Source organism: Haliotis rubra, unplaced genomic scaffold, assembly GCF_003918875.1.
Source record: "Haliotis rubra isolate DU_JTF1 unplaced genomic scaffold, ASM391887v1 Scf49, whole genome shotgun sequence".
Classification (NCBI taxonomy): domain Eukaryota; kingdom Metazoa; phylum Mollusca; class Gastropoda; order Lepetellida; family Haliotidae; genus Haliotis; species Haliotis rubra.
The window spans coordinates 1,868,409-1,940,497 of NW_025767179.1; the positions used below are offsets into that span (position 1 = coordinate 1,868,409).

At 38.3% G+C, this 72,089-nt stretch overlaps 2 protein-coding genes and 1 long non-coding RNA gene across 3 annotated transcripts in view; 1 reads left to right on the forward strand and 2 right to left on the reverse strand.

Moving 5' to 3' along the window:
- LOC124291377 overlaps window positions 1-2,147 on the reverse strand; it is a 2,513-nt gene extending 366 nt beyond the window's left edge. The window contains exons 1-2 of the long non-coding RNA XR_006902199.1: window positions 2,126-2,147; window positions 214-343 (exon numbers count right to left, since the gene is read on the reverse strand). This is a non-coding gene — a long non-coding RNA (uncharacterized LOC124291377). The remainder of the gene's footprint in view (window positions 1-213; window positions 344-2,125) is intronic.
- Window positions 2,148-26,459: 24,312 nt separating this feature from the next.
- On the forward strand, window positions 26,460-32,462 carry LOC124291345. The gene is made up of 4 exons (XM_046728326.1): window positions 26,460-26,688; window positions 28,439-28,522; window positions 30,917-31,150; window positions 31,602-32,462. Exons 2-4 carry the CDS (start codon window positions 28,456-28,458, stop codon window positions 32,195-32,197), a joined length of 897 nt encoding a protein of 298 aa, XP_046584282.1. The 5' UTR covers window positions 26,460-26,688; window positions 28,439-28,455; the 3' UTR covers window positions 32,198-32,462.
- Window positions 32,463-53,198: 20,736 nt separating this feature from the next.
- LOC124291340 lies at window positions 53,199-58,628 on the reverse strand. Its single transcript, XM_046728319.1, has 4 exons — window positions 58,372-58,628; window positions 56,160-56,251; window positions 55,123-55,356; window positions 53,199-53,895 (listed from the first exon to the last, which is right to left on the reverse strand). The coding sequence occupies exons 2-4, from the start codon at window positions 56,221-56,223 to the stop codon at window positions 53,360-53,362; spliced, it is 834 nt and encodes a 277-aa protein (XP_046584275.1). The 5' UTR covers window positions 56,224-56,251; window positions 58,372-58,628; the 3' UTR covers window positions 53,199-53,359.
- Window positions 58,629-72,089: the final 13,461 nt, after the last annotated feature.

Sequence of the window (72,089 nt, forward strand, 5' to 3'; positions counted from 1 at the left end):
CACGTGCTGGCTGTCATTGTTCTGAGCGGGGTCCCACATCAACATGTTATCTCAGTGTACTAACACCATAAACCAAGCAGCATCATACGCGCCCTAATATGTAAGTAAAATATACCTAAACGCGAAGTTCAACCACATATTCCGTTAACGCGTGTTAGTACTGAGCAAGTTATTTAGCGACAACAATATTCAGCACACTGGCTGATCCCGTACCGATTGAGTTTGGTTGGTACAACCAGCGAAACAAGGGGAGAAGTACGTCATCCCGTCGTCCCCGCAGACTGGAAAGAAACTGGTGCTGTCGCACGAACACACGCTAATGCCGTTGTCAAATGTGATGATTCTGAAAATATACCACATAACCAAAATGAACATAGTGTATGAGTCAGAACTTGTGCTGGGGAATATCCTAAAGTTGTGTACTACTTTGGTGAAAGTGAGTGAGTGAGAGAGTTGGATTCAATGCCTCTTGGAACAGTTTTTCAACTGTATCACAGCGTGTTAGCTTGAAGCCTGAAGTGGTGTAGGTCTGAGACGTTTATTCTGTCCGTATTTGTTCTGTTTTTCCCATCTCACGCCCGCCTTGAATTGTCATTCCAACGTGAAACTATATAAGACTACTTATGTCTCCCTGCCGTTGTGGAAATGTATGCTCCGATGCAACAGAAACAAGCATTGTCACTAAGGTGACATAATCCCCCGCCGCAAATTATCAAATCAAACTTAAAAAGTAATGAAAGGGAAGGTCGTAATTTAAGATGAAGTTAAATGTCAACAAAAACACGACGAGTCAACCTCTCTTGATATCTTGCTCTGTGGTTGTTCAAACGCACAAATACTTTCACGACTCACTTTGACCTTGACATGAATGTCTTAGTGTATGAAATATGCAAAAAATAGTAATAAAGAAATTGCTTATTGAAAAACATTCAAGGGAAGTCTTGAAAGTATATGAAGAAAATCAAGTGAACTTTTCTTGAGATATCTCGCTGACAATCTTTACATGCAGGTTAACATGATGAAGTCTTCAAAGTGTCGCCGTGACCTTGACAATTATGTGAAGGTCACCAAAATCGACTGGGCCCTGCGCCTTCCCCCGATAAAAACTTGATGTCGAATATGCAGAAAATCCAGTGAACGGTTCATGAGATATCTCGCTGACAAGGGTAAAACGTTGAAGTCCCCTTGTGTCCTTGAAAGGTCAAGGTCACCAACCCTGACTGGGACTTTTCTTTTACTGTGATGAATCTAGGTACCAAATATGAAAAGAATCCAGTCAACGGTTCTTAAGATATTTCAATTCGTACGGAACTGAGCCTAATACTATATATCCCGCTTCGCGCTAAACGCGCGGCGGGGGATAAAAACGCTCACACTTGCATATTAGAAACAGGTCAGCTTGATCTCTCTTCATCTAAACTTGAAAATTTTCGAAGCAACTCGATCGACATTATGAATACATTTAAGGACTATAACCAAATGATCTAAATATAAAAATTTCATAGAGAGTAATAAAATACGTGAAAATCGATTGTTATTATCTGCTTATCTTTAATTTATTTTTTTCTGTGTGGACTTTTCGACTGCAAGGGATTCACACTATGATGCGACAAATCTGAAAGATCTGTTTTCCCGCGTGAGCGGGCATCTGATTGGTAGCTACCTGAGGGAAGTTGATCTGTATCATAAAGTGTAACGTGTAATGTGAATAACAAATGGCGTGCTTTTAAATTTAATGCTGTTACACTTTCTGTTTTTAAATGACAGTGAAATGAAAATATATGTCTTTGAATTAAAACTCATTTGGATTTTACATTTGAAATGTTTATTAAGCAGACTTATTCTCGTCACTATATGGCTGAAAAAAATGCAGATGTGACTTAAAGCCAAACTCAACTCAACTCAACTTAATTTATTTTACTTTCCACAATCTTGCTGGTTGAGGTTGGATATGGAAAACGCACAAATATACGGATCACCTTAGAGCTGGTATGTTGCCGTTACATTAAGAAACAAAGACAGGCGACTATGTGTATCTGGTGCAACGCTTTTTGTTGCTTTGACGTGCTTCCATTTGCTGTATTAATCGTTTTCAAAAAATCTTTAATAATTTCCAGATGTTTACCCCTCGTTGTCATGGAAACCATTGATTTTAGGCGTATCACAGCCGATGAAAAACATAACAACATTGCTCAATATTGTTACAGTTAGGGTGATGATGATGAGCTTGAGACAGCCAGCTCGTGTGAGTTTTAGACGACTTGTCAGAAGTCCCCGAGTGAAGGTCCCGACTGAAAAGCTGATGAGATTCTCTATCCCTGCAACACAAGTCGTACGTGTAAGCGGCCTCGCTCTAGAAGTTTCATACATTTTTCACAGTACGTATGTGATTAACGTTTGTGAAATTGGCCAGCTTGGTCGCTTTTAAGCAAAATTACACTTATACTAGTCACACTTTGCTAAGGATTACAAAATGCGCAACTTTTCTTAAACGTAGATTTATAATTTGAAATTGTATCCATTTAAAACTGGAAAAATAATGATATGGTTACACATCTTTAGGAAAACAGCCACGTTAAGCTTACCGTATGCACTTGATACATGAGTAACCATAAAAATGGTTTTCATGGCACCAACCAACCATTTTGGAAATCATGGCACGGGTCATTGACAAGTACACAACACCTGTCAGCAGCAGGTAGGGGGATCCACAAGATGCAGTGACATACTGTAAACTTGGCTCCATGCTTACAATAGGCTTAGATATTTAAACCAAATTTGACCCCACATCATAGTATTCTGTTGAATCAATGATTTGATCCTTAGCAAAGTGTGAATAGTATATATCATTCTCCACGTAAATGCAGCTTACAGTTCACGTTCGTCAGGTTATGGCACCTCGAAGACAACAGCTGCAGGGCAAATAGTAATGATCCCTGACATGAAGCGTGAAATACCTGTAATTTGTCCTGAAGTGCCCGTTTCAATTAGTTGAAGGAAGGACAGCATGTTAGGAAATGATTCAGAGATATGGTTAGATTAGGCATATGTTTACTGATGATATTACCCACCTAGGATGATGTTTGTTGTGGATGCGGGGGCCATGAACTGCTTCTCGACGTACTTAGATGTGAAGGCCTGACCTCCGGCCACCACAAAAAGCAAGACGAGGAGGCCATTCAGCGTCAGACTGTAGACAGGACTCCTCAACACACGGAACACTGACCGGGGCAACTCTGAAGTCAACGCTATGTCACAGAAAACCTTGTAATAAGCTGGCGAGTAATCCCCGGCCGATAGCGTCATAACTCTCGTTGGATAGTACAGTTGAACAAGTGAGTTGCAAATACAACGTTTCAAAATAAATAACCTAGGGCACAGCTATAGCAAAAGAAAGAATCAGAAAATGGCCCACATTAGTTATCTTATCATCAAGTGATTAGATACAAGTGTACAAATAGTGACATTATGTGAAATATATTGCTTTAGTCGGTCCGAGCACTGAAGACATGTTTTTATGTTTAAGTAAACTTGCACCTAATATGTTCTCCTTAACGGGAGCGTCCTCTTTGGGTGATTGTGTTTCTTCAGTTGGAAGAATTTGTTTCGGGAAGAACAATAAAGGTATTCCAACGATGACACCCAAGCAGCCGAACAGGAGAAATCCAAGCCACCATGCTCCAATCCATTCGGGATGTCTTGGTGTCAGCACCGTATCTGGGGAGACAGAATGAATGGGATTACAATGGTTAACAAGAAAGGAAGGGTACTTTAAGGATGACAACTTGTTTATTACTTATGTTTTGGTGTAGATTCGTATGCCGTTGTCGAGAGAGAAGTACTACAGAGCAGACGTTTCTTATCTAATATCTAATGTGGATTAACAAATACAACATGGTGTTATGCATGAAAATGGACAACCAACAACGTCATTACTCGTCAACACGTCTATCACCTATGCCCTATTAACCAATGCCAGATAGATTTAGTGAAAGCATCAAAAGGCTGCTGGATTTTTTTATGATAAACTTATTTGCAATGATAAATACCCAAACATTTGTAATAAATGGCAGCTTTTATTTCCTGAAACTGACTTTGATTGGAAAAATGTATTTACAGTATATAGAAAGTGATTACAAGATACAAAGCTTATAGACTTTTAATATAGATTTCTACAAGGTATTATTTATACAAAAAAGGAATTGGTCAAAATGAAAAACATTGATAACAGTTTGTGTTGTTTTTGCAATAATGTAAATGAGAGTGTGTGTCATGTGTTCTGGGAATGTCAGGAGACACAAATCATTTGGATAAACCTACAAATTTGGCTTAACAATTTTTTCCCACAACCATTGATATTATCAAAAAACATGATTTGGTTCGGTACTCCATATGAACATAGAATGCTAAATCACATCATCATTGCTGCTCAGAGACATATTCACATCTGCAGTATTAAAAATATGGTTCCAAATCTAAGTTTATATATAAAACTCTTAAAGAAATATTCTTTATAGAAAATCATATATCAACAAAAAATAATAAAATAAATAATTTCAATCACAAATGGAGCCTTCTCTCCCCCAGTATTAGATGACTCTTAACTGTATCGATCTGTACCCGACTTTATCTATACATGATTCATGTAATGATTTATGCATGTTTATGAATATACTAATATATTGGTATCTTATGTGTACATCATGTATCTATAGATTACTTTAAGCCGTATGTATCACGGCTCTGTATATCTGTTATATATGTGATATTGCGATCTTGGGAACCAATAAAAAACAAAAAACCCAACGTCTTTACTCGTTAGCACGTCTATCATCAAGGCCCTCATCGAGTTAATTGTACCATGCTGTAATGATAGCGAAGTTCACAATGTCGACATTTTAATCAGAAATAAGATTATCTGTTGTAAGTGGATAAGGAATACACGAATTACGTTTCAACGTTATTTGTAGGTCCCCGGAGTCCGTTGGAAGATATATAACACTAGATGTTTTGTTTTTTTATTTTACGATGTACTGAGCACATTCATCGGGTCCTGGTGCGGCAGGTGGTAGGGCATGGTATGGGTATTGGTATAAGGGTCTGATTAAAAGAATGTGTTCCAATGTTTACATGACCGAGCGCCTCAGTACCTCTCTGAACTCATCTCAGTGTACACACCACCACGGCAGCTGACACCAACAGTTCCTCCTAACAACACCCCCTGTCAATCTCAAGAACTATGGTCACAGATCATTCAGCTATGCTGCTCCTTCACTGTGGAACAGTCTTCCCATAACCATCAAAACAGCAAAATCTCTTGACTTATTCAAATCTTCTTTGAAGACCCATCTTTTCAGGAAATATTAAGAATGACTTGTACAATTGCTGCAGTTTTTTAGCTGTACACACGGGGCGCCATGAGCATACACTAGTGTGTGGAAACGGCGCCATACAAGTGGACATTATTATTATTATGTATTCACGTATGAAAATGGTTGAATGAATATATTCACGTATGAAACAGATGCTACTGTCGCAAACTGACCTTGCAGATCAACAGGGATGGTCCTAAACACGCCTCCTATTATCACTGATATTGCAGGTCCAAACAGCGACATCGTCGAACAGATACCTGCACAATAACAGCAGCAAGGTAGGGTTAACACAAGGACCACTATGAGGATGGCAGGAGCATCTGGTGTAAGTAAAACACCTGGGATTACATGACTGGTAAAATGCCATTAATACGTTTGAAAAATTAATTCTGAGTCATTATCAATTAACCAATTATCGGTATGTATCCTACATGCAGACAGATGTCAATTGGCATTATAACCCAGGGGAAAATGACTTGTTGTTCCAAAACCATTGGCATATGACATTGGTATCCAGTTTGGTCATTCATAACCAGCGTATTATATAGGTATCCTAATGCATTCAGTTCTTGGCAAAACCATGGCATTATGACTTTTTGTTCCAAAACCATTGACGGCATTATAACCAGGGCATTATAGCCAGGGTGCACTGTAAATGCCACAAAAGACAATAAAACAAAAACAATAAAAGAACATAGCAAACAGCAACAGAAGCGTAACACAAACATCGATGTGAAGAATGCATAGACCTAAATGTAAGGATGACATAACCAACAATGCACGGACAACAGAAGTATCATGTGAGTTTGTTTGAGCAATATTCAAGCTATATGGCGTGTCTAGACCAGACAATCCAGTGATCAACATCATGAGCATCGATCTGCGCAACTGCGGTAAGTTGACATGTGTCAACCAAGTCAGCGTGCCTGACCACCCGATGTCGTTAGTCGCCTCTTACGACAAGCAGGGGTTGCTGAAGACCGGTTCTGACCCGGATCTTCGCGGGTGTATCGTCGTGAGTCAAACGCAAACATCAGTGTAAAGATTTCACACGGACCAGTGGAAAGACAACACACATATTGCCCAAACCAGGGGAAATCTTGAATTTGAAAAATCCCATTTCAGTTCATAGCCATGGTGCATTGGAGCGCCTTGCCAAACAATGCCACCCATAAACAGCCATCAAATGTGTGCGGAAGATCCACACCATGCACACCAGAGCGTTATAATATTACCCAACGCATAGCATAGGAGTGCAATATTTAACATATACATGTACACAGACAACGAATTCTCAAAAGTGCAGACAGGATTGCACGGTATACCATTTAAGGTACCTACATCTAACAAAGGATAGCAGAATACCAAAAAGGTGTTGATTATAGTCTAACCTTCAGGTAACTCCAGATGAGCATAACTATCCGTCAGCAATGATATTACACCAACATGTCCAATAAAAATCAGTTTCGTGAATGACTTCAACTTTTCAATAAACCGGAAACCGTATGTAGAGCAATATTCCTGCAGCTCCAGGCTTGGGTTTCTGAACTTGTGCTTAAAAGTGTTTGATCACGGTTATAAAGTTCAAGGTCTCAGCAAAGCTATAAATCGGTTTTGTAACAGACAACTGAAAAGCATGTGTTTACGACAGATGCCACCCCCAGGCGCAGGATAACATCATCTGTTATCGCCACGACTTGATAGTGGTTCATAAACATATACTCATGATGTTGTCGGATCTAATCAATATACTATGATTTAACAGAGATTTCTTATGATTCTTCCAGTTTTGTTCTTACCGATGTACAGTCCGCTTTTGGTCTTGATGGGAGTGTTGTCGTCTATGTAAGCAGTTGACAGAGACGCCCGGGGTGATTTTCCAATACCTTGAAGAGCCATACTGATACCCAAAACCCAGACTATCCATTGTGGACTGCCAGAATCACTGGTTACACCCTCTTCACCACACCCAGCTGACGTCGTGTTGCCCGGGTCACACAGAGGGGCCACGAAACTCTGGCCCAATGATGAATTCCTGACATTTTCGTTTGAAAGCTTGGGTAACTGATAGGGATCAAAGAAGTAGCACAGACCTGCTAAAATACCTGAGATGCCAAACAGGATGGTAGAAAGAGAGATGATTCTAGGAATAGATCGGTAGCTTCCAAAATGACTAATGAGCAGAACGGCACAGATAAAACCTATGTCATTGCAGCCAAGGATAATACCAGTTGTTGTACTGTTCAGATTGAACTGCTTTTCCAGGGCTGTTATTTGTGAGACAATGTAAATAGTCAACGACTGTGTGATCATGGCTGACAGGCCGAAGAAAAAGGAAAATGATAAGACATTTTTGAAACATTGTAGAGCTTGAGGACGGCATGACCCAACTCCACAATGTGAATGAAATATTTCCTTGTCATCAGCTGGTTTAGCATCATCCATCGTCTTGGTTTGGGTGGCTTGCAATGTCATCATCTTCTGGAAGATGAAAGAGGTAGGTGTCGTAGACGTCGTACTTCATATTGAGGGAAGACAAGCAACTCGTCTAACATCGTCATCCTAATATATCAAACCTTTAGTCAGACATCAATGATGTCAAAACTGTCAATTGTATTTTTGTCATTTACATCAGGTGAAACATGTACCAGCGCGGTAAAGACCTGTGTGAAGGATTCGTTGTCTGTTTGCAAAAGGACATTTTACGTACAAATACATTGACGTGGACATGGAGTGTGACCATAGTGGGTGTCATTTGGAATGAAGTGTGAAATTTTAAGAGTATAATTTGCTTTCTTTAGCTCACTTGTTTGGTGAGTGAGTGAGTTAAAATTTACAGTCACATTGGCAATATTTCAGCCATATCGTGACTAGAACAAGGTGTAAATTCACCCTAAATACATGTACATTATAAAAACCTGTCTGCGCGGTAAACCCAACTAGAATATTACAGTATCAAGAATTAAAGCTAGCATCTCTCTCTAAAATTGGATTTCAAATCAGGACAAGACAGTATAAATATGGGCTAGAGATCGCCAATAACTGAAGGTAGATCACCACACTAAGGGACCATGGGGACTTACAGTGCCTTTGCTACCTGCATGGACCCTAGTTGGATTTACACCGTCCCTTCAGATGTTGGCGATTGTAGACAAATCTAGTCTTAAGTTAAAATAACATATATCCTACGATTAAATAATGTGGTAGGTTTAAATGTTCTTTGACCGTGTTCACCTGTTTAGTTCTAATATAGTGTTGCCTCTCAATATGTCACAGGTCGTCGTCGTCAGCACTTAAGTGAATATACGTGTAGAATTTCATGTTCAATTTATGATAATGTTAATGATAATGCATTAAAAAAATAACTCAGTTACTGACACAGGGATGGCGTAGATATCGATTGAGTGTTAACAAGTACTCACCTTGACCTGAAATCCGTTTTGACAAAACGACAGTTTATCTTTAAACTGAGTTCTGGAATCTATAACCTGACAGATGGCTTGACATACTCAGTGTGGAAACGAAAACAACGAGACGAAGTGATTAATAGTTTGCGTGACAGGTTCAGATCTATCTGTGAATTGGGTGCATGAATACGTCAAGTGTTGCCATCAACACACTGGGAGCAGTTGATTGGCTGAGTACAGGATCGTCATTGTGAGTTTGGTGGGCTCAAGGACGGCGGTGTCATGAACAACACACCTATGCTAGCTGTGAACTTATCAGGGAAAACATGTTATTTGTTCGACAGACGCTTTGTTATTGGAGTTAAAGCTGTTAACTAATTTGTGCCATGCTGGACCAATATAATGAATGAAACGAAACCACAAGTTGTGAGATATGTTTGTGCTTTGGAAGGAACACTGATGGAAAGAGAAGTAACCATCACTATACAAATGTTATGGATACGTCCACGTCTGTGTGTATTAAGAGTGGCAGAGTTTTGCAGAGTTGCGTCCCTGCGGAATGCCACAACCCTATGTAATCGTTAAAACAAACTCACTTGGTGACGCAATAATAATAATACAGTGTATTTGTAGATCGTTAGACTCTATGCACAGTGCATGCTCAAAGCGCTGCAAATTTGTTACAGTATGATTATTACCCCGTATAAACCAAGCTGCCTGTGAGGCGCTAGAAGGGTTTAGTCACATGACGTATCCCACCAGGCACCCATTATTCTGCTTGGTGAACAGAGGCAATTTTGAACAAACTCACTTGCCTAAGGTGACACCACATGTCTCGCATACGTTTCGTTGTGCGGCAGCACTGGTGTTCTGGAAACTCTCAGGAGTCAAGCTGCCAAACACAGACACCCACCCAAGACCTCTCCGCTCTCAACGTTGCTTAACTTCAACTGAATTGTGACCTGAGCTTTATGAGTGAGTGAGTGAGTTAAAATTTATCGTCACATCGGCAATATTTCAGCCATATCGTGACGGAAACAATTATAATTATACTAAAGATGAACAAAGTTAGAAATTAACAGCCTGTTGACGAAAAACAGTAAAACTACTAGTGTATCACAGATATCCTTTTAAAACTAGTAATTAAATCTAAAATAGTTCAACTATAAATGACAATGCAATATAGAAACAGGCTATAGGTTGCCAACGACTGAAGGTAGATCACCATATTAGGAACCATGGGGACTTACAGTACATTTGCTTCCTGCATGGACCCTAGCTGGATTTACACCATCCCTTCAGCCGTCAGCAATTTAGCCAATCTAGCCATATATTAAAAAGACACATATTCTACGATTAAAAAAGTGGAAAGTTTTAATTTACTTTGAATGTTTCGGGACTTACGAATCCTCTCAGGAGGACAATAATTTTACAGTACTTTCACCCCATTTGAGGTTACAGACACTAACGATCGGAGTTACTAATTTAAACTTCTAAACAAAATATTTATCTATTTACAACTCATTCAACAAATCTAATTCTTTTAGAAATGCAATAATTAAATGAGAACTTATATTATTAAAACGATCCTTCAGAGTTCTTGACTTGAAATAGTTATCCCTTGTGATGGAATATTCAACACAGTCAAGCAAGACATGCTTGACCGTGATTCTTTCATCACAAGGGATGCAAAACGGAGGATCCTCACCTTTCAATAAGTATTCATGAGTATATCTTGTGTGGCCAATACGACATCGTCGTATGATGACCTCTTCAAATCTGGACTGACAACCCAAGTAAGTATAACCAATATAAGGTTTTATTTCATGTAATTTATTAATACCTAAATGAGTGTCCCACTTCTTCTGCTTCAGGTCACGGATATAAGATCTGATGTTACATGTATAATCATAGTATGGAATAAGAAGTGGTGTTACAGGTTTGTTAAGTGCTGCCTTAGCAGCAAAATCGGCCATTGTGTTACCAGAGATTCCAACGTGGCTGGGTAACCAACAAAGGACGATGTCGCATTGGCCAGTAGCAAGCTCATTGTAATTCAATTATTTCCTTTAAAAGTGGATGTTTGCAAGAAAGATTTTTATAGCCTGAAGGCAAGAAAAAGAATCTGAAAATCTGATATATTGTGTATATTTAGGATGTTTTCAATATAGTTAAGCGCCGTTAATATGGCATTTGCTTCTGCTGTGAAAATAGAACTATCGCCTGGTAATCTACAAGAGATTTTTCTGGATCCAATGACAGTGGCACAAGCAACGGCGCCACCATCCTTGGATCCATCTGTAAATAAGGATTTGTATGTATTATATTTATTTTTTAATTGATTATACCCTTGTTTATATTGTAATTCATTTGTTTCTGATTTTTTAAACATTTTCAGTGTTAGGTCAGCTTGTCCCAGTCACGTTGGCATTTCTGGGAACACAATTGCTGATCTTGCTGCTAAGGCAGCACTCAACAAATCTGTGACACAACTTCTTATTCCTTACTCTGATTACAAAGCCAGCATTAGAACTTACATCCGTGATCTGATGCAGAAGAAGTGGGACACCCAAGTAGGTATCAATAAATTACATGAAATAAAACCCTATATCGGTTACACTTACTTGGGTTGTCAGTCCAGATTTGAAGAGGTCATCATACGACGATGTCGTATTGGCCACACAAGATATACTCATGAATACCTATTGAAAGGTGAGGATCCTCCATTTTGCATCCCTTGTGATGAAAGAATCACGGCCAAGCATGTCTTACTTGACTGTGTTGAATATTCCATCACAAGGGATAAATATTTTAGATCACGAACTATGAAGGATCTTTTAAATAGTATCAGTTCTCATTTAATTATTGCATTTTTAAAAGAATTAGATTTGTTAAATGATTTATAAATACATAAATATTTTAAGACTGGAAATTTGAATTAGTAACTAAGATTGTTAGTGGCTGTATCCTCGAGGGGGGTTAAAGTACTGTAAAATTATTGTCCTCCTGAGAGGGTATGTAAGTCCCCAAACATTCGAAGTAAATTAAAACGTTCCACTTTTTTAATCGTAGAATACCTGTTCTTTTAATTGTATGGCTAGATTTGCTGAATTGGTAACGGCTGAAGGGATGGTGTAAATCCAGCTAGGGTCCATGCAGGAAGCAAATGTACTGTAAGTCCCCATGGTCCCTAGTATGGTGATCTACCTTCAGTTGTTGGCAATCTATAGCCGGTTTATATATTGTATTGTTATTTAAAATTCACATATTTTAGATTTAATTACTAGTCTTAAATTTATCACTGTGATAATCTAGTTGTTTTACTGTCCTTCGTCGACAGGGGTTTTATAATGTAATTGTGTTTATTGTTAATTTATAACTTTTTAGGTCACAATATGGCTGAAATATTGCCGATGTGGCTATAAATTTTAACTCACTCACTCACTAGGTCAACTTGTGGCCTCACAAATTGCCAAGGAGGAGAAGAAAGAAGACGGGAAAGAGCTATATTTTCCAGCTCAATGCCGGCAGCAGAAATGAATGGTTTAATTTTTAAACCAAGAGGCGGAACAAGAGAAGATTTCTTATTGTATAGATCCTCATAGAGGGGATTGAAGACATATGCAGGGATAGATTCGTTATAATATAGTTTTGTAATATATTGCAAAGATAATTTTATACGGCGTTGGATAAAAGAAGGCTCATCTGCCTCAACATAAAGACCGTCAACAGGAGAAATGGAGCTCTATGCACAGGAACACGCACCACCAATTATGAGCATTATGTAACTCATGCTAAACGTTTATAAGTAGTATGTATTAGTATGTAACACTTTTACATGTGTTATGCCAAATGTGCTGTGCTTGTAGACGACTAAGTCAAGTTCAAGATCATTGGAGTTCAAATTGGAGACAGCCTTGATCAGCCAGAAGCCAATGCCTGAACCACTTTGAAGGCTATTATCAGGAACATACCACAAGGCGGATTAGGAGATACATGGACACACCATAAGTTAAGTGTTACATCCCGTCTGGAATACTGCAACAGTCTACTGTAGTCACGGTACCTGGACAGGGTCACTGTGTTCAAAACACAACTGTGAGACTCATAACACACACATATGTATGAATGAGGAATCTGGAGATGTACCGCTATACAAATGTCTAATTTGATTTGAAATGATTGATCTACAGCTGGTGGCCGCAATATTACGTACATTGATGGCGGCCGAGTGCGACGCCTCCTGTCAGCGCGGTTTATTCAAATGGTGATAGAGCATGAAATAAAGGGTGACCTACCTCAATACTTGGTCATATGACCCTTGTTCCCCAGAATTTTCACTATTCTCCGTGGTAATGATCTGTACAAGTTCTGTATGTAGTTAATCGGCGTGTTTTTTTTCAGATATCCCTGATTTCTCTCTCGAGATCAGCTGCCGACTGAATATGTTGTCGGCGTGCGGCCAACTTGTTTTTCAACATCAACCAACAATTTTCAATGATATTTGCATCAGGTGATTGTGCAGGCCATACCATGCCATTTATGCCATTGTTTTGTCTATAATTCTGTACAATTCGGGCCCAATGCACAGAGGCATTGTCGTCTTGGAAGATATAATTATTTCCAGGAAAATGACGTGCTACAACAGGCCAGAGGTGAGAATCAATTATGTCTATATATTTTCTGTCTATATAAGTTCCGACACCATGCCAAGTAATGCAAGCCCATATCATCAAACCCACTCGAGGCTGCAGACCTGGACACAGGCATTCGGGTAGGTACTCTTCGCCGGGCTGTCTCCAAATATAGTCACGATTATTTTCTCCAAGAATAACTTTGCATTCATCACTGAATATTACTCTATTCCAGTAATTATCCACAGTTTTGTAACTTTGCCCTCTTGGCCATGCGAGACGTTTTCTGATGTTGTTCTCTCGAATTCTTATTTTCTTTCTAACGATACGCCTGTGAAATTTATTCTCATGTAAAACCCGTTTAATTGTCCTCCGTGAGACAGGGGAATTTCTACCCCTATTAAAAATGTTGGTAATTTCATGTAAAGGTGCAATGCGATTGTCTTTCACGATCCGAAACAACTGTCTCCTACCTCTCCGTGACACCTTGGCAGCACGACCTGTTCGATGGCGATTCTCAATCGAACCTCTTCGTTGAAAACGGTTTACACAAGAATAAACAGTACCTCTGGGCAAGCCGAAATGTCTTGCAATAGCTGAACAATTTTGGCCATCCTGATATCGTTCTACAATAATAGTTTTAACGGCCGAAGGCAAGTCTTGAGATTTTCCCATGTCGACGAAAATAGCAGACGGAAGCGAGCAGACGAATTTTTTCAGTCGCGTGAATGCCACGTGACGATAGGGCGTGTTCGGTTCTACTATTTCGCTAAGATTGGTTACGTTTAGAGAGTTAGTTTTCAAACGCGATCGTTTCAAAGTAAGATTAATTTCTAAACTTACTAAAAAATATGGACAATGTACGTAATATTGTGGCCACCCGCTGTATATGCATCAGGTGCCGTACGTTTATATTCATGTGTTAATGTATGATGTGTCACACGTGTTTATCTCTAGTGTGCCAGGAGTTGCACCATATGTATATGCCTCGTTTACAATATAACTGTTAATGACTGTTTAAACCGTTCATAAACACATTTACACGTTGCTATGTGTGATGTGCCGTGAGATACACGTTCCAGTGTGAGATACGTTGTGAGAGAGACGTAATTATGTGTGCTCCATGAGCTACTCGTTAATATGTGTGGTATGACTTTTGGTTGTGGTGGACTTTTAATAAACGGGAACATGTACAATGTGCTTTGTGGTAATCTTAAGATATTGATATGTTGTGCCTTGTGTGAGCATAGATATGGATGATGAATCCTGTCTCAACATTGAAGCGAATCATGTGCCGTGTGTGGACATTGATATGAATAATATTCTTTACTGAGACGAATGTTACGCATTTGGGCTGCTCAGTGCGTATGTAACTATACGCATTGAACACAATGTAGTGCAAAAGCCGATATTTTTATAGTATCAATATGTTACCATTAACCATAGCAAAGGAACTTATCAAAACCTAAATTAGCCTACTATTGGGATAAATTGGCCCTAAATGAATAATAAAATGGCAAGTCTAACGCAAGAAAAACGAAACGCTGCAGTCTTATTCAGAGAATCATACATAGCAAAAAATTAACTTATTTTGCGTGTCCTATTACGTTAACAGGTGCGGTCATTTTCAAGATTATTATGTCAGACACAATCACGAAATCAATCACACAATCACAAGTACAGTATCAACGTTGACTGTATCATACGCTGAGTTGGAGGTTGAGATATTGCGTTCCATTCTTGATCGAGTGCCTGTTCCTGTTTGTACTGGTGTATTCTTAATTAATGGTAAATTATAAAAACCTGTCAACGAAGGACAGTAACATAACATGACAGAAAAGAATTTAAAACTAGTAATTAGATCCAAAACAGTTTTACTATAGATGACAATACAATATGAAAACAGGCTATAGATTGCAAACAACTGAAGGTAGATCACCATAGTAGGGACCATGGGGACTTACAGTGTTTTTGCTACCTGCATGGACCCTAGTTGGGTTTACAGCCGCTGGCGACTGTAGGAAAATTTAGCCCACAGTTAAAATAACAAAAATACTACGTTTATAAATCTAGTAAGGTTAATTTTACTTTGAAAATTTTAGGACTTACGTAGCCGCTCAGGGGTGACAATAATTATATTTTACGATACCTTAACCCCCTTTGAGGATATAACTACTAACAATCGCAGTTACTAATTTATACTAACATTTATAAAATAACATTTATGTATTTACAAAACATATTGTTTAAAATTTATCTAACAATTCTATTTCTTTTAAAAAATGTTTTTATTAAATGACAGTTTTCATTATAAAAACAGACCCACATTGTTTTGACACTGAACTGTTTATCCCTTGTGGTGGAAAAAACATGAACAGATCAAGTCTTGTGATTCTGAGAAGGGTTGTATTCTCCCTGGGAGTTGTCAGCCGTGTTGGACATGAACGACCATAACGTCATTAGATTTCTACCAATAGGCTTATAGTCGATGTATGAACCAACATCTCTATTTGAGCAGTTGTCAGTTGAAGAGGCCCCATATTTGCTTATTAACAACGAAATGATTTGATTCAAGAACAGTTTACAGTAAGTTGACATCTGCTTAATGATGGACACACGTATTGCGCGTGATGCTAACCTTTGGCTGTATCACGTGTGCATCTAAGATCAGTGTATGTTGGGTACAATTAACCATTCAAACAAACATAATTATGATATGACTGTAAATGGCTATATTGGGATAATATCCATCGGTGTTGCTACTTTTATCCAGGTGTGTGTTTCCTTTTCGTAACAATGAATATGTTCACTTGTATTCACAGGTGCATTACCAGCCTGGTGCCCTTGCCAAGCAGCGCTGTCACTGTACTTACCCAGACAATAACTGCATAATCTTGGCAATAAGTAAAACAAAAACAAACATGGCGGATACAACATTAACTGAAGAAAACGCACGAAGGACTTTTCAAAGATATTGCAATACTGTACACTTTGAAAGAAGGTAGCTTGGGGTTAATTTTATTTAGATCTATTTAGAATTTTAGAGACCCTAAAGTCGTCACATAGGTGAAATTTAAACAATGACACACAATTTACAACATCGAAATGAGCATTGATATTTCGTTTCAGTTGCTGTTGTCAAACAATCATATGTATAATTTACGGAACTAAACGACCACATTAAGAATACATCGTTCACATCGTTATTTAACTAAGCTGACGAAGTACATTTCGACAATTATATCCACTGTTACACGCTCGAAATAAATTTAGCCTCCAATATAATAACCAGAAAATAATGTATCCATAATAATGATATTAATAGAAGCCTTCAATATTTGATATTTGGCACCTAGGTTTTACTGTTATAGAAAACCCTGTCAGTGTATTCTTACATTAATCATAAATATATTGATATATTAATAAGAAAAGCATAGATAATTAATTCAACTTTGAACAATTAATGTATGTGCTTGTATTTTTTTAATAAATAAGGAACAATGTTATATATCATTTGAACATGCTATTCATGTTTACAAGATAATCGTGAATAACAGAACAGAGGTCATGGTAGGGCAACTTCAGCATTTTGCATGTTACCAGTCATGGGCACGGAAAATCACAGTTATTAAAAATTAATAATGTCCCCATGTTTCTATTGCCATACCAATAAAGACTGCTGTTATGGTGATATATATTTATTGATAAAATTCCAATAATGCATGATAAGGAACAGACATGCAAATAACAAAGTACCATTAATATCAAGCAAAATGACGAGATATACAAATAGAACTATTGTCACCATTTACAAAACCTCCACCGTGTTTTCAGTCATTGGACTGCTGTGGACATTCAATCGTGCATTTCCTTCTACTAAAACTGCACAAAATATGATCTAAAATCGTCAAAACAAATGAATACCATGCCTTCAAAATGGAAACCGCAATCAAAATCATACATTCCATTTTTGGGATTGTAGCCAGGTAGTTGTTAAGGCTGTACCTGTGGTTCTGTAGTTATTGTCGTTAGAGTGTGTGCGTGCGTGCGTGCGTGCGTGCGTGCGTGAGTGAGTGAGTGAGGTCACATCGGCAGTACTTCAGCCATATCGTGACTATTTCTAACTTTAACGGTACAATATAAAAATGGGTTATAGATTGCCAACACCATACTAGGGACCATGGGGGACTTACAGTACATTTGCTTCCTACATGGACTCCAGCTGGATTTTCACCATGCCTTTAGCTGTCAGCATTTTAATTAAATCTAGCCATACTTAAAAAACCCGCATATTCTACGATTAAGATGGTGGTAAGATTAAATTTAAATGATTGAAATGATTTGGGACTTACGTATCCTCTCAGGAGGACAATAACTTTACGATACTTTAACCCCCTTTGAGGATAAAGCCACTAATAATCTAAGTTACTAATCTAAACTACCAATCATTAGAATACATCTATCTACAAAACATATTGTTCAAAATTTATATATTTAAATCAATTAAATTTTTAACAATAATTAAATGAAAATTAACAGTAGTAAAAGGATCCTTAATCGTTTTTACATTGAAATAGTTATCCCTTGTGATGGAAAAATCAATATAGTCAATCAGGATATGCTTGATCGTGATTCTGTCATCACAAGGGATACAAAACGGAGGATCTACGCCTTTTAATAGGTATTCATGAGTATATTTTACATGACCAATACGATATCGTCGCATAATGACCTCTTCAAATCTGGACTGACAACCCAAGCAGGTGTAACCAATATAGGGTTTAATTTCATGTAATTTATTGAGACCTACTTGAGTGTTCCACTTCTTTTGCATTAGATCACGGATGGCAGCTTTGTAATCAGAGTTAGAGATTAGAAGTGGTGTCACAGACTGACTGAGTGTTGTTTTAGCAGCAAAATCGGTCATTGTGTAACCAGAGATTCCAACACGGCTGGGTAACCAACAGAAGACCATGTCGTAATGGTGAAATAGCAAGATCATTATATAATTCGATTATTTCTATTAAAAGTTGATGTTTACTAGAGAGATTTTTAATAGCCTGAAAGCAAGAGAGTCTGAAAAAATTACATACTGTTTATATTTCGGATGTTTTCTAATATATGTAAGCATTGTTAGTATTTGCCTCGGCTGTGAAAATAGAACTATCGCCTGGTAATCTAGAAGATATTGTTCTGGATCCAGTGCCACTGCGCCATTATCCTGTAAATATGGATTTGTATGTATTGTATATACGTTTTAATTCATTATATTCTTGTTAATATTGTAATTCTTTAGTTTCTGATTTTTAAATGGAGGAGGAGAAAAAAGACGGGAAGGAGATATATTTTCTAGCTCAAGGAAAGGAAAGGTTTCGCTCTTAGTCCTAGAGTCCCTGGTATGGTGATCTACCTTCAGTTGTTGGCGATCTATAGCCTGTTTTTATCTTGTATTGTCCTAATAGTGCTATTAGTTTTAACCTTCCACGTTAGTTTTAAATCTAATTGTGATATTCTAGCTGTTTTACTGTCCTTCGATGACAGGTTTTATAATATACACATATTCCATGTCAATGTCAAATGTGTTCTCGTCACGATAAGGCTGCAATATTGCCGATGTGACGTTAAATAATAACTCACTCACACTCACTCTTAGTCCTAGAGGCGGGACAAGAAAAGACTTTTTGGTGTACAGATCCTCATAAGGAGGATTGAAAACACAGTTATATGCAGGGTTAGACTCGTTAGAATATAGTTTTGTAATATATTGTAAAGCTAATTTTATACGGCGTTGGGTAAGAGAAAGCTCATCGGCCTCGACGAACAGACTGTCAACAGGAGACGTTCTCAAAGATCCAAGACAAAGTCTTAAACCTTGGTGGTGGACAGAATTAAGAATTTTAAGGTTGCTTTTGCAGGCTCCTCCATATACGATGGAGCCATAATCAAGTTTCGATCGCACCAATGATCGATATAGGTGTAGGAGGGTAGCATTATTCCTCCCCACTTAGTGTTTCCCCTCAAGTGCCGTGAGGCATTTAGCTCTAAGGGATTTAATATGTGGCAGAAACGTTAAGTGGGAGTGAAAAATTAGACCCAAGAACTTGGCCTCCTTGACAACTTTGATGGGAGTGCCATTTAAAAATAGTTCTTGGTCCTTATGCGGCTTATATTTTCTACAGAAGGTTTTGTTTTTTTAGTTTTCGACTTAAAAATGTAAAGCCATTTTCAAGATATTGTTTTTAGAGTTGTTAGTTGTTAGAACTGAATCTCGGGTTGTAACAACCAAACAGCCTCCGCTGATTAATATTTATGTCTGTGCATAAAGATCCAGCGTCACAATGCGTCCAGCGTCATTCTTTTTCTTTATGTCAAGAAGTATTCTGATATTCTGAAAACCTAATGCTGCCACTTTTGTAGAGTAAAACCTTTCTTTCAGCGAAATTTATCGATGCTTCGATTATGTTGTCGGTGCTTTGCATTATTTTCTCGATATGTCAAGTATTTTCTCGTTGTTTCGAAAATTAACTCTCTACCTGGATTAAGTTCTCGTTGCTTTGACCAGTTTCAGTTGCCTGGGACCTCCGTAGTATAAATCATAAAGTGATACTTCAAGGAATGTATGTCTCCGTGTGTGGCCAGCCAAACATGCTCGACGCGTTAAACAGAACATGGCCCAGCTGTCAGTAAGACGATGGATGGATGTGTCATATCAAGTTTGTCGGTAAGGACGTACTTACCGCAAGGTTATTAAACTGCTTTGAAATTAAATGAAATCATGTGTATGAAATCCTGATGTGTTTGGACATATATTGGCACATCATCTCGCGTTCTTGTTCGGTTATTATTGTGAGATAACGAATACAGGAAAACTAGACTGTACAGTACAATGATACTTGAAATCAGTTTATGGTGAGTTTTTTTTCCTGTATATACTCAGAGACAAAGTTTTTTTGGTGACATGAGCATTTATACATCGCTAATGTTGTGAATGAACTTTAAGATTTTAACCAGAGAATAAGTGTTTTAAAATGGTCGAAGAAATGCAAATTAGTAGTAGTTCAATTTGGACGACATATAACATAATTCGAGGAAAATGCCATTTGTAACCTTGCTTGTAAATCCCCTCTTGTGTTGTGCCTCATTTGTATATGCCAGGTGCGCTGTTCTTCAGGACTGTAGGCCATTACCATGCCTAGAAATATTTCGTGGAAGTCGCGATGACTGAGCGGGTTAGGCGGCTAACTTTGTGTACTGGGATGGGACTCAACCCAACAAAGGTACAAGAATCGGTACTCTACTAAGAAAGTGTAATCGCAAATATAACATATGTGACAGGCAACATCTTGGACAGACTATCTTGCTTCCAAACGTCCGATAGCCTGGTTTCTCTCAATTGGCCGAAGCGTGGCATTGTTGAACAAGGAGTGAAAGGCCAAATTTTTGTGCACAGTCTTAAACCCACTAATGGTGGTGACAATTCGTGCATGTTCGATTTCACGGGAAATGTGTGCATGATACCCACATGTTCATTGGTATGGTGCACTTCGGTGATTCCTTCTTTTGATGTGTTTTTACTCGGGCCTTCCAAAACGCAACAAAAACTATCGATAACACCATCAGGCTCCTCTATTTGCCAAAAGACGAGTTTGGATATAAACAACTTTCGTTTCTTATGCGTGTGAGTATACATAGGCAGTTGTGAATTGTGAAATGTATTGTGCTTTTTGTTAGTATTTGCCGTAGGCACATTGCAATATGCGTAAATATTTCCTTTTACAAACTGGCTGACTTCTGCTTATACAACGTGCGCAGTCATGCAGATAACCCATACATTGGTTTCGTCTATTGTATTTTTAATCCTCGTGAAATAAGTGAAATGTCACCATGTACAAGGGGCATGTTTTCCTCAGTAAATCCAAAAGGACTATTTGCGTGCTTGGATTGACGGGTAATATTATATTCAGGGTTAAACGTATTTATTTTTAATATTTATTCTATCTTGTTTGTATTGCTATAAATAACTAATATACAAAGTGTATAAATGATCATTAAACCTCAGAAATCTTGTTTACACAAGTATTCATTAATTTGACGCAGTTATGAAATACTTTATGAATGCTTCACTTGTTGTCAGGCAGGTTTCTTGTGAAGACAACACATTCTGTTGTTTCCGTTACCAGTTACCAACATATTAATGCATAAAGGCGACAATTTATGGATTTCAATTTCTTTATTTCAGAGTATATGATTACACCTTCATCAGATCTTACCTACAAATATGTACACACAGCGTAAAATATGCAAGAATACATAGTTCATCTTCTCTTAATTCTCTATGTACAGAGTCTGTTTCTTTGAAAGTACATAGGATAGGTTAGGACATGATATTTATATAGCGCACATAACCACGCAACTAGTACATGCTCAAGGACCTGGTATTTTTCCCTCGATCACTGGATGTCAATCTCAACGGCACATCATATTATCAATCTCAACTCCCTGGGGAGTATACAACTCTTCCAGCCACAAGTTATTGCGGCTTTCCCATCCTTACGAGGTACCCATTCACAGCTGGGTGGACTGGGACACATAGTCACAGTACTTTGTCCAAGTTTACTGCACGTTGCTGTACCCGCAACTAGGTGTTAGTACGTATTCATGTTGCCACCATCTGGTCATTTACCAACGGATTCGTGGGTTCTGTTAAATGCACAAGGTTGTGTAATGTACACTAGGGGTTGTGGCAACACTGAAAGAGTCTGCACACGAAGCTGACTCCAAGGTTCTTACACCCGGTCACAGGTGGGCTCGATCCCGGCACCTCAACCTCGCTGGATCACTACCCTGGCACTAGCTCGTCCACCATAGCCGACAAGTAAATCATCATTTGCATTTACCAGTCCAATATTATAAGCTCCTACTCTGCCACGAGGATTTCTGCCATTTTCTAAATAAAGTGTAAACTCCACAGTCATGTTTGGCTCATAAGCCATATTTGATACATTTCCCTCTGTATTTCATTCATTTTCCTTTTTTGCTGTTGCTATGTTACACTTTATGTCATCCATCCCTTTGTCGAGACTGTTTTCGTATGTGTTGTTTTTCTCTGGAAGAGTATAAACTCTAACAAATACTACAGTATCAGTTGTGCCAATCAGTTTTTGCACTCAGCGTACAATGTTGCAAAATGAAATATTGATGTGACTATGCAAAGGGCAGAGTTCTACCAAACCTGGATATTTTTCCCAATGCGCTTTGCAAACACATTAACATATACACAATCTATAGAGAACTTCTTAGTTGTTTCAGAGAAGCAGGTAATGTTAAATTTCACCTGACACCACCAGACCTTGGTTCCATGCTTGTCATTTATTACTTTATCAATTTTGTCTGTATATAATTGTTTAGCCGTTCTGACGGGTGATGTAGCTTTATGTATGTATAGTCTGAATTTTGTCCAATCGGAAGGTAAGTTGCGCCATTTAACAATCTTGTTTGATCATTTTCGGATCAAACTCCGGGTTTCGTTGTTCATCCATGGCACATCTTTCGGCCTGATAGTGACAATTTTGTTAGGCACGTGTTTGTTACATGGATTAATTATGGTATTGTTTACTTGATCTGCTACTTGATTTATGTCACGAGAAGAAAGTATTGTATTCCAATCAAGAGAACTAAGTTCATCAGTAAGGGCCTCGATGTCGGTTGAAGTATAATCATAGATTTTTCTTTTATAAGTAACTTTTCCAGTTATTTTTCCTTCAAAGTAACATACACAGGACAGTGATCACTACATATAGGATCACGTACACCGGATTCTAGTACAGTAGCAACATGTGAAACAAAGATTAGATCAATCAAAGTACTAGAGGTAGGGGTAATCCTTGTAGGATCGGTTATGATTTGAGATCCATTTATCAATTTGATTTGATCAACTCTGCTAGAATTTGTGGTAAGAATATCTTCATTAAAATCACCAGTCACAATTGTAATCAAGTCAAGATCAACAGCGTTACCAACAGATTCTTCTATTAAATTCCAATAGGCGTCGCTTTTATCTGCCCTATAAAATGTCCCAATGAGATAATTTCGTTTCTTGCATCTTATTTTAACCCATATTGCTTCAAGCGCAGGCAAGACTAAATCATTCATACATTCGAAAGACACGTAGTTTTTACTATATACACTGTACTGCTACACCTCCACCCCTGTCTGTCTTTTCTTAATGGTAAATGGAAACCTGGAATTTTTATATCATTGCTATCTATACCGTGATGCAGCCATGATTCTGTTATACAAATGACATCGTATGATTCCAATTCAGCCTGGAGTATATCTAGCTTATCTCTAAGACTTCGTACGTATAAATGTATTATCTTAAGATCAGTGTTTCGCAATGGTCCGGGATTTGGGTGAACATCACCACAGATCAAGAGAAGGAAAATTATAATCAGAGAAAATTGTTTGGTATAAAGACATAATATCGAGAAATGATAACACTGTTTTCTAAATTTACAGGCAGATTTGCTATGAATATGACAAACAAATTAGCCCACTGCTTGTCTATATTGCATAACTTCAATCATTTTCAAAACCGGAAATACAAGTGTTATGATGGGTGGGCACATACAAAGATATGCAGTAACGAATTAATCTAAGCGTTGTTTATATAAAATACACGTATGCCGTCAAGTTATTTGGCATTAGGAAAAATGTTGATGCACATAATACAAAACATTTTAACTTCTGAAAAACAATGTGGTTCCTTGTGGTAAGAAACAAGTCATGACAATAGTTGTCAACGATGTAATAAACTAAAAGCAAAAAAATAAGGGTACCACAAAATGAAAGCTTCATCTGCAGTAAAAGAGGAAAAAATCATGGTGGACAATGTGTAACTCTGACATAACTGGGACACAGGGCAATCTGACCCACATTTCAATAACGCACGTGCTGCACGATCCTATCGCGTGATGGCATGTTGTGGAGAATGGAGGGCAAAGCGGGATGGATGTTGATCGGAAAATGTAAACTTTCTTAATGGATTTATACGGTGAATATAGTTACAGTTGGAATATTTGAAACGTGAGTATGATTCTGATATACATAATAGTAGAGACAGATAATTTTTTCCAAAAAAGACCCGGAAATATGTCCATATTGAATAAGCACAAAATGCATATAAAAGTTTATCCATGTTGGATCAACATCAAGTGTCCTAATTTAGGCATTGAATACGTGATACTTGACTATATTCATGCACACCCAGGTTGAACGATTCTGTATATGTCAAAAAATGGATGAACAAAAATGTGAATATGTCCATATGGAGTAAACACAAAAAGTAAATATGTCCATGTTTGTTAAACATATGGTGTGTTTATGTTTGTATTAGATAAACACAAACGTTGAATATGTTCATACACATACACAAACTGTGTGTAGTTTCGCCGTGAATAGCGCACGTGCTGCACGAGCATCTATCGCGTGGTGGCCTGGTGGCAGGTTGTGGAGAGTGGAGGGCAAAGCAGGGTGGATGATGATAGGAAAATGTAAACTTTCTTAGTGGATTTATACAGTGAATATATTTACAGTTAGATTCGATTTGAAACGTGAGTATGATTTTGATATACTTCATGGTAGAGACAGACAATCAAGAAACAGAAAAATGTCCATATTGAATAAGCACAATAAGTATGTGTATCCATGTTGGATCAACATAAAGTGTGCTAATGTACACATTGAATACGTGATACGTGAGTACCTTCATGCACACCCAGGTTGAATAACTCTCTATATGTCCAAATTGAATGAAAAAAATGTGAATATGTCCTATAATGGTAGGGTTATTTTCTTAGTAGAAATTAGGCTTGTATTTAGGGTTGGGACAAGGTTAGGCGTGGGCTAGGCTAAAAATAACACACCAGGCTTAGGCTTCAGTGGGCTGGTCCAGTTAGCTCTTGAGGGGTAAGGACCCGCTAGGCAAGTGCCTAGTATGCTTCTTCCCCATTGTTATGCAATGGGATCGGCCATTGTATGAGCATCTCATGAGCAGAGAGATCAGTCCACTGAACTTTTCTTTTGTAGGCATTTATTGGGTAATTTTCAGAGCATGGTTTTTATTGGGTAAGAGTTATAGGTTAGGGGTATAAAAGGGCAGATTATCTTTTCCTCTGCACTCTGGGGTCTTACAGAGGAAAGAAAGGTGAGAAATTCACTATTGTTTCTGTAGACTAGGCAAACAGAGTTTTAAGTTCCTTAAGTTTTAGTTTAAAGAAGAAATAAAGTTTTGGTTAGATAATGTTAGGTAGTTAATTTTTGTATTACTTTGCAGGGAACATTATTTTTGGGAATTAAGTTGGGATAAGGGACAATAGTATAGGTATATTTAATAGGGTTTTCACTTTTCGCAGGATCCTTGGAGGCATTTTTATTTTTGTTGTTTATTTAACTTAGTTTATTGTTGATTTTATGATATATATTAGTTGAGTTGGAAATAAATTTATTTGGTTTGCAAAATCTTGTGTTTGGTTGTCATTATGACTTTAAACCCCTGAATCCTGCGGACCTGAGGACCGGAAACTGGATCCTCTGTTACAGTCCATATGGAGTAAACACAAGATATAATCATGTCCATATTGAATAGACACAAAAAGTAAACATGTCCATGTATGAAGCCATATTTCCTTAGTATGTTTCCAATACAGCGTTGTGTGTGTATATAATGTAATTGTAAAATATGTAAATACCAAGGCAATCTAAGCTTGGAGAACCCTTCTCCCATACCGTTCCATTTTCTAGTAATATGTTTGAATATAAAAACAACAACTTAACCTTTTCAGTGTTTGGGTTACGGCATACCAAAAGGTAGTGTGATTAGTGTAATCACCTTTTGAACATAAATTCAGTGTTATTTATGCACGATCAGCTTCCAATCGCAATCATTATTCATAGGGAACTAGTGAGGGTTAACACCGCCCGCCTCAGCATCCCACTGGCAGCATTATTCACAGGTCATTAACGAAGGTTAACACCGCCCGCAATCGGTTTCATGGACCCCGCATCAAGGAACGGCCATCCCAAAACATTAGTGGCGTACGATGTGTGGGTATTGCATCATAATTGCGAAATATACATGGAGCATTCAGTAAACATTCTATGACTGCGCTAACTCTGGCAACGACGACGGACCATCGACAACACCGCTTGAAGAACGGGCGCTGTTTTGTCAGTACCAAGATCCGAATTCTAATCGTCGTTCAGTCGTTCAAGGTAAGGATATCGACAATCATAACAGTCAAAGAATACGTATCATAGAAATGAAAGAATAAATGCCACAAACAACAATATCATGGGATTCTGTGTCAGATAATTTCTGAGGCCACAGCTTTGGTCTAAGGGACATAGTTCGAATAGAACTCTGATAGACATACGGTTTCATTGAAGGTTGTTTTACCAACTCTGTTCGGACAAATACAAAATTGGGCAGTTGTGGGGTGGGCTGGGTTTGTATTTGGCGAGGTAAAGGTTCACATGTTAGCGCAATAATGTGAAATCATAACAGTCAATCAAAAAGGAAAATAGGAATATATATGTGTGTGTGTAATTCCTATCCTAGTCTTATGGGCGCTCTTCGGTTGAAACTGTGACAAACCGTTACCATTTATTGATCGTATACTTCAGGATACGGAAACAGGTCAATAAGAAAGGGTGTGGTTTGTGGAGATTGCGATAACACATTGGAGTGATGAAATACAGAGTGTACACTTTGGATAAACTGATCGAAACTGATTTACATTTCCTGCCCGCTGAATAAGTACCCAAGGGAAGAGGGCGGTGGTAAATATTGGTCAACGGCACAGTAGTTGTTATATGCTTTATTTAACGTCGCACGCACAACTAAGGTATTTCGGGGGAACAACAACTAGAAAACAGTAGGCAGTGTTACATTTATATCAAAACATCCTGTAAGTAATCGCATCTAGAGCAGGCATATCAGAGGTGAATGATCTACATCCCCACCCGTCGAGATGTCTCAAGGCCTGAGCACCTGAACTATTAACTCAACACCGTATCCCAATTGTCTGGTTCAGACTCGATGATTTACAGACCACCCCCATACAGCTGGAATAATGCTGAGTGCGGCATAAAATTACACTCATCCACTCACTTTTAACTAAAACTTTTACATGTCGAGACGGTGCCATTTTGATTTGGCCGCGTAATCACCGGATGCCGATTACAGTCAGCCAAACAGCAAATTTTGTTGGGACCAACAAGGGAATGCCTTCTTGAAAACCGGGGGAATACCCTTGTATATTCATACTTGATCGGATTATGCTTACGAGAACCTTTCACTTTGCAAAGTCGTATATGTGTGAAAATGTGTATGTACAGTAATGTTTCAATATACAGCACTTATGTGTACATATTATTTTTGTATCAGTGAACAATACATTGTTTGATTAATCACTGTTATCTTGTAAACGTACCAGTTATTGCCAGTCACTGAAGGGATGATGTAAATCCAGCTAGGGTCCATGCAGGTAGCAAAAGTACTGTAGGTCCCATGGAATCTATTATTGTGACTTAACTTCAGTGACTCGCGATATATAGAAATTGTTAGATTGTTCTTTATGTTTTTATGATTACATGCTAGTTTTAAATGTTCATCTGTGATAGTGTAGCTATTTTACTGCCCGGGTTAGAATATTGATCTTCGGTAACCCATGCTTGTCGTAAGATGCGACTAACGGGATCGGGTGGTCAGGCTCGCTGACTTGGTTGACACATGTCATCGGTTCCCAATTGCGCAGATCGATGCTTATGCTGTTGATCACTGGATTGTCTGGTCCAGACTCGATTATTTACAGACCGCCGCCATATAGCTGGAATATTGCTAAGTGCGGCGTAAAACAACCAAACTCAAGTCAAGTCACTCACTCACTCTAGCAGTTAGAGATGTACTGGAGATACTGTGCACGAAGGTGCTCATTTACACCAGTGGTTGTTTCTTTCCCAGATCTGACGTCACAAGAGATGTCCAGGTGGTACCTTGTTCTGGGACTCACGGTGGCGCTGTTTGATGAAGGGGCAGCAGCAGCAAGTATGTCACTATTTATTCTAGAGCATGTGCGGGATGGTGTGGGGTAGGCTGTGGTGTGAGTGAGTGGTACATATTTTAGCTATATGAAACAGACTATTGTTTTGTCCTGAGATATGATGTACACAGGCTACTTAGAGAACTAGGTGCTTCAAATGCATCATGGATTTGCCCCGATAATGACCCTTTGTTTGCTAGGGGCTTAGTGGTTTATTAACCAGATCGGTTTGGTGTCAAACAATTTGTATATATTGTTAAGGTATATAATTTGCCGTGACAGAAGGTTTGTGAGTCCCCTTTTAATCAGCAAAATAAAATACGGACACGTCTATGATATCCAATAGTGTATTGAATAAACAAGGTTACAATGAATGACAGTACACATTTCTAATACAATACTATTGGGTCACAAATCCAAAATATTATATAACTAAATGTCTATAGTTACCGCAGTCTTGATTCTTATCGATGTACTGATTGAACGGCAGTTGAGACGATGTTAGCAGACAGATGAGCGTACATCCGAAGCAGTCCCCAAAGTCAAGCAGTGTAAATAAACTTAGGTTCAGTATTATTCGTTACACTGCTATATACTGAACCTAACAAACCTAGTAGAAGTAACATATGTTATATTCGGGATTACACTTTCTTAGAAAAGTACAGATTCTAGTACTTTTGGGGTTGAATCCCGTCCGGGATTCGAACCAACACCCTCAGAGTCAGGCACCTAATCGCCAGCACACAAAGTCAGACGCCTAGACCGCTCAGCCACCGCGGCTTCCACCCAAAAAGTACTAGAATCTGTACTTTACTAAGAAAGTGTAATCCCAAATATACCATATGTTACATTTGATCACTTTCTAAAATGGCATTGTGTATTTCATACCCTAGTAGAAGGTCGCGTCAGCTAACCTTTGAGCGACTCATCACCGTCAAATCAAACGCGAAACGGCCGAACGGATTTAACCAATCAGACAACGACTACTTGTTAAGGTTCTGCGGGACTTACAAAATGGTTTTTGGATTTTCTCTTCTTGGTCGCTTACACTGATCTATCAAGAAACGAAAATCCGCATAACACACAGATATTTGACTTGCAGTATATATACACTTAGGGGCTTCTAATGACATGGTTACATTTAGCTTATATTTCCGCAAGATAAGATCCTTGAATACTGACAAAAACGCTATTTTCAGCGACTGTTTACTCATTGCGCCCTCCATGTGTATCACTCGGAAGCGATCGTGCGGAATATAGAATTCGGAATCGTTCGTGTTTTTGAGGTAGAGGTTCAAACGGTATTTGCGAATGTTAACTTTCACGATTTGGTTAGCTGTGTTCTGATTGGTCAGTCCAAAAGGTTAGCTGACGCGACCTTCTACTAGGGTTTGTAGGACTATAGCAGCTGTAGTGTAACGAATTATACTGAGCCTAAGTTTACTTAGACTGCAAAGTCGTGTCGAACATCTCAGCAACCAATCCTCATATACCTATCACACAGTGAGAATTCTAGCAGTAGCTTCACCTCACTACAGCCATTTAGATCACACTACTATCATGCTGAACGCACGCGAATGAACGCCACAGTCTCATACCGGGAGCAGCAAAGAGGAGGTAACTCTAGCTTACTCTCAACAGGTGAAAATACATAGCCTGTACTTCAAATCAATTCATACTCAGCGCTTTAAACTTTTGTGACCAATAATAACTAAAAGTTAGTTAATGTGACATTTTAATTAACAAATACACATCCTCATGACACTATGCTGTAGTGGTGGTGTTTCAGCCAGAAACGTATCAAGTTTGAAGTAATCTGATTTGTTTTGTGTTCTCTGGGTTCTGCATTGCGATCACATCAATTCTTCAATTAACACCAACAGCCCTGACATCACGACCTAGCTATCATCACCAAGTTTAGATGCCTGGTCAGGAATCTCCCCCACCTCCCTCAGTACGTACCTCATGTATAGTCGATCCTACCCAAATTTGGATGAGGCTTTCATCTCTTCAGTTGGCCATACTCAGCACATTTCGATTCCAGTCTCGATTATTGAGAGGGCGTCGTGATAAAGCTGGTATATGCTGCTGTCTTGTGAACAAGATCTAACAGTCAACATTACTGGTCATTGGTACTTTCACACTATGAACAGCACTGGCACTATCAGCCCCACCGTCCTCCCACAGACATCAATATATTTACCACAAAGGATCACAGTAGTTGTCATCATCTGTGACGGCAACTCATCGCTGACACCAGCATGATCACGTGCCAGTTTCATTACCAACTTTTTCTTGATTATTTATGCGATTTAATCCTCAAAATGTTAGGTCCTATTTCATTAATGGTCGTGTATCAATGTCTATGCATTAACAGACTGATATCTGTCCCTTTTCAGATTGTACGGAGAACTGTGCATTGTGTAACCATGGCTGTGTAGCTTGCAAACAAGGCTATTACAAGACTGAAGGAAAGTGTGAAAAATGTAATCCGAATTGCAAGAGATGTTATAGCACGGGCCTGTGTTATTTCGAGTGTAAAGATGGTTGGTATGGCCTGTCTTGTTCACACGCATGTTCGTGTAGTTATGGCACCTGTGACAAGTACATTGGGGTTTGTCCTCATCAGACAGGTAAGCGTTCAATGTATTATTATATATTACATTATAATTCATGTTGATGATAATAAACACCTTGTTGTAGAAATGAAGTTATGTGGTTCCATCGCTTGGTGGGCCACACCAGCAAATAATTAACTAACTTTATTTCACAGAGATAGTTAACAGAGGTTAGCATAGCAGAAATGGCAATAATATTTCTACTTAAATGTATAAAGAATTGAGCCATTCTAAGTTTGAAATAAATCATTTTAATAGAGATGGTATATGAGTGTAATATTTTCGGGTAAGTTTTTTCTTAGAGATGAAGATGTAGCCTGATTTTGCATTTATTGGGTAAATATTGTAAATAAAATTCCATGTCAGTGTTGTTTTTCATATTCTTATAAGTCTGCATTTGAAAGATGATTCGATATTTGAATGCCATTTCAGTATATAATGATCTCTTCAACTATTCTTTTTATAGATCCACCGGTGTCGAGTGCACACAATCATAACTTCTACGATGACGAATCCTTTGCTGGAAAATTATTTGGTGTCCTTGCATTTACCATTTTCATGATGGTTATATGTTGTTGCTGTATGAAAAGGAAAAAAAAGCGAGATGAGGAGCAGATGGCAGATGATACCCCTGACATAATTCCTCCATCTCAGAACTTATTACCTGGACAGACCCCGATTACTACGAGGTCAACCAATATAACCTATCCAAATTTTTTTGCGGGCAATTTCTCAACCTACACCAGTAACAATGGTAATGGCATAATGTGCCCTCCACAACGAAGGGACCTTGCACCACCACCATGCGCCACATATAGTGATCAACAAATGGACCCAGCACCACCACCTTGCGCCACGTATAGTGGGCAACAAATGGACCAAACACCACCACCTTGCGTCACATTTAACGGACAACAAACAGACACTGATCCACCGCCTTCCTACACAGCAAGTGTACAACGGGCAAACATGCCGCCGCCACCTTCATATGAATCTCTTTTCGATTCAAACAGAGAACGCACCCAAGAACCATTTATATATGAAAATGCACCACGGTTATAGCATTTTGACATTAGCGCATTAGTGTATATTAATGAAGACGAACACGATATTGATGTCACATAATGTGGATCGTCACGTAGGGAAATGTAACAACTGTACCAACTCTGGAGTGTACATTTTAGAAATCAGAGTAAGAGCTTATAATATTCGACTGGCAAGTACAAATGTCAGTGCGATCAGGAGGGATTGCTCATAGCCCGTAAAGATCCGGGTTAGAATTGGTCTTAAACAACCCATGCTTGTCGTAAAAGGCGACTAACGGGATCGGGTGGTCAGGCTCGCTGACTTGGTTGACACATGTCATCGTATCCCAATTTCATAGATCGATGCTCATGCTGTTGATCACTCGATCGTCTGGTCCAGACTCGATTACTTACAGACCGCCGCCATGTAGCTGGATATCGCTGAGTGCGGCGTTAAGCAACCAAACCCAAATGATAATTTGTTCTTATTTTGAACAGCCAACAAGTGATGATGTACTTTTAAAAGATCCATCTGTAAATAAAGTTTTGTAAGCATTATATTTTGTTCTTAATTGATTAATTCTGGTCTATAGTGTGATTCAATTGTTTCTGAGTTTTCGAATTTGGTCAATTTTAGGTCAACTGGTGGCATACACTCACACAGTATGCAATGATTCACGCGGTAACCCATACACCCACGCAGTATAGGGTAATTCACACAGTAACCCATACACTCACACAGTGTAGGGTGATTCACGACAGTAGCCTATACACTCAGGCAGTATGGGTTGATTCCAAACAGAAACCCATGCACTCACGCAGTATAGAGGGATGCTCGCAGTAACCCCTACGCTCAGGCAGTATGGGTTGATTCACGGCACTTGTCCATATACTCACATAGTATAGGGAGATACACAGTCATTTGTGGCCCTTCACAGATATCAGTACACTCACAGTCGTGGGTGGTCCATCACAGATATCAGTACACTCACACAGTCATTGGTGGCCCTTCACAGATATCAGTACACTCACAGTCATTGGTGGCCCTTCACAGATATCAGTACACTCTCACAGTCATTGGTGGCTCTTCACAGATACCAGTACACTCACAGTCATTGGTGGTCCTTCACAGATATCAGTACACTCTCACAGTCATGGATGGCCCTTCACAGATATCAGTACACTCACAGTCGTGGGTGGCCCTTCACAGATATCAGTACACTCACAGTCGTGGGTGGTCCTTCACAGATATCAGTACACTCACAGTCGTGGGTGGTCCTTCACAGATATCAGTACACTCTCACAGTCATGGATGGCCCTTCACAGATATCAGTACACTCACAGTCGTGGGTGGCCCTTTACAGATATCAGTACACTCACAGTCGTGGGTGGCCCATCACAGATATCGGTACACTCACAGTCTTGGGTGGCCCTTCACAGATATCAGTACACTCACAGTCGTGGGCGGTCCTTCACAGATATCAGTACACTCACAGTCGTGGGTGGCCCATCACAGATATCAGTACACTCACAGTCGTGGGCGGCCCGTCACAGATATCAGTACACTCACAGTCGTGGGTGGCCCTTCACAGATATCAGTACACTCTCACAGTCATGGATGGCCCTTTACAGATATCAGTACACTCACAGTCGCGGATGGCCCTTCATAGATATCAGTACACTCACAGTCGTGGGCGGCCCTTCACAGATATCAGTACACTCACACAGTTAAGGGTAGTCATCCAGGGATATCAGTATATAGAGAATACTACACTCGGTCTCATTATATACGAATTATACGAAACGAGTGTCCTCCTATGGTATCTGACCATAGGAAGGTCACTAGTTTCGTATAATTCGTATGTAATGAGACCGAGTGTGGTATTTTATTTATTACCCACGTCTTACATGCATTGAATTGACAAAAAAAGCGCATTTTTGTTATTTTTATGGTTTCAAACCGAAACCGGTTTCATAAAGAGGTTGCGGAAGCGTTTTGTATTGTAGTACAATATTTGCATGACGTCACAATGTAATGACGTCACTGCCTTGGTAACCGACGTCACGATGCATGTCAGTTGTCATCGCCTCGTACAGCCTCCTACAGTAAACTACTCCGTAGCACCCCGTTTCTTGGTTTGCAGTTGCTTCTTTCGGCTAACATCACTGGTGGAAACATTGCGTTTATGTTTTTCGACGGATATAATGTCTCACAATTAAACAGCGACACGGCAAACGTTCGCAATGTTTACACTCCCACAATGCATTTAAGTTGTATTATGAATGAATTCACGTCTTTGTTATGAATGAAAAAATAGTTACGTCAGAATGTGACCTAATTGAGAGGTCATCGGTTATCCAATCAAGGTCAGAGGTTAGAATCATAGGTCAAGTCGTTACGTCACAGGTCAACGCGATACGACACTCGTGTGACGTACGAGATTAGTATGCAACTACCCATACGTAGACCACGTGGGTAATAAAGATAGATCCAGCACAGTGATCAATACACTCACAATTGTTCTTTATTCGTTTTGTAATTGTTTTCAAACTAACTCATGGTTTCCGCTTTGTCTGGAACAGGTTTGCAACTCGTCTGCCGGTTTGTCTCTGGTCCGTCTTAAATGGTATCCCAACATATTTCTGTGAGGCTATAGAGGAATTATTCATCCGTCAACATGTCACAACAATCTGATACCGCCTGCTGAAAAATCAATAGGACCAGCATACTAATTGCCGTGTCCTATGAATGACTAGAGAAACAGCCTCAATGCCCAGGCAACCAGCCAGAATCACTCACAAACCCTTCCGAGATACTGGAACGACATCATCAAAGTTCATGTTTAAATAATATCTGCGAATGACATACATCAACAATGGCAGCAATAGCACGGGCATTGTTTTGATAAAACTCATGATCTTGCCGAAAGTGTATATGCATACTTTGTGTGCATGTATGCTGTTGAACGTGAAATTACAGATACAGGTGCCTAACTTTGACAGTTTGGGTTACCAAGCTCGGATTGGACTAAACCTCAAAAGCACCAGAATCTGCACATTCCCAGGTATAACACGTTACATTTCATCACCATACGTTTTGAAGCATCGGCGCAGTGGCGCGGTGATTAGGTACCTTAGATTACAATCAGAGTGTGTGTTAAAATTCCGCATAGGATTCAAACCCGTAAAAGTACTAGTATTGGTACTTTACTGATGAAGTGTAAAGTGCAAGATATCATTGACCACACAGTTGTATCCTCATTCGTGCAGTACTACACAAGTAAACTGTCATTTCATGTATTTATTAACATACTTAGTGACATTTGTCAAATATAACACGTCAAATATGACACTAATGGTCGTTTTTATTGTTTATTCGTTGATTTCAGAAAGGCATTTGATTCCATTAATCGTAAATTATTGTGGTTCTCAGTTTTAAATAAAGGTATTCATGGTAGAATATTTACAGTATTATTGGACATGTACTCCAAAGTTAAATCTGCTGTTAAACTGTCAAATAGTTCCATTTCTTATTATTTTGATACTTTAAGTGGCGTAAAGCAGGGGTGCATTTTCAGTCCTTTGCTGTTCCCTCTTTTTGTTGTTGAGTTGGAAACTATGTTACAGGAATCGAATGTCCGAGGTACATTTGTTGGTCAAGAGTTTCGTGATATTATATCTTTATTTTATGCTGATGATCTGTGTTTGTTTGGTGATAGTGTGATTGGTCTAAAGAGAAAAATAGATGTATTGGAGCAGTTTAGTATCAAATGGGGTTTGTATGTCAATTTAGATAAGACTGACATTTTAGTTTTAAGAAATGGTGGCAAGTTACTGTTTTCTGAAAAATGGATGTTTGGCAATAAAACTATTAAGACATCGACCTATTATAATTATCTTGGGTTAACGTTTTCTAACAGGTTATGTTGGTCAAAGGTATTGAAGTTCTTGTTCAAAAAGCATCAAAAGCCTTAGTATCCGTTAAACAATTAGAGCGTAAGTTTCAGAATATTTCTTCTTTAGTTTTATTCAAGATATTTGATGCTCAGATTAAGCCAATCTTACTCTATTCTAGTGAAGTGTTGGGTCATTCAAAGTTTGAATGCATCGAGCGTTTTCGTGTTCAGTTTTGTAAATATGTTATTGGTGCGGGTAGTTATGTCTCTAATGTTGCTGCACTTGGTGAATGTGGTAGATATGGCTTATTTGTTGATTGTCATAAAGATGTATTCAGTATTGGTTAAAGTTGCTATCAATGCCTAATCATAGATATCCTAAGCAAAGCTATCTTCTGTGTAAATCTTTAGACGACTGCAATCGTGTTACATGGGCTTCAAAGGTTAAAATGTTCTGTTCTCTTATGGTTTTGGATTTGTTTGGATCTCTGAGGAAGTTGGTAATTGTTCTTTATTCCTTAGTAAGTTTGTGCAACGGGTTAAAGATTGCCACCAACAAGATTGGTTTTCTAAAGTTTGTGAATCAAATAAGTTATGTTTCTATCAAGAATATAAATGTCTATTGACAGTTGAATATTATTTATCCACTCTAAAAGATCGCGAATATAGAAGGATTTTATTTTTGCTAAGATCTGGGGAATTGCCTTTATTGATTAACGCTAGTAGATGTTGTGGTATTGTTCGCAATGAACGATTTTGTAATTTATGTATGAATGGATGTATAGAAGATGAATACCATTTTCTGTTAATATGTAAAGTTTATTCCATTTTAAGACAAACGTATATTCCTGAAAATGTCTGGAAACATACCTCTTTTTATAAATTTAACATGTTATTAAGTTGTGACAAAGTGAATATCCTAATTAACTTAGCAAAATTTGGAAAAGAAGCTTTAAGGTTAAGAAGTGCTTAAAAGGTGTATCTAACCATTTTGTCACTTGCATTATTTTTTTGTGAGTTTTTGTACTTGGGCCTATGGCCTTTATGCTGAATAAAAGTTTGAATTGAGTGATATTTGTCAAATATAACACTTCACAAGAAACGGACGCAAGTGGCGTCTACTGTCGTTTCCCGGTCATGATAACAAGTGAAGCACTCAAAAAATATTTTATCCATACGTCACATTAATGCCGTCTTCGTGAGTACAGGACACTTGTGCTTTGGTCATCACATACAATATACTCTGTTTTGAGCAAAGATCTCTTGAGATTATGACTTTTCTTTGTTGTTTGATTAGTTCTGTTCTTATCAATATAAAATCTTGCTATAGTCTTCATGTTGTCATCTATGAAATTAGTTGACAGAGAGCTCCTGGGAGATTTTCCAGTACCTTTAAGGACCATGCTGATACCCAAGAGCCAGACTATCAAATGTGAATGGCAGAATCAATGGTTACACACTCCTCACCACACCCATCTGACGTTGTGTTGACCGGGTCACACAAAGGGGCCACGAACTCCATATCCAACTATGAATTCCTAGCATTTTGCATTTAAAGCTTGGCTAACTGGTTGGTACTTGCTAAAATAACAAACAGGGTGGTAGAACGAGAGATTACTCTGGGAATATGGCCGAAACGTCCAAAATGACATTAGAAAAGAATGGCGGAGAGGATCCCTTGTAGCTAAGGATATTGGTAGTTGTCATATAGTTCGGATTGAACTTCTTTTCCACAACGACGGTATAATGATGAGGCATTTTTGAAACATTGTAGAGCTTGAGGACATTATCCAACTCGACAATGTGACTCGAATACGTCCGAATACGTCCGGGAGTCAATACCTGTTTGAATGTTTTACATACTCATGGGCGACCGCATCAGTAATTTGTTTAGTCACCCCTCGCAGGGATAACATCTACAAGTCTCCATCTACTAGACTCCTCTTTCACTGGCAATCACGCGTCGAATTCACAGCATCGGAGTGAGTTAAAATGTAACGTCACATCGGCAAAAATTTCAGCCATGTCGTGACTACAGAAATTCAGAAATTAAGAATACATCTTTGAATACTTCATAAAAAGCTGTCATCGAGGGGCAGTATAACTACGAGAATATCACATACATTATTAAAACTAGTTTTAGAAAACTAATATATTAAGCTATTCATTTACAAACATAATATAAATGTGGGCTAGAGATCGCTATAGCCACAAAAAAACGCTAAGTTCGTAAAAAACTTCTACCTATATGTAAAATAACATCAAAATTTATCAATTATAATTCTATTTCTTTTAAACAGGCAATGGTTATATGAGAACTAATGCAATGAAGACGATCATTCACAGAAGATGAAATATTTATCCCTTGTGATGGAAAAAATCAATCAGAATATGCTTGACCGTGATTCTGTCATCACAAGGGAAGCAAAATGGAAGATCCTCACCTTTCAGTAGGTACACGTTGGTATATCTAGTTTGCCCAATACGGCGTCGTCTTGAAATTACCTCTTCAAAACTGGAAAGACATCCCACGTAGGTTTAACCAATGGTAGGTTTAATTTCATGTACGTTATTAATACCTACTTGGGTGTCACACGTTTTTGCATTAGATCACGGATGTGCTATCTAATAACAGGTTTATAATCAGTGTATGGGATAGGAAGTGGTGTCACAGACTTTTGAGTACTGATTTAGTTGCAGCATCAGCCATAGTGTTTCCAACATGGTGATTCCAACAGCTGGGCAACCAACAAAAGACGCTGTCGTATTGGCCAGTAGCATGATTGTTAAGTCAAGTAAAACAGGATGCTAACACGAATTGTTTTTAATTGCTTGAAGACAGGACAGCGAGTCGAAAAGAAATGATGAATTCCTTATGTTTAGATTTGTTATATATCTGAGAGCTGTTGATTCGACTGTAAAAATGGAAGCGTCATCTGGTATCTATATATTTGATAATGTGTTAGATCAAATGACAATGACACTAGCAACTGCGCCATCGTCCTTGGATCCACCTGTAAATATTGCTTTGCATGTATTATATGTACTTCTTTACTGATTATATTCTTAGTTATGCTTTAACTAATTTGTTTCTGATTTTTTTAGTTCAGATAGAGTAAGGTCAACTTGTGGCTTTACCAATTGTCTGTCTGTCTGTCTGTCTGCCAAGGAGAAGAAGAAGAAAGCAGGCGGAATTGAGATATATTATCATATTCAATCTTTGCAGCAAGAATGAAAGGCTTGATTCTTGTTCCAAGAGGTGGAGTATGTGATGGCGATTTATTGTAAGTATCATTCCTCATAGAGCCGATTAAAAGTGCAGTTATAGGCTGGATTTGAATTATTTGAAAATAACATACACAGTGACATATTGTAAGAATGATTTTATATGGCGCTGCTTAAGAGATGGTCCATCAGCGTCAATGAACAAACTGTCAATGGGAGAAGTTCTGAAAGATCCAAGACAGAGTCTCAAACCTTGATGATGGATAGAATCAAATAGCTTCAGATTGCTTTTGCAGGCTCCACCATAGATGATGGAACCATTGTCAAGTTTGGAAAGTTTTGACTGATGACCTCCCAACTTAGAATTTGAGAAAACTTGTAAGAGATCCAATACCTTCAGGCATTGTGCTTTATCAGTGTAGTAAGGACATACCAGCAAAAAGTGAAACTCATCTTCAATTACATTTAATGTACACAATTTGCACAATCTGTTTTCTCCTGGAATATCATAATATCTGCCCTTCTCGATCATAAGATCATGTGAAGAACTTCTAAATTTGGATAATGAAACGTGGAATTTTCTGAGATTAATATTGTGGAGATATTGCTCTGTATTCAAAAGTAATGTAAAAAGTGGATTTGGGCGAACGTTCAGATCTGAACGTACATATATTTTAATCTTTGCAATAAGCATTATAAAATGACTTTTGGCAGGTAATCTTTTGTGACAGAAATATAGCAAAATTGGTTTAAGTTTTGTACCAAATATTTGGAAATATGTTGTGAAATTTACATTGCCCAACTTCTTTAAATTATAAATTACTGTAAATTACATAACTGAAACTAACCGCTTTACGGAATTCAAGTAACAACCTATAAACATAAAATGCACTTGGTATCTTGTTCTTTATTTTCTTTCCTTTATTTTTATTTTGTTTTGATTTATTCATTAATGTCCTAATGTCTGCTCCATAGAATTAAGTCAAGATAATAACGAACTATATATGGAGAAGCACTGAGATAGGCCATATGGCCTGTTTGCGAATCCTATTTCCATTTCGTTATGTCGTGTATTATGAAAAATGTAACCATTAATGGAAATAAAATACTGTTTAAATCATAAATGGATTCACTAAAATATAATATCTAACAACGATACTCAACAACTCTATTAAGACAGTATCAATCAACTTCACTTGGTACCCATAATCAACAATGTGGATTTGTTTTGTTTTCCTTAATTAATGTGTGACGTCTGAGTGTGTATGTTTTTTATTATGTCGGGAGAGGCATTAACATAGGCAAGTTTGCCTGTTTGCCAATCCCCCAAAAGCATGTCCTATGTAAAATTATACAGATATGTCATCAGAGGAAAATATATATTGCTTAAACCATAAGGTATTGTCAAAATGGACCCCTAGATATTTATATCCTTTAACAACGTCTAAGTTGTTTCCGTTATAAAGCCACTTTTTTGACAGTTTACCGCCATTCTTAAAGTCAACAACCTTTGTTTCATTTGCATTTACAGTAAGCTTAAATTCAAGGCAATGGCTTTCCAACAAAGGTACTTTGTTTTGTACATCCTGAACTGTACTTGAGAACATGATGACATCATCAGCAAACAATAACAGAAATACCTTAACAATATCCGGGTGCAACTGAATACCATCTGTACAATTTTGATACACTACTGACGAAATGGGCTTAGTATACAGCATTGGTGTACATCAACATTGCAATCAAATGTTGATGACATAACACCAGTATTGTTCGCACACATGTTTTCACATTGTTACATATATTACATAATAGTTGTCTCATTTTGCTAAGTCATACCCCACTTTGCCGGACAGCTGATGTGATGATAACGGATTAAAAGTAACGGTCCGGTAGCTTGCCGGCTATAGTCTGTTTTTATATTGTATTGTCTAAATAGTGCTATCAGTTTTAACTTTCCACACTAGTTTTAGTTGTAATTGTGATATTCTAGTTGTGTTACTGTCCTTCGTTGACAGTTTTTTTTGTAATATACATATCTTCCATTCAATGTCACATATGTTCTCGTCACGATATGGCTGAAATATTGCCGATATGACGTTAAATATTAACTCACTCACTCACTCACTTTGCCGGACAGCTGATGTGATGATAACGGATAAAAAGTAACGGTCCGGTAGCTTGCCGATTATAGTCTGTTTTCAATGAGTAGTTGTCACCCGTAGTCTTATTTGGGGGGCATGAGCGTTTGGCAGGTGACTTCGAACTCATTATTACAAAGCAACAATTTGTTTTGAGTGAACACGATTTTCTAGTAACTAATTTGAGTGAACTCGAGTTATATTAGCTAAATTGAGTGAAGCTTATTCAAAGGATTATTTCTGCCTTTATATAAAGAATGTGGACATGATTCCCTCATTGCAAAATGGCAAACGCACAAGTAAATATTGAGTTCATTCTGAATTCAAGAGGAGGTAGACGCTTAATCTGTCTTGGTCACAGGTTTATGTTTAAGAGCGCAAAAGGGGAACGACTTCATTGGAAATGTTGTAAGACAGGTTGTCCTGCAACCGCCAACACCGCCAGTGACCCCTTCCCACCCTTTAATAAGGGAATGATAATAGTGGTATCGCATGGTTCAGGGAAGGTTGCATTTTTCGAGCATAATGCTAAATATTACTGGTAGGTAAAGTGTAAGCACATCTCCCGCGTTCTTGAAAAACTCTGGTATAATATTGTCTATTCCTGCAGATATGTCATTCTTCAGATGTCGTATACTTTCTCTTATTTCAAACTTTGAAATTGATGCATCTAGAATATCAGTTGTAATTTCATCTTCAACATCATTGTTCATACTAAAATCAAAGAAAGGCCTGAACATGATTACCATTATCTTCTGTCTCGGGAACTGACACTGACTTGGAATAGTATTTTTGTAAAGTTTTAAACTTTTTATTCCTTCCCCAAAACGTTTAGGAAGTTCAACTGACTCTGCTAATAAGCGAAGTTTGTGTTCATGATATTTTTCTTTTTTAACTTGACACATCGCATTATAATTATTTCTAGCATCCACGTATTCGTGGAGGGAAACAGGTTCCTTATCTTTTCTGAATTTATAAGTCCTGCACCTGAACATTTCTTTTTTAATTCCCTTCAGCATAAAACCAAGGTTTACTAGTCTTAGATTTACTACCGATTCGTCCTTGCATTCCATCTGCTGCCGCACATAATCCTTTACACATGTAATCTATACTGTCATTAATACTTGTAAATGCAACAACGAGAGATTTTTCGAATATTCTTTGTACAGTATCAGAATGTAAATTATCTACAAATGATTTTTCTTAGCCGTATCCCATATAAATCTGGCGTTAAAATCTCCACCGACACACATATATACATCAGGGTACTATCCTCACCCCTCGTAATCGGCGTGAACGTCTACTGTTTGCCCCACAACACCACAACTGGCGATACAGGCAATGGAGAACTGTTCTGTTCACAGGTGAGAGGCGGTACTTCGTATCAACTGCAGATGGCAGAACAAGCATATGGCGACGACGTGGCCAGCGTTACTCAGACCAATGTGTTATGGAACGAGACTCATGGGGAGGTGCAAGCATCATGGTATGGGGTGGAATAGGCCTGAACCAGAGAGTGGGTCCTGTGGTATTCCAGAACCTTGGTCCAGGGAAGCAGCATCACAGCTGTGCGCTACATCGACCAAGCTCTCAGACCCCACGTCATACCACATTTCGCACGTCACCGGAACACCATTTACCAGCATGATAACGCCCGGGACCATACTGCCAGAGTTACATGCAAATTCCTACAGCAGAACGGTATCACCATTATGCAGTGGCCAGTCCTTAGTCCTGATTTAAACCCAGTTGAACATCTTTGGGATGAAATTCAGAGGAGACTGAATAATGTCATACCAAGGCCGAACACAGCCGATTTATTGCGCCAGGTCTTTCTCAGAGTGTGGTTCCAGGTGCTGATGGCCTTCTTCAATCGATTGTGCACTCCATGCATAGAAGCTGTGCTGCAGTTATTGCCGCTCGTGGTGGTCACACTAGATACTGAAGTCAAGAGTCTGAATGGACTGGAAACCTTCAGGTAATGTCTTGGAATTGTGCTGAGGTATCCACTGATGTGTCTCTTTAAGATACGTTTCCTGTAGACAAAATACTGATGGTATAAGATCCTGAACCTTAGTTTTAAGTCCTCTACAGTTCCACTGTACGATAGTATTGGAATAACCTATCGTTTAGGTGGAATGGTGGGGGAACAACCTCTCACTTTCCTCGAGGGCGACAAGATATGAGCCCTGGGATGGATGTTTTCTGACACATCCATGTCCTCGAGTGAACCGTATTTGTTACATAATTGTATAGTTACGTTCTTCTGGACCCTTCGAGGGTCTGCCACTTATTTCACAGTTTCCGCCCTGTATTTTTGACAAAATTTTCTTTGAGTTTGTTTCTGATCGAGTCATCTGAGTGGACTGAGACAATAGCTGTACTCCGTGCAACACCTTGGTTAGCAACCGAGTGTTAACACGTGATGAGTAGACTGTTCAGACGTAAGAAGTTGAGGGTATCTTTTGTAAACCAAGTCTGTTTGGCGTTCTATTGAAAAACGGGATACTGGTGAATTTACTTTTGACAGGCTTTCGACCGATGCATATGAATCATTTGGTACTGTTGATCCCACAAAGCTAATATTTTGGGTAAATTTAACTTTGGTTATTTCCGTTTGTTTTTTGCCATATTGTACAGTCTGTAGAAAGGGATGAATGATTGTCTGAACAATTTGTGCATTTTTAAAGTTACTATCACAGTCTTCAGTTACATGACATGTCTCGCCATAGTTTGCACATGTTATTGGTTTTGTGCAAGTATTGACACTGATTTGAATCAAATGAAATTTTCAACTGTTTTAAAAGTGTTAATTGTATTTGTGGGAAATTGCTCTTCAATTAATAATTTAGGTTATTCTTAATAGGATTAATTTAGGGTAACTATGGAAAATTACAGTCGGGTTTTCTACTATGAAATCAGAGCCCATTTTGCGCTGCACACACCAATAATTTTGCTACTTCATTACGTAAAAGTGTGCATTTGGGAGGTTCACTCTTCAGGTAACTTTGTTTCATAGTACAAATTAGATGTCATCTTTACATTGTATGTCTAAATTCACATGCTAATCTTTCTGAAGAGTAATATTTTCAATATTTCAAAGTGTCACTGGCAAATTCATGCTTGGGCGAATCTATTATTATTCAGGGTAGCGCTATTGTGTCACGTAATGTAATTACGTATTTTAGGATTTCTTTTCGAAACGTAAGTTTAATTTAGGTATATGTGTCAGGTCTATATTTGTATTTTGCATGAGTTTCAAGCCGCGCTTGTTTTCCAAGTAAATGCACATTTCTTCTTTCAGGGATTATTTTTACTTCTTATATTAACCAATTTGGACATTCTTTGCAGAGTTAAGGGTTTTTAGAAGCTGCCATGTCTTTGCATTTGGGATATATTACTTGCGCTTCACTCACTTTGTGTGTTGAATCTGTAACCATAAGTGCTAAATGGATTATAATCTCAGCAGTTGAACCTGTTGTTGAGCTAAAACCCGCTCACTCACTCACTGTTATACCGAGTCAACTTAGTTTGTTCACCAGAAAAGCCCATGTAAATAAGATGTGTTTTTTCGGGAAATATGATTGATGCAAATTCTAGATGACGCTATGTTTGCGCATGTGTAGTGTAATCTATTTGCAATCGCCAAGTAAAACGGAATTCTGAGTTTTGACGACTTCTATTCACTCTTCAGGTGAGAAATCAAACAAAAGCATAATTCCCCATTACATATAGTTGTTGCAGAACCATACGTGCTAAATGGGTTATAATCTCAGCAGTTGAACCTGTTGTTGAACTAAAACCCGTTCACTCACTCACTTTTATACCAAGTCAACTTAGTTTATTCACCAGAAGTCCCATGTAAATAAGATGTGTTTTTTCGGGAAATATGATTGATGCAAATTCTAGATGACGCCATGTTTGCGCATGTGTAGTGTAATCTATTTGCAATCGCCAAGTAAAACGGAATTCTGAATTTTGACGACTTCTGTTCACTCTTCAGGTGAGAAATCAAACAAAAGCATAATTCCCTATTACATATAGTTGTTGCAGAACATGATCATGTAAACAGCAAGTTTTTGTAGTGGAGGAAAATGTATATAATAGGTACACTTGATGTTATGGATTGCACGCTGAATTAGTTTCCTGCGCGCCAACCATGTAGCAGTCATATCGGAATTCTGTCTCTGTTACGAGTATTTCATGTGCCAGATATGTTTTTAAATGATCTTAAACAGTTTTGCAGTTGGTCGATCGTTGTTGCGCTCTTGTAAAGTCAGTAAATAGTAGTAATGTGAATTGTATATTTGTCGAACTTCATTAACATGAGGGGCGGTGGGGTAGCCTAGTGGTTAAAGCGTTGGCTCGTCACGCCGAAGACCCGGGTTCGAATCCCCACATGGGTACAATGTGTGAAGCCCATTTCTGGTGTCCCCCGCCGTGATGTTGCTGGAATATTGCTAAAAGCGGCGTAATACCAAACTCACTCACTCACACATTAACATGAGTTACATCCCCTGGTTCATGTATTGCTGATAGTTGAGGATTTTACGTTTGGATCAGTGAATAATTTCAATACTTCCAAGATGTTATAATTTGGTTACGTAAGCAATGTTTTAGCAATGTTAACATCTTTTGAGTTAGTGTTTGGATTTATCTTAAGTAGAACAAAGAAAGATTATGGCACCATCAGGTTGAGTAGACAAGTTGTATTGGGTGGTTAATCACCAGGTACACTGATGTAAGGGAGATAACTCTTCAGTTAAATAGTGTTTTCAAGGCTTTCTAGTTTTAATGGAGGTATCTGAGTCTTGCTGTTTAAGCTTGCGACGTTTCTGGAAGTATTTTGCATTCTTTATCACAATATGGCAGAAGATGGTGTGAAGTTATTCTCTTTCTAAGACAATTATGTTGTATTTTCTTAGTGTATGTTTCCATTTCAAGTAAATGTTCTCTTGATATCATTTTAAGTATGCCAGGAATGATTATAGAGAAATGAAAGACAGTTTAATACTAGTTTAGTATCACATTGTTCAAGTGAATTATTTTAATAAGAGAATTTGGACATATATTTGTATTACTTCATTGTTTAGGTTATTTCATATGTTAAAGAATTCATGCCCTCAAAGGCACATTGTTTGAATGAAGGTAGTGAGCATAAACGAGACAGATACTTGAACGTATTACTTCATAGTTGAAGTTATTTCATGTGTTAAAGGATTCATGCTTTTAAGGGCACATTGTTCGAATGAAGGTTTTGAGCATATGAAGATACATATACATTCTAAGAGCACTGAAGGGCGGTGGGGTAGCCTAGTGGTTAAAGCGTTGGCTCGTCACGCCGAAGACCCGGGTTCGAATCCCCACATGGGCACAATGTGTGAAGCCCATTTCTGGTGTCCCCCGCCGTGATGTTGCTGGAATATTGCTAAAAGCGGCGTAAAACCAAACTCAGTCAGTCTAAGAGCACTGTCCTCAGTCAAGATTTGAAGACACATAAAAGTATATCTTCGTTGATGTGTAAGTCATTGCAAGTGACATCCTTTACTAGAGCATGTAATCGTTTGACGCTATGTTTGCGCATGCGTAGTGCAATCTCTTTGCAATCGCCAAGTAAAACGGAATTCTGAATATTGGCGACTTCTGTTCATTCTTCAGTCTTTCAGGCTGACGTCGAATTGGCCTCAACCAACTGTGATATTACAGTAACAAACCTTGACAGACTTAGGAGGATTTGGAGACGAGAAAGAAAAGAGGTACGTGTTTGTTTTTGCTGGTGGTGAATCGTTTGAAATGTCACTCCCTGATCTTTCATTTCGGGTACAATGTCCAGTTCTGACATTTCGGCCAACAAACGATCTCTGTCTCTTATAATGCTTTTGTTTGTGTTCAGTGTTCTGTGCGCAATAACTGAAACATAAATTCCAGCAAACGTTTATGTAGTCATCAGGTTGGCGGCGTGTTCTTTTCTATTGCAATCATTCAATAAAGATCCCGAACGCAAGTGTTAATGTTCTTAACTTCCTATGCGTTGCCATATCTACCTTCCATGGAAACATGGTCAATATTCTTTTGATTTGGATGGTCTCTTTTCATATTTTTGGGGTGTTTTTTGGGTGGGGTTTTGGTAATCCATGGTGAGTTTATCTTGATTCGTCATTCAAACTCCCCACCCACTACGGAGAATCATAAAGACAATGCTAACTGCAAGTGGAATTCCGACTTGCAGCACCAAGGATACCCGGATGATATACTCAAGCAGAAAAATAAAAAAGTAATCATTCCACCATATTAGCCCATGAGCCACCGCCTTCTGGGCATAATTGAAGTATTTCAAGTTCAAATGTGTAATTAATCATAAGCCAAGTTATCTGACAGCACTTTTACATAGTTTCGTTCATTTTTGCAGCACAATATACATGCACAGGGCTTGGCATGACCAGTCGATTGATAGAACCGGGACCATTCTACCACCCGTCTAGGTGAAGGAAGGGTCGAAGTGGTGTATTGGGCCAAGTAACGCTATTCCTGGAACCAGTGCCCCTCACCTAAACCACCATAATCCCGTCCTCTACCATCACAGGAGTGGAACCCACGGCAAACAGGTTGCCCAATTTGGCCGCCTTCTACGACCAGCAACGGGGTGCTGTAGACACATTCTGCCCCGCGTCCACATGGGGGAAGAACTCTTACCGTTACCCAGTACTCAGCACGAATAGGTTGCTCTTCGCGAGTGCCTCACAGCATCGGAATCATCTGCCATTCCTCGTGGAGTATCGGTTGCTGCAGATCCTGGGCAGGATGATCTCTGGCGTCAAAGATAGTCCCAAAATGTTCTATGTGATTCATATCGAGGTTTCCTGCGGGCCAGGGTAATCTTCGACGGCATCGAGGTATAGCCCCAGCTGACACACAACATTTTCTCAACATTGTGGCATCGTCGTGACACAATGTTGTCACAACGTTAGTATTACATCATTTTATAACGTTATTTCACAACGTTGCAGCAAAGTTACATATATACGTTGTCAAAACGTTGTGTATCGACTATTACACAATGTTATGTGTCATTGTATCTGAAACTTTGATGCGACGTAAACTCTTTCCCGAATATCGTAAGAACAAGAGCGTATATCGAATTATTCGTAACTTCTGCAGAAAACAAGATCGTAGTGCATTATGTATATTACACTTTTGTGATTACTATCCCATAAATGTACTGAAGTCACGGTAACGTAATTTTCATTCGTACTGACAACGTTAATATCACGTCACTGTGCAACGTTACTCACAACGTAATAACTACATTGCAAATTTACGTTGTGGAAAAGTTATGCTTTGAACTCCTCACGACGTTATATCAACGGTGTTTCAACAAAGTTTTCTGTAACACTTTCACTCTGAGATTCTTTCTTTACCATTTGACCCTTGACGATCATTGTTAGCATTGGACTTCAGTAACCAATGTTTGTCGTAAGAGGCGACAACGGGATCGGGTGGTCAGGCTCACTGACTTGGTTGACACGTCATCGTATCTGAATTGCTTAGATCGATGCTGTTGATCATTTTATAGTCGGGTCTAGACTCGATTATTTACAGACCGCCGTGATATAGCTGGAATATTGCTGAGTGCGGCTTTAAACAACCATCCAACCAACCAACCACAAAATCGTATACAAAATAGATGGAATTGAACGACCGCATTAATAAAACATCGATCGCAACTTTACTCCAGCATATTTGACGATTCAAATTGCGACAATTTTATCCCAGTGTTATCTGCTGGAAATAAATTGAACTGCCAGTCTAATAATCAGAAATGATATTGATCCGTGAAAATGATGTTCAGTGGCATATGAAAATACCTTTGTTTCCATATTATATTCCTGAAGTAATAATAGACTTCAGAATTCGAAAAACGCATAATTGAAGCATTGAACCATGTGTTTTGATTAACATATGTTCTTGTCATTTTAAACTCAATTAGCAGATATGTCATATACTATTTGAACATAATATTCGGAAAATCACAGTGGAACTTAAAAATTGATTTTGTTCCCATTTGTTCTATTGTCATACCAATAATGGTTATGGATTGTGGATTTTTGTTATTTCCAGGTAATGAGTATATATCCTTGTTATAAAAATTCCAATAATGCATTTTAGGAACACACGTGTAAGTAATGAGTAACCATAACTTTCAAAACTGAATAAAAAAATAACTGTACATGTAGTTAAAACACTTCTCATCTTACCTTTTACATAACCTCTGTCGACATGTGAGGAAATTTAATCTTGGATGGGTGGTTGTTGGATTTCACCCATGACATGAACAATCTAGAAACATGCAAAACTAACTAACATCATTCCTTGAATAAGTGGCAAAATACATATCAGTCCATTTTATTGTTGTACTAAAATAACAAAGATTGTTGCCGGTGTTGTAGCTGAAAATTTACTAGCAACAGCTTTAGAGTCAAAGCCATCTCAAGACTTGTTGAAAGAGGTTTATTGAGCATTGGGCTCGAATTGTTGCGAGAGTTGCATGTTAGAGGTTTACAACTTGTTCAGCTTGACCTGAGCTACTTTACATATGCATGACACGGGAGGTCAAATGGCACAAACGGCAGATCTGGTTATTTTCATTAAATAGGGGTGCAGAGAATGTTATTAATGTTGCGTTTGTGTGAAGCATGCATACATAGATTCGTTACAGAACTTGTCCCGGAAAACAACACTTCTGAAAACCCCCAATCATGTCATGTTGTAATTGAATTGTTTATAGAGTCATACGCTATCTAGTTTGGTTTGCTAACTTTACAGACGTCAGTTTTTTCACAATCCGATTCACTCTCGCTCTCACTCTCTACACCCAGTTCAATTATCACTTTTTCTATTTCATGTTCAACTGCAAATTTCTGTCCCAGTAGTTGCTTTCCAAATTTTCAACATGGGCACAACAATCAGTCCACTCGTTTACACCAATCGCCTGACACAGGTGCACCCCTTCACAATAATAGACCCAACCAGTTGTGACACGGTCACGAAATTCATTAGTATTCACTTGATCAGGTCAAGCTGAACAAGCTGTAGAATTGTAGCTATTCTATAGTACTGTCGGAAATAGAAAAATACTGTTTTTAGGCTGTGACTCTGTATCCCTAAAATTGACACAATTGCAAATAGCAAATGTCGAAATAACCCACTTCGGCCTAACTGGGCGTTCAGTGGGATGCGTAATACGATATCAAGAAAAGCATGTTTACTCGTAAAATCGGGCAAAACTTAGAAAATATACGAATAGCTGCTGAAAACAATAGATCAGACTATAGATGGCAATTAGGTCGCTCAGCCAGGTATGACGACGGACCGTCGACTCACCTGGCATGAAATGCACGTGCTGCCTACAGGCACAAGGGGTCATCTCAAAGATATTTTGTGCTTTTTCATGTGTGTTGACTACGTCTCATCTACTGATTAACATCTTACGTGTCTTTCTTTCATAAAGTTTATGTTGAGATATGTAAGAGAGTATATATGATACCCGAAAACCATAGAAACGCATCGTAGTATATAGGTGGCATGACCACCCGAAGATCGACAGGACTGGATATTATTTGTAAATTGTTATGATGTGCCGTGGTCCTCCCCAGTATAATTGCCCTAAAGGATTATCTTATCTTAACTGATAACTCTATCCCCAAGCCCGACCCCAGGTTTTGCTTTTGAGGCGAACCGCATTGCTCATTTCTGCACTAATTTCCCCTCAGTTAAGTCCTTTTTCTCCGTTTCCTATCTCTCTACCACTGAGACTGTAGTTAGGCCGAACATAGTTTAACAGATATTTCACACTTTCACATATCAACTACATAGATAGCAGAGATAAATGAGAAAATACAGTTTTTTTCTATTTCCGTCAATTCTATAGTTCCTTGACTTACCGCTAGCAATTATAAGCTTGAGTTGCAGCACGAAACTTGATTTTGAGAGCTTGGCATGTAGTTGGTGCTCGAGGACAAGAGCTAGACTGTTTCTTCCTTTATGAGTGTTTTGCGTGTTTTGAAAACGATTTTAGAATAGGAATAGTATCCTTGGAAACTGTTGTGCTTAAAAGAACAGAAACGTAAATCGACAGCTACAGAATTCGGATACCACCCCTATACCCCTGAAACGATGGAGCGTAACCCCATCGATATTAGCGGCTGCCACCCCAGTTGTCGCCGTAGTCCTCACTCGTTTCCCTTTCCTCGATAATTTCTCTCTGACCTGGCGCAGTAAGGTGGTCTTGCCTGTGCCCGCTTGGACCAAAATCAACAGATTATGACATTCGATGGACCCTCTCACTGCCCTGTCTGCCATGTTTGTTTGTTGTTTTTCACCCACACACGTGGAAATTGACCAATGACAGCCGTTTTGTGTTCCGAGCCATTCCGGGATTTTCGGACAGTGTCGATGTTTACCGAAGGGCGGTCAGACGTTTGTTCAAAACGGAGGTTAGTGCTAATGAGAGGGTCAGTGGTCAATTATGAAATGCAGTTAGACAAACTGAATACGATGAGCAGAAGGCCAAAAGAGTAATCTACAAGCTCAATGCATTGTCTTGTGAAAAAAGTAAGATTTGATTGAACGCACGTTAAAATAGTCGGGCTGTCCGGCTTTCGATCAGGCTTTTAGCATCGCGAGTGTCAACCCTTGTGTATTTTATGTAACGAGTGTAGCAGGAGAATTTTCTAAAAAATATCCATTTCTTCACCGATTTCGTTCAAATTTGAAACATAAGTTACTCCTAACATATAAAAACAATATACGGTTGCAAAATACTAGATTATTGTTCAAACAGTGATTCGAACCCGTGTTACCAATTTGTTTTACAATACATCAATCAGTTTATGTGTAAACAATAGGTTTATACAGTATGGAATATTTTGCAAAATTTAGTTCAGAAGAGTTGCTATTTTTACATTAGTGATTCTAAACTTTTGATACGAAGTATATGTTCTGTCAGATGTGACAAGTTTGTATGTATTTTATATTTTAGCGAACCCGTGATAGGGTTAGGATTGGTCTTCGGTAGCCCATGCTTGTCGTAAGAGGCGACTAACGGGATCGGGTGGTCAAGCTCGCTGACTCGGTTGACACATGTCATTGGTTCCTAATTGCGTGGATCAATGCTCATGCTGTTGATCACTGGATTGTCTGGTCAAGACTCGGTTGTTCTCAGACAGCCGCCATATAGCTGGAATATTGCTTAGTGCGGCGTAAAACTAAGCTCATTCACTCACTTGTTTTAACGGTATGTTTTGCGCAGTTTATTTCAGCGTTATGCACTGCGCAATCTTCTGCGTCGAATCACACCGGAAGCAGCTGGTTTTGGGTTTTAGTTTTGTCATCGATCGCAACAGCGATATTTTTCATGAGAGTAATTTGGTTCTAAGGCGTTGCATGCCATACTCCTATTCCCCATGGTGTAAGTACATACTCAATATGTTTAATAATGTTTTGCAGTCCAATTTAATCCATATTTCTATCATTTAATGTAAATGAAGCATTCATAAAATCTCTTTCTGCTAAATTTGGGTAGGAAACAGTGTGTATTTTGGCTCACGTGTGTAGATCTTTAGTTTGTAATATGTTTAGGCAATATTAGTAAATATCTGTTTTCTTGTAGCAATTTACCGATTGATGTTGAGTGATACTCTCTCGGCAACTGTCAGCTCGGAATAAAAAGCTTACAGCACAGTATATATGAAGTGCACACAATGACAAAAAAGTCCTGTCCACACGAAATATTTATTAATAAGTGAATGCTTATCTCTCTGTGTGACTACATGGCTGTGTGACATCTGTACACATACACAGTCAATGGTAGTCATCCAGATAGTTGGATGCTACAAAATACATTTGTTTAGTGAAAGTGAGCTAACCGTCGTGCATTACTCATGTAAATGGTGCCTGGGTGTGTTCTTTCTTTGAATCGAAAAGAGATGCATATGAAGGAGGCTGTGGCATGTTTGTCCTTGGTGTGTAGGAAGGTGGTAATCCAATATCCGTTTGTTGTCCGCTATATGTAGGGCAAAGTGGTGGTGCAAAGTCTGTCTGTTGACCACTATACGTGGTGCAAGATGGCGGTGCAAGGTCCGTTTGTTGACCACTATATGTGGCGCAAGGTGAAGATGCAAAGACCGTTCGTTGTGGAGGGCCCATTACGCTATTGCCCGCAAAAAAATTCGGATAGGTTAAATTGGTTGACCTCATTGTAACCGGAGTTTGTCCTTGTACTAAATTCTGAGATGGAGGAATTATGTCCGTGACATCATCTGCCATCTGCTCCTCATCTGGGTTTCTTTTCCTTTTGATACAACAACAACATATAACCACCATTCCGATAGGTAAGGCGAGGATACCAAGTATTTTTCCAACAAAGCCATCAGCATCGTAGTCGTCATGATCGTGTGAACTCGAAACTGGTGGATCTATGAAAAAAATGAAACACTAAACATGGTAAACAAAGCCCGAGGTTTGAACCTATCGGACGTGAACACACCAATCAGCCACGTGATCAAACGCGGTGATGTCAGTAAATACATATCTTTACATGATGCAGGTCTGACGACATGGTGTAAAGAGCTGAAGTGAGTGAGTGAGTGAGTTAACATTTAACGTCACATCGGCAATATTTCAGCCATATCGTGAAGAGCTGAAGAATCTGTGAGTGAGTGGGCGAGTTAATATTTATCGTCATATTTCAGGACGAGAATGATCATGTATCATACTAAATAAAATAAAATTAGAAATTAAAAACCTTTTGACGATGAACAGTAAAAATACTAGAGTATCACAGATGACATAAAACTAGCATGTAATCACAATACGATACAGAGAACAATACAATATAAAAACAGGCAATGGATCGCCATCTACTGAAGGGAGGTCACCATACTAGGATCCGTGGGGACTTACAGCACTTTTACATCAAACAGATCGTACAAAACTACATGGATGTCTTTAATAAGTGATTTTATGGTTAGAACAAGAAATAATGAAATATAAATAAATCATTTTTGTGAGGACAGACAACTGACTAAACCTAATGTAAAGAATATTATCATGTACGGAAATGGCATTCATATATCAAAATCATCTACCTAAATCGGATTCTATAGGAATATGAAAACCAACAATTATATTGAATTGTATTTCCAAGATTTGCCCAATAAATACAAATTTTGATTGAACCAGGTTACATCTTCTTGTCATTGTGTACCAGGTGACTAAGGCATAAAGTAATATTATTTGCCCGATAATGCAACTTATATATGTTAAATCATGTTGAAGGTGGATTCCATTATTCAACTGTCAGTATCTTAATGATTTAAGAAAAAATTCTTCTAAAAATATGATAGTCATACACACCATTGCATTTAAAATGATTTGTTTCAAACTAAGAATGGCTCAGTTCTTTGTAGATTTAAGTTGTAATATTGTCGCTATTGTCTGTATTATTGACCTCTGTTGACTCCTCATTATGCTATGTATATAGCCTGAAGTGAAATATTTCAGTTGGAGTTCCGTTTTTTAACGGCTGCTGGTGTATCCCAGCAAGGGGTCGAACCACTGACATTCTGTTCTTTCTACTAGAAGGTGTATATTATTACCGACACGTACTATTTTGTAATATTAATAAAACATTGAACGCCTACCTGTTTGATGAGGACAAACTCCACTGTACTTGTCACAGGTGCCATAACTACACGAACATGCGTGTGAACAGTATTGGCCATACCAACCATCTTTACACTCGAAATAACACAGGCCCGTGCGATAACATCTCTTGCAATTCGGATTACATTTTTCACACTCTCCATCAGTCTCGTAATAGCCTTGCTTGCAAACAAAACAACTATTGTAGCACAATGCACAGTTCTCCGTACAATCTGAAAAGGGACGGACATTTCTCAGTGTATAGACAATGATAGACTAACATTAATGAAATGGGACTGAACAATGTGATGATTAAATCGTATTATTAATCAAGATGGTGACATCAGTGAGAGGATATTTTGTCTATGGGGTCAGTTGCAATCACTGATGATGACAGCTACTGTGACCATTCTGGTGATGAGTGGTGAGTATATTGATATTTTTCGAAGGACGGTGGGGATGATAGGGCCAATTGTCGTTCCTAATGTTAACATGGTAAAAGTATCAATGGCCAGTAATCCTCACTTTTAGATCTTGTATGATCAACTGAAGAGATGGAAGGTACTATGAAGTACCGAGAAGAAGGGGATTCCTGACCCGGCATCTAGACTTGGTGATGATAGCTAGGTCGTGACGTCAGGGATGTTTGTGTTAATGGAGTAATTGATGTGATTGTAATGCGGAACCCACAGTACACAAAATAAATCAGAATACACGATACTGAAAACTGTTGCACATTTTAAGCTGAAACACCGACGCTGAAGGACATATACGATTTGTGTGACACCAAAGCGATCGGATTAATGAAACGGTAAACCTGGTGTATCCTTGACAATCAAAGGGACAGTATCGGAGCCAATCCATAACGCATTTAAAGCACCGAGAACTTCTAAGCAGCATGTGTGCATCATGTCCCATAGGATATAACAATAACGTTTTTCATCTGTTGCGACAACATGCACCACCCACCACACCCTACCCCACCACTCCCTACCCCAACCCTCATACATATGCCCTAGAATAAATGGTGACATACTTGCTGCTGCCCCTTCATCAAAAAGCGCCACCGTGAGTCCCAGAACAAGGTACCACCTGGACATCTCTTGCTGTCACTCTGTGCTGTCAGATCTGTGAACGAAACATCCACTGGTGTAAATGAGCAGCTTCGTGCACAGTATCTCCAGTACATCTCTGTGCTCTGAGGGGAAAGCTGTTTTGGGATGTTATAACTCATGTGCGATTCTCAACTGTTTCTTTGCGTTGATTCACGCTGGTAATCTGATACGGGACAGTTCATGTTTATCACATCGACGGTTCATTGAAAATATCAATTTAGTTACCAGACAACAAACAACCAGTCGACAAGTTGTCGGTTTATCATTAGAACAAAGTATGTTGCTTTTTCGTTGGCGCCTGGATGTGTTCCCCTGTTCAAGATAACATTGATTAATCAAACAATGTATTAACGTTTAATCCTTTGATTGAGGGTTTGCAACTCCACTAACAGCTATTCTCCTGCTGCGCAGCATATGACATGACGTGTAATACATACAGCAAATCAAATCTTTTTATAACCCAATCTCAGAATGTACCAGACATGACAAATGCCAAATGCGAACCTGACAGATATCATTGACACCTCTCAAGGGCAGGAATAAACAGTATTGAGTGCAAGTTATCATACTTGTTATAAAGTCATCAACTTAACACCAAGTGAATAACGGCAATTACCCGATGTAGAGCTTATACCATAAAACATAATGACAACAAGGAAGCAGTAAGTGATGTATCGTATGCAATTTGCGTCAAAAAATAAGAGTGGTCGCTGTTTTGAGTACATAAACTTAACTTCACTTATGCAAAAATAACACATACACGTAATTGCTGTATAACTGCACATACATTTACACATACACGTATGTAGTTGGCTGTATAACTGTACATACACACTTACACATACACGATATTGCTGTATAACTGTACATACACATTTACACATACACGTATTTGTTGTATAACTGTACATACACACATACACGTAATGTCTGTATAACTGTACATACACATTTACACACATACACGTAATTGCCGTATAACTGTACATACACACATACACGTAATGTCTGTATTACTGTACATAAACATTTACACACATACACGTAATTGCTGTATAACTGTACATACACACTTACACGTACACGTAATTTCGAAATTCTGTATAACTGTACATACACATTTACACACATACACGTAATTGCTGTATAACTGTACATACACATTTACACATACACGTAAATTCGAAATTCTGTATAACTGTACATACACAGTTACACACATACACGTAATTGCTGTATAACTGTTCATACACATTTACACACATACACGTAATTTGAGCATAATTGTACAAACGCACTTACACATACACGTAATTGCTAACTGAACATATACAGAAATTCCGTATATCTGTGTAAATGTGTAACTGTACATACACACTTTCACACATATTCGACTTGAAATGTGTTCGTAAGCATAATACGATCAAGTACAAGATTTCAAGGGGATTCCCCTTGTTTTAAAAAAACCCTTTCCCTTGCTTGTCCGAAGTGCAATTTGCTGCTTGGCTGATGCTAATAAGCATCAGGTAATTATTACACTGTCACCGACTGTACGAATAAACGAGTTTTGTTTCTCTTTACTGAGCCGTTGACCAATATTCACCACCGCCCCTATCCCTTGGGTACTTATTCAACGAACAGAAAACGTTTATCCAAATCATACACTTTGTATTTCATCACACCAATGAGTTATCGCAATCTCCGCAAACCTCTCCCTTTCTTATTGATATGGTTTAGTATCCAGAAGTATGCGATCAATAAACTATTACAGTCCGTCACATTTTTAACCGAACAGCGCTAATATACAGCGAGAATATCCGAATTACAACACTCTTTTTATCTTTATTTTGATTGTTATGATTTCACATTTTGGCGCCAACACGTAAACGTTTCCGTGACCACATACACTCCCTCAAACTGCCCACATTCTTATTCGTCTGAACAAGGCTAGTAAAACCAACGTTCAATGAAACCGAATGTCTATCCGAGTTTTATTCGAACTATATCCCTTTGACCGAAGATGGCATCACAAATTGTCTGACACAGGATGACAACAGATCGTTGTTTGTACCTCGTATTCTCATCATTTTATATAACACCTATTCATTGACTATTGTTTGCCAGTATCCTTACCTAAAACGACTGAACAACGATTAAAATCCGGATTTTGGTACTGCCAACGAAACAGCTCCCGTTCTTCAAGCGACGTTGTTGGTGGCGCGTCGTCGTCGCCAGAGTTAGAACAGTTAGAGGATCCTTACAGACTTTTCTACGTACATTTCACAATTGTGTATGATGCACCGCGGAGACAGCTTACTGCACAAAGGTTATGGGACGGCCATTCCTTGATGTGAGGTCCAGGAAACCGAGTATGGGCGGTGTTAACCTTCGATAATGACCTGTGAATAATTATGGCAACGTGATTCTGAGGCAGGCGGTGTTCCGCCAATAGTTCCCTATGAATAATGATTCCGATTGGAAACTGAACGTGTATAAGTAACATTGCATTTATGAGTGAGTGGGTAAGATTTTACGTCACATGGGTATTTCAGCCACATCGTGACTAAATCAAGTTCTAGAATTATAATAATTAAAGGTAAATTATAAACACCTGTCGACGAACGACAGTAAAACGACTTGATGATTAAAGATATAAATGTAAAACTATTAAATAAATCTAAAACATTTTAACTATACATAACATGACAATATATATAGAGAGATGGTGTTGATTTAAGTCTCACTTTCTGTACATTGTCATATAATACAAACATTTTGATGAACTTTAAAGGAACAGAAACTACCCGTTAGGTTATCAGAGACTAAATAGTCTAATATTAAAACTAATGAAAAACATTATAAACATACAATATGTACAAACATAAGTTAACTTAACACGTACAGGTATGCATACATACTTACAACTGTCAGTCACACATACAAACACATATGCATGCTTATACATAAATTACATACATACATACATACATACATACATACATACATACATACATACATACATACATACATACATACATACATACATACATACATACATACATACATACATACATACATACATACATACATACATACATATACACACCCATACAAACGCACCTACACGTACCAACACACAGACACACACACATTACATACATACATACATACAATTACATACATACGCACGCACGCACGCACACGTACATACATACACACTTACAAAAATACACAGGTATTATAATCATACATTACATACGCACATACATCCAGATACAGGTATGTTGCATACAATACCATTTAACACAATGCAAACAATACAATGAAATACAATACAAGACAATATACGGTTGCATACGTACAGTTTATACAACACATCATATATATACACCATGTGATACAGTCATCCAGTATTAATTGATTTGGAGCAGTACAAATGAATGTAAAGGTAAAATATTAACATTTTAAAACTTAAGATACAAGTTGTGTATAAAGGTTAAGATAATGATTGACGCCGTTTATACATGCTTGTTACTGTCTCACAGAGGTGCTGGACTATGTCTGGTGTGTTTAATAGATGCGTAAATTTAGTAACTGCAGATGAGTTGTTGAAGCGTGGAAAAACATCAGAGTTTTGCATTGTTGAAAACAGGTCGTATCGAGGGTCGTTGTACACATCAAAATCTACAAGGAAATGGATTTCACTTCCTATTTTATCCGTGCAAAAGGGACACACCCTAGCGTTGAGAGATACTGTGGGTCGAGTGAGTGAGCGAGTTAATATTTAGCGTCACATCGGCAATATTGCAACCATATCGTGATGAGAACAAATCAATATCAAAATAATGATTTAGAACGTACAAAAACTGTCATCGAAGGACAGTAAAAATACTAGATTATCAAAGCTCTTAATTTAAAACTAGTATGCTATCATAAAAATAAATCACTAGAGACAACAGTACAATATAAAAACGGGCTATAGATCACCAGCAACTGAAGGTTGATCACCATACTAGGGACCATAGGAACTTACAGGTACTTTAGCTACCTGCATGGACGCTAGCTGGATTTATATCAACTCTTCAGCAGCTGGCGATTGTAGTCAGATTTAACCAACATACTACAAGATCACAAAAATACTACATTTAAAACATCTGGTATATTTAAATTTCCTTTGAATGTTTCACAGGGGCGTGTCGCGTTTAAAAACAGCGTAGAAAGACACATAGGTATATAGACCCTACCCTAGTACTATATAAAAGGAAAGGCATGTAACGACGAAACCAACCCCACCTCAATCAAAGCTAGATTGCACCTAGTAAAATATTTTTAAGGCCCGCCTAGGTCTACGGATCGAAAGCGAGATGATTTCCCTACAAAATGAGCTATAAATGATCACAATCGAATTATTATTTCAAAAGTTATACGCCACGACTCACCGAAAACAGCTACCTCCGCAATTCCAAGCCAAAATCATGGATCAGCCAAGACAGCAAAAACTCACCTTTTGAATTCGTTTATTAATTCAAGGCACGTTGACAGCACCTATGTAGGGCTAGATTCGATCGGCAGCGGTATTCCACGGCCCAAAACCTTTTTGCAACATCTACAGATCATTTCCTCGACAGTAAGCTGGCATTTTCTCCAAAATCACCGGCAATCATACTCACTTGTCGGCCATAGATGACCTTGACATTCAAGTCACCTGAGCAGTAAATTGGTAAGAATAATATTAGAGGTTAAATATTTATAAATATAATTTCCGAAAAATGAATCAATACTAAATGCATTTTTATAGCATCTAAAATTATTCTTACCAATTTACTGTTCCGTACATCATCCAGAATAGAAGGAATATTGCAAAGTTCTTATTTCGCGCCCATTAGCAAACAGACAAAAAATCTTACAGTATATTTTATTTTCCACCAATCGGATGGCCCGAGTCAGTTTGTGCGGATCTGCTCAGGTCACTTGAATGTCAAGGTCATCTATGGCCGACAGGTGAGTATGACTGCCGATGATGTTGGAGAAAATGCCAGCTTACTGTCACATACTGAATCACTGTGTAATTGTTTTGATCATTCAATTGTGTTTTACATACAACTTATAAACACTTCCCTCACAGAGAACGTGTGAATCCAAACTCTATCCTTTCCAGCCAGTTGTCTTTCGTCTATATTGGTGTTTTCTTCCTTGGTTTACTTCAAATCAAATGACATATTATGTACATAGTGATTATGTTCTTTCCCCAAAAATTGAAACGATCAAACATGATAAGTTACCAGACAACACGATCATGTTCATGCGACGAACTGCCCGTGCTTCACGCGCAGGACCCACTGAGAGACGATACACGTATACGCGTGCTCACAGTTTCACTGGATGTGTTGTGCTATGTTGTGGTCTGTGTATTTCTCTGTCTATTCGGATTCTCACGGACCTATACTTCACGGACAATAAGCAAACGTGTGGGTATGAAAGCAGTTATATGTTATATATTGACGTTACTTGTCATCATCCGCGGATACTTGAAATATGAGTACTCCATGCCAAATCACCAAGCATTTTTCATATTTTTCAACTTTGTGTTATATATTTCTTATCTGCGTTCTTGTTGACAACCCGTTACTGTTATTTATGGCTGTAAATCTTACACTGTGCAATATTACACTCACGTCTTGCTCATACCCAAGTATGCTTCCTTACTACTTTGTCAGACATTTTGCTTCATGCACTGTTGGTAACCACAACCGTTTAGAATATGACTAAGATATACAATAACCGATTTGAACTGCAGAGGTTTGAATAATAAGACAAAACAGAAAGGAGATGTTTAGATTTCTTAAAAAGAAGCACTCCTCGATATATTGTCTGCAAGATGTTCACATTACTGAAGATATGGAAACGTTAGTAATTGAAGAATTGGACTGTAAGCAATGCTATTTCAGTTCTTACAGTAGTAATTCAAGGGGTGTTGCTATCCTTTATTCTAAATATGTAGACTGGGTTCTTGACAATGTTTTAAAAGATAATGATGGCAATACTCTAATAGTCGAAATCACAATGGATAAACATAAGTTAGCTATCATCAATCTATATGGCCCAAATGCTGACAACCCCAACTTCTACGAATGAATTTGAAACACCGATAAAATCGTTTAATAAAAGAGTGATCATATAGTTATTTGTGGAGATTGGAATGTAGTTCAAGAATACTATAATGATACATAAATTTACAAACACAGCAACAATCCTAAGGTAAGAGATCGAATATTAAACTTAAAAGATGAGATTCACCTAGTTGATCCTTGGCGAGAGAGATATCGAAACGAAAGAAGATATACCTGGCGTCAACCAACGCCACTGAAACAGGCTAGACTAGACTACTTTCTTGTATCGCATAATATGATCCCTTCCGTTACAGACACAGTAGTAGAACAAAGCTTCATGTCGGACCACTCACCGATATCAATGTCGTTTACTCTAAATGAAATAGACAAGGGAAAAGGCTTCTGGAAATTCAATAACTCTCTTTTAAGAGACAAAAACTACGTTGCACTTATTAAAAAACAATATTGGAAACCATCTTACGGTATAAGAACCACGATCCTACTGGTAGCGAATTTACTAACGATGACCAGATATTTTTGTAAATGTTACTACTTCAAATAAGGGGTGAAACTATCAAGTATTCATCATATACAAAGCGCCAACGGGAAAAAGATGACACTGAACTAACATCTAAGATTACTCAGCTTACTGATGATATGGATGAGACTAGTGACATTGAAGTCAAGTCTAGAATACTAAACGAAATTGAGGGGTTAAATGAAACACTAGAAAATATAAATAAGATAAAAACTCAAGGGCTTATAAGAGCAAAGGTAACCTCTAAAGAGAATAAGGTGAAAAGCCTACAAGATATTTCCTATGAATAGAATCTCGAAATTGTCTGAATAAATCTTTCTCTTGTTTGCAAAATAATGCTCGGTACATTTTAACACACCAACAGGAAATATAAGAAGAAGTCCGAAAGTTCTATTCCAAACTTTATCATAAGAAAAGTGATGTAATTAATATCGATCTTGATAACTTATTAAAAGATTGCAATGTACCCAAGTTAGACCAAAAAACTTGTCATCATCATTAGAGGGCAAACTGGAATACGAGAAACTGCTTACAGCACTAAAGCGTTTGAAGAATGAAAAAGCCCTGGACCCGATGGCTTCACAGCTGAATTCCTGAAATTAGTTTGGTCAGATATCAATAAATTCTTAATCAGATCAATAAACCAATCTTACGATAAAGGTTAACTGTCTATAACTTTAAAAAGATTAATTGCATACCAAAATGTAACAAACCAAAGATCTTTTCGAAAAATTGGCGACTGATCTCGCTCCTGTCAGTTTTTCATAAATTAGCTTCCCTTGCTATCTCAAAAAGAGCAAAGTATGTGCGCCATACATTGATAAGCGAGGACCAAAAAGGTTGTATGTCGGGAAGCTACATGGGTGAGATAATAAGACTAATATATGACCTTATGGAATATACAGAATCCCACCAAATTCCTTGACTCCATTTACTTAACGATTTCTAAAAGGCATTTGATACAGTAGCTGGTCTTTCATATATAAGACACTCGCCTTCTTTAACTTTGGACAGTCATTACGCTTGTGGTTCAAGACGTTTATACTACGGGATAGAATCAAATAAATGGCTATGGTCCGCATGTGTTTGATATACAAAGAGGATGTCGTTAAGGGGATCCACTGTCTTCTTATATATTCATCTTATGTGGTGAAATACGTGCTGTAATGTTGAAAAATAATATGAACATCAAAGGGATAACAATAGGTCATATAGACTTTCTACTTAATCAATTTGCAGATGATACAACATGTATCTTAGATGGCTCTGAACAATGTCTCTTCGCTGTGTTTGATGTACTGAATTTCTTTGCAAGATTGGGGGCGGTGGGGTAGCCTAATGGTTACAGCGTTGGCTCGTCACGCCGAAGACCCAGGTTCGAATTCCCCACATTGGCACAATGTGTTAAGCCCATTTATGGTGTCCCCCGCCGTGATATTGCTGGAATATTGCTAAAAGCGGCGTAAAACTAAACTCAGTCAGTCAGTCAGTCTTTGCAAGATTCTCAGGTTTAAAAGATAACGTTGAAAAAACGCGTCTCAGATGGATTAGATCAAAGAAACGATCAAAAATGAGTGAATCAGTTCAGATTTTAAGTCACATCGGCAATATTTCAGCCATATCTTGACTAAAACAAATTATAGATTGATAATGATTAAAAATGAATTATAAACACCTGTCAACGACAGTAAAACAACTAGCGTATCACAGATATATATTTAAAACTAGTGATTAAATCTAAAACAACTTAACTGTAGAGGCTATTGATCGCCAACAACTGAAGGTAGATCACCATACCAGGGACCATGGGGACTTACAGTACCTTTGCTACCTGCATGGACCCTAGTTGGATTTACACCATCCCTTCAGCCGCTGGCGATTGTAGGAAATATTTAGCCATCTTTAAAAGAACAAAAATACTACGTCTTAAAAATGTGGTAAGTTTAAATTGAGCTTTGAAAGTTTTGGGACTTACGTACCCTCTCAGGAGGACAATAAATTTACAATACTTTAACCCCCTTTGAGGGTACAGCCACGAACAATCTCAGTTAAATAATCTAAACTACCGATTATAAAATATTTATCTATTTACAAACTATTCATCAAAATTTATCTAATAATTCTATTTCTTTTAAGAATTCAATAATTAAATTGGTGATCGAGCTGGCTAAGGCGCCAGGCTAGTGATCCAGCGAGGTTGATGTGTCGGGATCGAGCACACCTGTGACCGGGTGTAAAAACCTTGGAGTCAACTTTGTGTGCAGACTCTTTCACAATCCCTAGTGTACAGTACACAACCCTGTGCACTGTAAAGAACCCACAAATCCGATGGCATATGACCAGATGGTGGCCACATGAATACGTGCAAGTGAGTGAGTGAGTTATTATTTAACGTCACATCGGCAATATTGCAGCCATATCGTGACGAGAACATTTGACATGGAAATAGAATATATATAGATATTATAAAAACCTGCCGACGAAGGACAGTAAAACAACTAAAATATCACAATTTGAAGTAAAACTAGCGTAGAAAGTTAAAACAAATAGCACTAATTGGACAATACAATATATAAAAGTGGCTAGAGATCGCCAACAACTGAAGGGAGATCACCATACTAGGGACCATGACCATGACTTACAGTACGTTTGCTACCTGCATGGACCCTAGCTGGATTTACACCATCCCTTCAGCCATTGGCGTTGATGCTGACATTAAGCCATACATTGAAAACACAACAATACTACGATTAAAAACCTGGTACACTTAAATTGACTTCAAATGTTTTGGGACTTACATACCCTCGCAGGAGGACAATAATTTTACGCTACGTCAACCCCCTATGAGGGTACAGCCACTAACAATCTCAGTTAATAATTCAAACTACCAATAATAAAATATATATCTATTTACAAATCACAACAAATCTAATTCCTTTAAAAATGCAATAATTAAATGAGAACTCACATTATTAAAATGATCCTTCAATGTTTTTACATTGAAATACTTATCCCTTGTGATGGAATATTCAACACAGTCAAGCAGGACATGCTTGACTGTGATCCTTTCATCACAAGGGATGCAAAACGGAGGACCTTCGCCTTTCAGTAAATATTCGTGACTATATCTAGTGTGGCCAATGCGACATTGTCGCATAATGACCTCTTCAGATCTGGATTGACAACCCAAGTAGGTGTAACCAATATAAGGTTTTATTTCATGTAATTTATTTATACCTACTTGGGTGTTCCACTTCTTCTGCATCAGATCACGGTTGTAGGTTCTAATGCCAGCTTTTTAATCAGAGTATGGGATCAGAAGTGGTGTCACAGATTTGTGTAGTGCTGCCTTAGCAGCAAGATCTGCCATTGTGTTCCCAGAAATGCCAACGTGGCTGGGTAACCAACAGAAGACGATGTCGCATTGGCCAGATGCAAGATCATTATATAATTCGATTATTTCAATTAAAAGTGGATGTTTGCAAGATAGATTTTTAATAGCCTGAAGGTAAGAAAGAGAGTCAGAAAAGATTATATATTGTTTATGTTTAGGATGTCTTTGAATATGTTTAAGAGCTGTTAAGATGGCGATTGCTTCTGCTGTAAATATAGAGCTGTTATCCGGTATTCTAGAAGATATTGTTCTGGATACAATGACAGTGGCACATGCCACTGCGCCACCGTCCTTGGACCCATCTGTAAATATGGATGTGTATGTATTATATTTATTTCTTAATTGACTAAATTCTTGTTTATACTGTAATTCATTTGTTTCTGATTTTTTAAATGTAGTTAATGTTAGGTCAACTTGTGGCCTAACCAATTGCCAAGGAGGAGAAGAAAGAAAACGGGAAGGAGATATATTTTCCAGCTCAATGCCGGCAGCAGAAATGAATGGTTGAATTCTTAAACCAAGAGGCGGAACAAGAGAAGGCTTTTTGTTGTACAAATCTTCATTGAGAGGATTAAAGACACAATGAAATGCAGGGTTAGATTCAATAGAATAAAGTTTTGTGATATACTGCAAGGACAATTTTATACGGCGTTGTGTAAGAGATGGTTCATCTGCCCCGACGTAGAGACTGTCAACAGGAGAAGTTTTAAACGATCCAAGACAAAGTCTTAGACCTTGGTGATGAACAGAATCTAAGAGATTTAAGTTACCTTTACAGGCTCCACTATATATGATGGAGCCATAATCAAGTTTAGATCGCACCAATGATCTATATAAGTGAAGGAGGGTAGTTTGATCCCCTCCCCACTTTGAACTGGAGACAACTTTTAACAAATCGAGTGCCTTCAGGCATTTAGCTTTAAGGGATTTAATATGTGGCAGGAATGTTAAATGGGAATCGAAAATTAGGCCCAAGAATTTGGCCACCTTTACAACTTTGATGGGAGTGCCATTTAAAGATAGTTCTGGGTCCTTATGAGGCTTATATTTACGGCAGAAATGTATACAATTAGTTTTTGATTTAGAAAATTTAAACCCGTTTTCAAGACACCATTTATTTATCTTGTTTCAACACAACTGCAGTTGCCGTTCAATAGTATGCATATTTCTACCATGACAAGAAATATTAAAATCATCCACAAATAATGATCCATCAATTGAACCATTTAAAACCGTTGATAAACTATTGATCTTGATGCTAAACAGTGTGAAAGACAAAATACTACCTTGTGGGACACCCTGATCCTGATTATAATGATCAGACAGGGTTGAACCCACTCGGACTTGAAAATGTCTGTCTTTTAAAAACTGTGATATAAAAAGAGGCAAACGGCCTCTCAAACCAAAATCATGTAAATCCTTCAAAATGCCATGCTTCCAGGTCGTATCATAAGCTTTCTCCAGATCAAAGAAAATTGAGTGAGTGAGTGAGTTTAGTTTTACGCCACACTCAGCAATATCCCAGCTATATGGCGGCGGTCTGTAAATAATCGAGTCTGGACCAGACAATCCAGTGATCAACAGCATGATCATCGATCTGTGCAATTGGGAACCGATGACATGTGTCAACCAAGTCAGCGAAACTGACCACCTGATCCCGTTAGTCGCCTCTTACGACAAGCACAGTCGCCTGTGCATTGCAAATGGGTTGCTGAAGACCGATTCTACCCCGGATCTTCACGGGTCAAAGAAAATTGATACAGCATGTTGTTTATTTAATATAGCATTTTTGAGAAAGGATTCTAAACGTACCAAATGATCAATGGTACTACGATTTTTCCTGAAACCAAATTGAATATTTGTTGTAAGGTTATTGGTTTCAAGATACCAAGTTAACCTATTATTCACCATACGTTCCATGGTTTTACAGACAGAGCTAGTTGGAGATATCGGTCTATAATTCGACGGATCTGTATGATCCCTGCCAGGTTTTGGTATTGGGACTACAATGGCATTACGCCATTTCTCCAGACGTCCATATTTGCTCAAATATATCTAAAAGTGTCATCAGACATGGTTCAGGTAAGTGTTTCAGTAGCTGGTAATGTATATTATCATCACCCGCTGCAGTGTCATGAGCTTGCTCAAGAGCAGTGTGGAGCTCATGTAATGAAAACACTTTATTATAATCTTCACCGTTATTTGATTCGAAATTAAGTTTTGTCTTTTCCTGTTGTTTCTGATATCTCTGAAATTCAGGGACATAATTTGCCGATGAAGAATTTTTGGCAAGAGTTTCGCCAATTTTATTTGCAATGTCAGATTTGTTAGTTACTAATTTGTCACCATCTTTAAGATGATGAACAGCAGATTTCGAACCTTTGCCTTTAATTCTTTGAACCATGTTCCATACCTTAGACATTGGCGTGCGCGAATTAATTTTGGAGAAATAATTTCTCCAAGATTGTCGTTTGTTTTGTTTAAAGGTACGACGCGCCTTTGCATGGAGTATTTTAAATTTATTTAAGTTATGGACAGTTGGATGATGGCGGAAATAACGCTCGGCCTTTTTCCTCGCTTTTCTGGCTTGTCTACAATCTGTATTAAACCATGGTTTTCGTACATGTGGAGTCGTAGAGGACTTTGGTATACACTCATCAGCTATTTGCTTTAAAACGTCAGCAAAACTTTGAATGGGATCAGTTATATGACTGAAACATTCAGGTCGCAGTTGTGATTTACACATAGTTTGATATAAGCCCCAGTTGGCCTTCGAAAAATTCCATCTTGTATACGATGGAGAATCAGATGGAGTTATTTCTGAAAGGATAGTTAGAAAATGATCACTTCCACAAAGGTCATTGTGGACAGACCAATCAAATTGATTGAATATGTTAGAATCTGCAGGAGACAAATCCAGAGCAGAGTAAGTGCCAGTTGCAGGATGTAGATAAGTATTGGAATCATCATTATATATGCACAAGTCATTATTAGATATGAAATCTTCTATTATTTTACCTTTAGTATTAGTGTTGTTACTACCCCAAAGGGGTTGTGACCGTTAAGGTCACCTATAATAACACAGGGCTTCGGAAGTTGATCATAGAGTGACTGAAGTTCAGTCTGCTGAAGTGAGGAAGGTGAAATATACAGAGAGCACAATGTAAATGCTACACCCAGAGTAAGTCTCACTGCAACAGCTTGGAGATTAGTTTTAAGTACAACAGGACTGTGAATAACATCTTGTCGCACAAGAATAGAAGATCCTCCAGTGGCCCTATCACCCAGAGGAGACAAAATAGTGATAGGCATTGAACTGACGTAAAGTAAAAGTATCTGTCTGTTTCAGATATGTTTCTTGCAGACAGAATGCTGATGGTGTTAAATCCTGGAATAATAGCTGTATTTCATTAAAATTTGTCCGTAGTCCTCTACAGTTCCTGTTCTCCCTTTCTACTAGAAAAAGCAATTCAAGGAATTGCTGGGACTGTCAAAAATGTTACCAAAACTAGATCGGGTTCAATTCTCATAGAACGTCTAAAGAGAGAGCAAGCGGCTAATCTACTGGAAGCAAAATCATTTGCAAATATCCCAGTAAAATGCTATGCTCACAAGTCACTAAATTTTAGCAAAAGAATCATCCGAGACCGAGATAGGAGTCTTACTGATCTGTCAACTGATGACATTGTTAGTCAGTTACGTATGCAAGGAGTGGTCGAGGCTAAACGTTTCAGTTTTAAGAAGGATGGTATGTGTTCACCCTCGAATACTTACTTGCTTACGTTTGATGTACCCTGTTTACCTCAATCAATTAAAGTAGGATGTTTCTCCGTGAAAATCCAAATCCTCTGAGATGTTTTAACTGTCAGAAATTTGGCCATGGGCAGAACACTTGTAAAAATCACGCTTCTTGTTATCGTTGTGCTGGTAAAGATCATGATAGCAGCAGTTGTCCCTCTGAACTTAAGTGTGTAAATTGTTCTGGCTCTCACATGTCTTCATCTAAAGAGTGTCCGGTGTGGCAATTCGAAATGACTGTCCAACGCATCAAAACTGAAAAGAATATAAGCTTTTAGGAAGCAATGAAGTTGGCAGCTTCAGGTACACCATCTTGCAACACTCTTTTGAGAGGTAAGTCAACTTATGCTGAGGTGACGCGACCTTCCACTAAATCTATTGACTGTCAAACAGACTTGACCTGGCTGAATGCACAGACACCAATGAACATTCGTGATCTTCCTTCTGTTTCGTCTTCCTCACCAAAAATATCACGATCCGCTGAAACTCAAACAGCACCTACACCAGTTGTCAAAAAGAAGAATGCAGATGTCAATTACTCAAAAAAGCAAAACAAAGGTGACCGTCTTCCTAAAGGACAAAGAGACCCTGTGTCCCTTTTAAACAGATTCGAACTTTTAGATGACATGGAAGTGTCACCTCATCTACCCGTTCACGGAGCCATTCTCCTAAGAAAAAGGGTTGGGAGATTTCTCCAATAACACATACTAAATGACTGATACGCTAATACAATGGAATTGCAGAGGACTTAGGAAGAATTATAATGAGATTCTTTTGTTGATACAGGACTTTAAACCGTCAACACTGTGTCTCCAGGAGACATATCTTAAACAAACTGATGTTTTTAACTTACGACAATACAGTTGTTACCATTCATTTTCTCCCCAGGGGGACAAAGCGACTGGAGGATCTAGTATCCTGGTCAGACAGGACATGATTCATAGCGCCGTTCAGCTGAATACTAATCTTCAAGCTGTTGCTATCCGACTTACTTTGCACATTGCTCTTACGTTGTGCTCTTTATATGTACCACCTTCATCAGTTCTTCGACGATCTGACCTTCAAAGTTTGTATGATCAGCTCCCAAATCCCTGCATCATCATGGGCGACTTGAACGGGCACAACCCTTTATGGGGTAGTACAAATACAAACAATAAAGGGAAAGTTATTGAAGAGTTTCTTTCTGATAATAATTTATGTGTTTTTAATGATGATTCCCACACTTATTTGCATCCAGCCACTGGAACGTATTCTACACTTGATCTAGCCCTCACAGAGTCGAACATTTACAATGAATTACAATGGTCTGTACATGATGACCTTTGTGGAAGCGATCACGTCCCTACTGTCCTGACAGCTATAAAACCAGATGATAATCCACCTTCATCACGATGGAATTTCACGTAGGCAAATTGGCCTGTATATGAACAATTATGTGTTGAACAATTAACACCTGACCACTTCAATAATGTACCAGATCCCATCCAGCTGTTTTCAACACAACTGAAAAATATTGCTGATCAAACAATTCCTAAGTCCTCTGCAACTCCTCATATTCGTAAACCATGGTTTACTGACGAATGCAATCAAGCAAGAAAACGTAGGAAGAAAGCAGGAAAATAATTTTCGCAGATATCCCACTGGTCACAACTTTAACAATGTTAAAATTTCCCGTGCCAAGGCACGACGTACGTATAAGCAAAACAAGCGCCAATCTTGGAGAATCTATGTCTCAAAAATTAATTCGCGCACGCCAATGTCTAAGGTGTGGAAACATGGTACAGCGAATAAAAGGCAAAGGTTCGAAATCTGCTGTTCATCATCTTAAAGATGGTGACAAATTAGTAACTAACAAATCTGACATTGCAAATAAAATTGGCGAAACTCTTGCCAAAAATTCTTCATCGGCAAATTATGTCCCCTGAATTTCAGAGATATCAGAAACAACAGGAAAAGACTAAAGTTAATTTTGATTCCAATAACGGTGAAGACTATAATGAAGTGTTTTAAT

Coding starts and splice junctions, on each gene's coding strand:
- LOC124291345 (XM_046728326.1), top strand. CDS start 28,456: ATGTCCAGGTGGTACCTTGTTCTGGGACTCACGGTGGCGCTGTTTGAT. Junction 28,523..30,916: donor TGAAGGGGCAGCAGCAGCAA/GTATGTCACTAT, acceptor GTCCCTTTTCAG/ATTGTACGGAGAACTGTGCA. Junction 31,151..31,601: donor GGTTTGTCCTCATCAGACAG/GTAAGCGTTCAA, acceptor TTCTTTTTATAG/ATCCACCGGTGTCGAGTGCA.
- LOC124291340 (XM_046728319.1), bottom strand. CDS start 56,223: ATGTCCAGGTGGTACCTTGTTCTGGGACTCACGGTGGCGCTTTTTGAT. Junction 55,357..56,159: donor TGATGAAGGGGCAGCAGCAA/GTATGTCACCAT, acceptor GTCCCTTTTCAG/ATTGTACGGAGAACTGTGCA. Junction 53,896..55,122: donor AGTTTGTCCTCATCAAACAG/GTAGGCGTTCAA, acceptor TTTTTTTCATAG/ATCCACCAGTTTCGAGTTCA.